The following is a 72089-nucleotide window of genomic DNA, read 5'->3' on the forward strand; positions in this document are numbered from 1 at the left end:
TTAAATACTGGTGGGTAGATTTTGTTCATTTTCATGGTTTCCTCCTTTCTGTTGAAGTTCTTCACATGTTTCAATGGATTTCCTGTGTCGTCTCTGGTTTTGATCCCCGGTTGTGCCAGTCAGCTTTCCTAGGATATTATTTCCAGCACATGTCTGCGTCAGGCCCCAATCCTCGCCCTGACCTAAGAGCTTCCCTAATCACCATGGAAACTGTCGCATTTCTTCCTTCCTATGGCTGGGGGGGCGGAGGCAAGTGAACGATAGCTGTGCTTTCGAATCACAAACGGAGGCGGGGCTTCAAGGTGAGCCACGCCCTCTCTCTGTTGCGCGGTGGGGGGAGAGGCAGCGAGGGAAGGGCTGCCCTGGTGAAAGAGGTGGCAGGTTAGACGAGGAAGTCGAGAGCCAGCCAATCAGCAGTCGCTTAGCGCGGCGAAGGCGGGGCCTAAAGGGGAGACGGGCCCGAGGCCAGCCAATCCGGTGCAGGCTGTGTCCGTGCTCCACGTCGGCATCAGAAGCGACCAAGATGGAGGCGCTGATCCTGGTAGGAGCCGGAGGGGCAAGAGAGGGGGAGAAGGGGCCTTGCGAGGGCGCGCGCCGTCGCCATGGAGATGGGACCCGGTGGGCGGGGCCCGTCGACGGTTGCTGGGGGCTTCTTTAGGCCCGGACCTGGCCTGGGAGTGGGGCCCCAAGGAGGGGCGAGAGGGGCCGCTTCTCCTATGGAATTAAAGACAGCTTTGGCTGCCATGGCTCAATGCTGCGGAGTCCTGGGAGCTGTAGTTTGGTGAGGCCCCAGCCCTCTTTGGCAAAAGAAGGTCCAAAGCCTTGTCAAACTACAACTCCCACGATTCCATAGCAGGGAGACATGGCAGCTGAAGAGATATCCTTATCTATATGACTATAGAGCAGAAATGTAAAGAGAAAAGTGTAGTCTAGTCAAAGTCAGTGAATGGATCCTTTGAACTCCCAACTGTTACAAGGCTGTAAAAGGTAAAGGTAAAGGTTTCCCCTGACGTTAAGTCCAGTCATGTCTGACTCTGGGGGTTGGTGCTCATCTCCATTTCTAAGCCGAAGAGTCGGTGTTGTCCATAGACACCTCCAAAGTCATGTGGCCGGCATGACTGCATGGAGCGCCGTTACCTTCCCGCCGGAGCGGTACCTATTGATCTACTCACATTGGCATGTTTTCGAACTGCTAGGTTGGCAGAAGCTGGAGCTAACAGCGGGCGCTCACTCCGCTCCTGGGATTTGAACCTGGGACCTTTCGGTCTGCAAGTTTAGCAGCTCAGTGCTCTAACACACTTCGCCACTGGGGCTTCATAGGCTGTAGTTCTCGATAAACCAGGAACTACATTTATCCAGCATCTGCCAATCCCCATGGGTGCCAAGGGCCCTTTCACACAGCCCTATATCCCAGAATATCAAGGCAGAAAATCCCACATTATCTGAGTGTGGACTCAGATAACCCAGTTCAAAGCAAATATTGTGGGATTTCCTCCTTGATATTCTGGGTTATAGGGTTATGTGGAAGGGCCTCAAGTGAGACCAATCCACCAATCCAAAAAGTTGATTATGCCTCCTTGAAAAGGGAGATAGCACCCAAGAGACGTGTTCATCAGATGGTACAGGTTGAGCATCCCTTGTTTGGAATCTGGTACTCCTAAATTATCCATCTGAATGCCTGGGACGGTGTCCCCTTTGCTTTTGGGTGCTTCATTATAGACAAACAGTGTTTTGTGAACCTTCTTCCATTATTTAAAATGTTGTGCGTTAAATTACCATTAGCAATGTGTAGACGTTTCACATTTAGACTGGGATCCCTGCTTTTGAGGATACCGTATAATGAATGTATATTCAGACACAGCTATTCCCAAATCCAAAACACTTCTTGTCTCAAGCATTTCAAATAAGGGATACTCAACCTGTCGCCATAATTGGTCTTCCATTAGACTAGAACTACCCTCCCATATAATCCAGTTTTTGAATCCAGATTATCTGTTTTGGATTATATGAGTCTACACTGCCATATAACATAGGTAAAGGTAAAGGTTTCCCCTGACGTTAAATCCAGTCATGTCTGACTCTGGGGGTTAGTGCTCATCTCCATTTCTAAGCCGAAGAGCCGGCGTTGTCCGTAGACACCTCCAAGGTCATGTGGCCGGCATGACTACATGGAGCGCCGTTACCTTCCCGCCGGAGCAGTACCTATTGATCTACTCACATTGGCATATCTTCGAACTGCTAGGTTGGCAGAAGCTGGAGCCAACAGCGGGCACTCACTCCGCTCCTGGGATTTGAACCTGGGACCTTTCGGTCTGCAAGTTCAGCAGCTCAGTGCTTTAACACACTTTGCCGCCGGGGCTGCCATATAACATATAACAATTAAAAACAGACAATCTAGATTCAGAAACTAGATTATATGGCCTTAGCGCCCTTCCACACGGCCATGTAACCCAGAAAATCAAGGCAGAAAATTCTGCAATATCTTCTTTGAACTGTTATGTAAGTCCACACTGTAATATATTCCAGTTTAAAGCAGATAATGTGTGATTGTATTCAGCTGTGTGGAAGGGGCCCCAGTTAAAGTTTTCCTCACAGAGATCCTCCATAGAAATTGTTGCTTATGTTTGTTTTTAATGCAGCATTGTAACGCTTTATCAGAAGGATCTTAAAGTGTTATAGGAAAGTTTGGGCCTCAGGCAATTAATAATGAGGGCTGTGTGTATATACACTGCTGAAGTTAATCTGACCCACCAAGCATTTAACTATTTCAGTTCTTTAGGGCAGTGTTGTTCAAAGCAGTGGTCCATAGGCTGGTGCTGGTCTGCAAGTTGAGGAGGGTCTAGTAAAATAAGAAACAGTTGTCACGGGGCACAAATATGGGGGCAGTTCCTGACACATTAGAAGAAAAGGTTTCTGGTGCCCTTCATCAGATAACGTTAGAGTGCATTTTTAATATTGCAATGCCATACACATATGATCTTTGGAGACTTAAATTGACTTCATAAATATCCAAACTAGGGTTTCAGCCCATACAATTGACGTGTTTCTGAGTTTTTAACAACTTTAGGGCAAATAGAAATCTAGATTAAAATTGGTGGGAAACCTGCCAGATGTTAGATTCTATATTCAGCAACCACATATGCTGTGGCTGGTGATGTTAGGCAATGGAAGTTGTAACCTGGGGCCACTTGAGGTCAGTAGCTTCCTCACTTCCGAAGGAAACCATGGCACTGCCTAAAATATGGATTTTTATACTGACATTGCAACACTTTCTGGAAAGCAAATCTGATGGAAAATGAAGGAACTCATTTCTGAATACACATTTAGGATTTCACTGTCAATCTCTTAGACCCTATCTACAATGATTAATGCAGTTTCAAACCAGTATTGAAGGAAGTGGTTTCACTGTATTGATGGTTACATAGGAAATCCTGGAACCAGTTGGAGGCCCAGAGAGTGATTACACAAAGCACAGAGCACTTACAGGCCTAAGGGCTTTCTTTTGCATACTTTTGTTATCTGGCTGCTAACTTTGAACTGAATTAAATTGTCAGTTTAGATGGGACTTTGTTTAGTTGTTGAGCTAATAGTTTCATTCAGATTATGGATATTGCTGTTAACTGGCGCCAACTGCACATTGACTTTTGGCAACCCTATGAATTCACTCTATCTTAATCTGATCTTCCAGGCTCAGGTTGGTGGCTTTTTTGGTTGAGTCTAACCAGCTGGAATGTGGACTTCATCTTTAAGCGGTTTCACCTTACCAAGCATTATTGTCTTTTCTAATGAGTCATACCTTCTCATTATTTGTACAACAGTCTCAGTTTAGTAATCTTGGCCTCTAGGGAGAGTTCAGGTTTGATTTGCTCTAACCCATTCATTTGTCGTTTTAACAATCCACCATATTGGAGCCCCCAGTGGCAGAGCAGGTTAAACTGCTGAGCTGTTGAACTTGCTGACTGAAAAGTCAGTGGTTCAAATTCGGGGAGTGGGGTGAGCTCCTGCTGTTAGCCCCAGCATCTGCCAACCTAAATGTGAGTAGATCAATAAATACCACCCCGGTGGGAAGGTAATGGCATTCCATGCAGTCATGCCGGCCACATGACCTTAAAGGCATCTACAGAAAACACCGGCTCTTTGTCTTAGAAACGGAGATGAGCACCAGCTCCTAGAGTCAGACACGTCTAGACTTAATGTCAGGGAAAACCTTTGCCGTTACCTTATATCCATCACTCTTCGCTAGCACCACATTTCAAATGAGTTTTTCTTCTTCTTCTCAGCTTTCTTGATTGTCAAGCTTTCACATCCGTACATAGAAATGGGATATATGATGGCATGAGCAATCATTACTTTAGTATTTAGTGTCTAGTTCTTCCATAGCATTAACTACCCTTTCAAATCCTAGCCTTTTTCTGATTTCTTTATTGCAGTCTCCATTCTGATCAACGACTTCACCATGGCATAGAGAACCATAAACTAGTTCAACATCTTCAGCATCTAATTTGAAGGCATAGTCTGGTCAAAACACTTGAGTACTTTGGGTCCTGGCAAAGCAATACCTTATATGTTAGTGAACAGTAAGCTTTTACTAGCCCACTTCTTCCATATCTATGTTGCCACTACCCATTTGTTTGCCTTTAGTTTTCAGTAAATGCCATTTCTAAAAAAGAGAGAACAAAATGTGGCTGTTAGTGCTGCTCATACTTCTCTTATTGCTGAGTTGCTTGGACAGGGCATGTTTGCAGGAAGCAACAGCAGCAACAAAGAAGTGCCAGAGGGCTGGAGACTTGGGTCATGCCCCACTTTAATGAAAATGTATCCGACTGAGTTGTAAACCTTTTCTGAATTGGTAAGAGCCAAAAGAGGACATGAGATCAATACTTTGTAAGTGACTGACTTATTTATGTACAGACATATTAACAGGCTTTTGATAATTACTTCCAGACTTACTCTGCTGGGTTGATGTGAGGATAAAATAGGATGACTCCATATAAATGAATATTTTGAGTTTAATGATATTATGCCCCCTTCCTTTTTAGATGGTTATGTATATTATGTCACATATTTTAAAATATAGGTAGGTTAGTACTGCTGTATTGGGACCTAGACTTCTGTTCCAATGTCATATCTCAACAGCAATCAAGTAGCTCTAAATCAGTGGTCCTCAGATGTTTTGGCCTTCAACTCCCAGAAATCCTAACAGCTGTAAACTGGCTGGGATTTCTGGGAGTTGTAGGCCAAAACACTTGGGAACCTACAGGTTGATAACCACTGCTCTGAATAGAGACAGCAAGGAATAAATAATGTGGACAAACTGCTTCTCATCCTTTAACTACTGTAGATGACTCTTTGTTTTTATTACCTTATGAAATAAAACAAAATTCGCCTTGTTGCAGGTGGCGATCAAAATCAAAGTAATATAAACATTTTGCATGCTCAATGAACAAAAGGTTAAGAGTGACAATAACTGTTTTCTGATGTTACGTTATAACAAACTGATAATTAAATGTAGGTCTGATGTCTGACATGTCCCCACTCTCTGCAACCTTCAGATGTTGCTTAAGTCACTATGGTAGCAATCTCAGGCCAGTAACTCTCAACCTAACTCACACTGCTGTGAGAATAAAATTGGAAAATTCCTTGTACAGTAAGATCCTCATGTCCGCTGGGAATGTGTTCCTGGCTAGACACAATTACCTAAAACAGCAGATTTATTTATTTATCGTGTCAGATGTGAATTAAGAATACAGTTATAACATTTATAATTTATTTTTAAAAACCCCAAAATTAAAAAAATTGCCAAGAAACTGCAGATATGAACACCATTAAATTACCTGACTTCCAGTCCAGGCATGCCATAGACAGGCATCTGTGATTCTACGGATATGGGTTCTGCACTTATTGCAGTCTTACTGTACTTTCAACATAGCTTCTAATGTCAGATTTGAGCATGCTTTCTACATTGTCCTCATAAGAATCAGTTTTTAGTTTTACCTAATATTGTGCTCTCATTCTATCTCATATAAATAACACTTCTATTAGACTTATGCCTAATTGTTTCTACCATATCCTAAAGATTTCTTTATCCAATTCAGCTTCACAAAATCTGTGGAGGTCTTGGGCATGCCTCCAGTGTCATTGGGTCCCCAAACAAACTTTTCCATTTGACAGATAGATAGATGGCCATCTTCAGCAGTTCTGGGTATTTTATCAGCTAGATATGTTGATGTCTCACAGAATAATGGAAGTCGAAAGAGAGCACAAGGTTAATGGTGAAAGATGTGTGGATGAGCAATATCTGAAGGAAGAATTCCTCATATATGTGGTAGAAGGTGAGTGTCAAAAAAGGTGGAGGGGATTTAGATAGGGAGATAGAGAGATGTTTCTGTCCTTAAGATGCAGGGATTCTAAGAGGCAGTCCCAGGACAGGGCAAAGGTATTATTTGTGGAGATTAGACTGTCCGATGAATCAGGATGGCCGAACTAGATAACCAATGTTCAGAGAGAAGTTACTTTAGCAATGAGTACAATACAGATGGGATAATCACCTTTAAAAGGTTATTGTCTTTTTCATGCAATTAATTCATGATTAACATAACTATAGCATCAACATGGTGAATGAGTAATTTTAAGGGATATTTATTTTCTGAAAAGCTGAGGGTGAATTGTTCTGCCTTCTCTAACGGGTACTTTGATAACTCTGCAACTCAACTGCATCCATCCACATCTCAATGCTTTGCAAGTAGGTGGCATAAGCAAATAAGGTTGCAGTACTATTTACATTTATTTGGGAACAAGCCCTGTTGAATTCAGTGCCACTAACCTCCACATAAGTGTATGGGGATTGTACTGCCAGGCATATCTGAATGCTTGTGGAAGACTGACTTTACTAAGTGAACAAAGACTTCCCTACTCTTCTGTGAAGTAAACTTCATTCTCAAGCCAGATTTACTAGTAAATTGATGGTTACTGTCAGGAGTAATAGGAAGTATAGTCCAACATATCTGAAGGGCATTATGTTGATGTAGGCTGCCCCTTAAAAAGAGAAAAAGAGGTTCCTTTCCTGCTCCATGGACTGAGGATGTTGAATTAAAAACAAGGAATGTCATCTTCTACAGAGAACAAATCATTTAGGGACTGCTACATTGATGAAAATGCAGGATGCCATTTTCCTGCAAAGCACATGTTGATTTTCAGAGGCTGCATTTCTATCTAGGCTGCAAGCAGTGTAGCTCAGTCCTCGCTGTATCTTAGCAATGTGCTTTCCCTGCTTTCCAGGAAAGGCTTTCCTTGTCTGTCTGTGAGCCGTGCTGCCCTAGGTGGCCTGGTAGGAATAGCCTGTCCCAGCCTCCTCCTCCTGGCTGTCCAATTGCATTTTGCAAACAAGCGCAGACATAATTTCTTGCCATCTTGTCTCCCTCACCTATTGCTACCCTTCTGCAGGGTCCTGGCAGCTGTAAAATCTTTACTGCAGACACTGCTGCTATCATGCTGACCATCTGGGCCATTGCACACCTAGTTTAATTGATTGAAGTTTAATTTATTGAAACTTCAGAATTAAATGATCAGAATAAACTGTGCAGTAACTCTTAACGTCTTGTTTTAATGGTTGATTGCTCAAGGCAGCCCTTGGCTTGAACTAGAAACCTCCAGAGAGAAATTTATGCTGCTTCTGGCCTTCCAGTCAGTGCTCATTATAGATTTAAAATGTGTGTTTATTTGCTGTGTCTCCAGTGGAAGCTTTTTTCTCTCTCTCTTTTTCTGGCAAATAGGTGTATACATTCTCCTTGGATACTTATATAGTGGGAACCTATTAAAATATATTTGCTCTCTCTCCTTTTCTCTGAAAGTAAAACAGGATGGAATATCTCATATTCATTCAGTGTATGTCAATGACACAATTGTCCTTTGATGCTTTTTGTGTGGATTGTTGGCTGCTTAGCGTTAAAACGTTGCACTGTCATGCATGCAGTTTTACAGGGTTTCATTGTAGAGTTTTGGCTCCCCTTCCTTCTCAAGTGGAGGCATTGCCTAGCAGGCTGGTGAAATATTACAGGAGAGCAGGAAGAATTCCCACTGCAAATTTGCCTGCCTTGCTGTGATTGCCAGACAACAAGGAGAGGAGTTTGGAAAGATGAAAGATGGAGGGAGATAATTAATTTGACTACATTCCTGCTGATCCTAATACTCTTTCCCATTCTCTTCTCTTTTCTGTGAAGTACAACATTTTTCTGTTGAATTCATTGAGGAACCTTCTATTAAGCAAAAAACCTTTCTCACATTCCTTTTATAATGACAGGAAACTCCTGCAATCCCAGCCACAAATCTATTGTTCATAACTGATGATTCTGGGAATTCTGTTAGGGAACTAGCTAGTGGAGTCTGTGGGGCCTAAAAGAGCTGAAAACACACCTTTATAGCACATGTGATTTTTAGTATAGTTAGAAATATCTGAACTTTTGGTCTCTCTATGATTTTGGATTATAATTCCCACAGTCTTTTGCCACTAGACACGTGGCTGAAACTTTTCTCAAAGGTGAAGTTTTGAGAAGTCAAAACTCCTCTCTTTTCTTCTCCCCTCAGTTAAAGGGGATTTGGGTAGTGATAATAAGCTGTATGTTGGGGAAACTTGTCTTAACGTGATTGTGATTGTCTTATCTCAGCAATATCTGATAGACTGTGGAGAAATTCCCAGGAACACTATATGAAAATCACTGTGTTACGTAGGACCGAGTAACCCCTGGCTCATACACTCTATAAAAGTTCTAGAATTTGGGCTATTTTCTCTTAGAATTATGACAGTATGACCCTTATTGCAGTGATTCCCAGCAGAGAATTACCAATGAACATTCCCAACTCATGAAATGCAAATAATTTGCTCAAAAAAAGAGTATTCTTTACAAGAAGGAAAATTGTGGGTGCAAAATGTAGTGTGATTACATTGTACCCAGAACCTAATTTGGAGCTTTTTGTCCCTATTCTTCAGTTGTTTTTGGAAATTGGATGTGGGGGTGTGGCCTGATTTTGTGGAGGGGCATATTTGGAGGCTTTTAAGCAGAGGCTGGATGGCCATCTGTCGGGGGTGCTTTGAATGAGTTTTTCCTGCTTCTTGCAGGGGGTTGGACTGGATGGCCTGTGAGGTCTCTTCCAGCTCTATGATTCTATGATTCTATATCTGGAAGGAGATTCAGGCTTAACCTCACATGAGTAGTGAATCTATTTGCCTGTCTGCTCCGTATGTGGACCTGTTAGAGATGAGTTAATGCAGCGCTTGAGGTGAAGTTCTGTTATACACTCTGACTGTGGCTATGTGGAAGTCAGTGCATCACAGAACTTTGTCTCGAGAGCTTTCCAGCATCCAGCATGCAGGATTTGTTTCTTCTGGTCAGTTTTCATCCCCTTTTCTTCTTGTATGAAGGGGCTATTGAGAGTATAACAAGCTGCCTTTAACCATCAGTTCCTGGAGCTCAGTATTGGTAGCTTGGTAGTATTGGTAGATGTGAACCTTGTTCACATCTGCAATTTGTTCCTATGGTTTTATATGCTTTAATATTTGACGAACTGATATAGAAATGTATAGGCCATATTTTGGCCTAGCAGTGTTGAAGGTGTATCTGTGGCCATCATGCACTTAGGTTGATTCTCAGCTAGAATACTTCATGTGCTGTTCTTGAGTGTTGAGTAGTAGCCATTTGCTTTTTAAGTATCTGGAATGATATACGAGAGGGAGGCCCCTACTGATTATTTTACACATATTCTTTCTCAATCCAGTCTGCCCTTCACATGTGCAGTTTTGACTTTTGTGTATTTGATTATTTATGAATTTGATTAAGATGTTCTCTAGGTCCTCCAGTGTGATTCTGTGGTCAGCTTCCAGCAGAAGTCATGGTGGAGGACCTATAAATTCTCTTAGATGATAAAAAGTATATGTATGTATGTGTGTGTGTGTACACACACACACACACACACACACCAGTAGACATAGACACAAAATTTAGAGAAAAAAATATTCATTTTTTTTTACTTTGATAGGGATCCTGTGTCCCTAACCTCTATATTTATGGAGGGCTGACTGTAATGCTAAAGTAGTACCAGTACTAAAGGCCAGTAGTACTAGACTTTTCATATTTGTACAGGAAAATTGCACTTTTACAAGGCCATCCTGCCCTATTGGGTAAATTGACCACTATTAGAGACTCAGTATTCTTCATAGACTCTTCTTTTTCTCTGGACCTGTTTGAAGAACCAAAACGAGGAAGTTTAGGAAGAAAGAAGGAAAGGATATGATCCACTGGTACAATCCACTTGCAGATAATACCACATCAATTGCTGAGCAATGGTTTTGAAAAGGCTACGCACATAGTAATGTTATATAGTTCAGACTGTTCTGTTTTCCTATCTCTTTTACATCTCAAGATACCCTTTTCAGCCAGAGAACTATTTCTCCACCACTATCCTTTGTCTCCCTCTGGTGTTGAATGGCTAGAAGTGGACCTAAGTGACTAGTGCTGGGTATTTAGGCAAAAGATTCATGGTCAGGATGACCTGCTGAAGAGATCAGATAATGCTGTCAGTTGTAAAACTGGTTTCAATGATGGCGATGTCATCAGCGTACAGTCCGAACTTGTGGTATCCTTTTTTGTGTTAAATATGGTATGCTTTGGATTGGGTCACTTGCTGACTTGTTTTCTGGGTTGACCAAGTTTCCTTCCTGCCTCTTCAGCCATCAGCTCCAGTGGATTTTCACCGGCACCCTGTGCTATAGTTAGTTTCCTTTCCCAGCTCTTCAGTCATTAGGCATAGTACTTTTAGAGTCAGCCTGTGCTGCACAGTGTTTTTAACAAGTGTATCTTCATGCAGGGAAGGCAATGATGAAGCCTACTTAGAATGATGCAGACACAACTCAGGATGCAAATAGGGAAACATGTTTTTCCCCTGCAGGTCACCTTCTCACAATCTCAGTTTGGAGGGGTCCACTTCATGTACTCCTGCACTAGTGGAGCTGACTTCATGGGGTGCATTCCCACATTAGAGGATGTGTTTAGGGAAATCTGGGAAATGATGCCATTCACATAAATCTTCCTATGCGTAGGAGTAAGAGTCCTGATCAGGAGGGGTAAGACCCCACAAAGTCAACCCTATTCATGTGGTCACAGTCCTGCAGAGTGTTGTCGGGTTCTGCCCCCCCACCCCCCACCCCCACCCCACCCCCCACCCCCACCCCACCCCCCAAAAAAACCTTTATCAGTTGGTTTGTTAATTGAAGCATGTCTGTATTTAAATGGCCCTATAGTCTGTTTGAGTTATGATTGGCCTTTTTTCTCCACAAAACATTTTCCTGCATGATAGAGAAGGGGTCTGGAATGCTGCACTGGGGAGGGGATACTGATGATCAGCATTTTACTCACAATTGCAGTATGGCCAATAGTTGTGTGGACCCAAAATAATTGGTATTGGAGTAGGCTTTTTGAGGTGAACAGTCTCTGATACCCCGTTATTTCACCAGAGCTGAAAGAGTAGGCAAAGATTATGTATCCCACCTGAAATCCTGTGGCTGCCTCCTGCAGAATTCTGGGACTTGTAGTTTAGTGAGACCCAGGACCTCTCTGTATGAGCATTTAAAGGCTCTTCCCCTAAACTACAAGTCCCAGAATTCAGCAGGAGGTACCCACAGAATTTCAGATGGGATGCATACTCTTTTCCTACACTTTCAGATCTAGTGTGATAAGGCCATCTGTATGTGACGCCATGGACATTCCATCTATTTTGATTTGCGCCAGGCCGGAACAATACTTTATTTATTACTTTAGCATTTTAGGAAACCATGTGTTCACAAAGTTTCTAGTTCTAATGTCTGTGGAGATCAGCCTTAAACATGCCAAAATAGGATGAAAGTGCTGATACCAGGAAATGCAGGGGTTGTTAGCTGCTAAAATCATAGTTCATTGCATAGCCTTCCATGGATAATAAAATGAAATAGGAATTTGTGTGCAAGTCTTCTGAAATTGTGTGACTTCCCCACATCACAAAAATGTAAATAAATAGCACATATTTATTTAATACATCTCTTCCCTTCCTCCTAATATGACACTCAAAATGGTTTGCAATACAGTATAACCCCGATACCTCTGGAAGTGGTCCCTGCAGTTTCATCTACCCACATCTGACAAAATCTGAGAATTTTCTAGGTCCTTTGGGGTGACTGTATGGCAACTTTGGGTAAAGTAATTTCTGTTTCCTATTTCCACGGTAAGTTCAAGAATGTATTCCCTGTGGATACGTGAGTCATACTGTAATTTGAAACAAAACTGTTAAAATCTTACTTTATATATTTTTTTCAAAACTCAAACAATTCCATTTGAAAGCACATAATAAAAAAACAATTTAAAGAACACTTAAAACATAGTTTAAAAGATCAGAACAGCACACCACATTGTAAACACCTTGCTTCCACATGATTTAATTCAAATGTCTGTCTAAATGCTTTCCTTGCTGGTGAAGACTGAACCTCCCATGGAACAGCCACCAAGAAGGCTCTGGGAGGCACGGTTAGATGGAGAAGGCAGCCTATGTTGATTGAATAGAATCATTCAGTTGTGCCTTCCTTTGCAGGAGCCTTCTCTCTACACAGTCAAAGCCATCCTGATCTTGGACAATGATGGAGACCGTCTATTTGCCAAGGTAAAAGTCCTTGAGATCTGGAATGCCTGGGAAGGGAAAGGTTCTAAGACAGGGATGGGTAAACTGCAGGGGTTGGACAGCCATTTATTTTTGTCTCTTTCAGTCTCCTGGAGGTTGCAGTGATACTTGGAAGTGACATTTTTGATGTTTTAAGATGCTAAAACATTCAATTGAGTGGTATTCTTGCTGTTTCTTGTGTTTAAGAGTGTAGTTTCTCTATATAGTCTTTGGGGGTCAAAATGGGCCTCAGAAGTCACATTTCAGCTAGAAAACTATTTTGTTCTGCTAATTTAAAAAATCATTCTGGGCCCAGGAAGGCAAAGATTGTTGAGGATCCCCCAGTCACTACCTAATTCCACACTCTGCTTGAAAGAGTTCAGATTTGGCAGACCCAGGATCCTCATATGGACTTTTTCAACCATGCTTCTACTTTTAGAGCAAGAAAGTGGATGCTGCTCAATCCACCTATACCTTTTGAGGCAAACTGAACCATATTTTAACTCTGGATGACTGATGCTTATGCAATGTGTACCAATATTGCTGTCAGCAAGAGCACTCTGCCATTTTGTGAAATTAGTTCATTTGTGCGTGCATGCTTTTTCTTTGGAAAAGTAAATACTGTACCACCAGATAACTTTGTATCTATACATTATTTTGTTACAATAATTTATCCTAGAGAAGTTTTACAGCAGAAATGTTTGTTTCACATCATTGTGCTGCCACTTCGTTTTGCTTCTGCCATCTTGCCTCTTTCCATAATTCATAGCTAAAACAGTGCCATCTACTGAAATGTTTAGTTATCCTCTATTTGAATTCTGACTGGGACATGCCTTCATCCAGATGGTTCTGTCTCTGCCACATTTCCTCATATATGTAAAGTAAATGAGAGATAACCATAATCTTGTACTTTCTATGACATTTATGGTCTCCGTGAATAAACATGGTTCTAAAGCTCAGCTGAATAGTAGTTAAACCTGGCACATGTTTTCTATATCTCACTTTCTTATGTAACAAGCCTTTTTTCCCTCTACAGTACTATGATGACACCTACCCCACTGTCAAAGAGCAAAAGGCCTTTGAGAAGAATATTTTCAACAAGACTCACCGGACAGATAGTAAGTTCTGCTGAGAGCACTAGGGCAGGAGAGTTTGGGATGGCCACATAGAATAAGTTAAATGTTTTTCTTCTGAGACTCTGTTGGGAATCTCTGGAGGGAAGCACTCATCTAAAAGGCCAGTAAAGGGAGGGGAACATGACAAAGTCTTATAAAATTGTGCCTAGTATGGGACATACAGTACTAGGCACTAGGCCTTGGGGTTGTTGTGTGTTTTTCGCCCACATCTATGGCAGGCATCCTGAGAGGTTGTGCATGCTTCTGAGGATGCCTGCTATAGATGTGGGCGAAACGTCAGGAGAGAACATTTCTGGAACATGGCCCAAAAAATACACAACCACCCTGTGATTCCGGCCATGAAAGCCTTCGACAACACATTTTTCTTCCTCGCTAATGAAAGTAGACCCTGTTCCAGTGAAGTTAATAGTTGAACCCAAGTAAACAAAAGTACTTGCACACAAAGTGATGTGTAGTTTGAAATTGTGTTTTCTTCTTTAAGATGTGGTGATGGTTCCCAAGCTGGATAGCTTGAAAGGGCACTGAGGTAGTTGTATGAAGGATAAGACTATCCTGATAGTTGCATCCCCCTTCCAGGCTATCTCTGAACGCCAATGAATGAGGGAAAAAGATGTTGCCTTAATGGTTTTGTGGGCTTCCTGGAGATGCCTGGTTAGTCCCTGGAAAGAAACAAGGTATTAAACTAGGCGTGATTTGCCAGACCTCAGTTATGCTGTTTTCTCTCTGAGAAGCTGACTTTGAATGTAAAGAATATCTGATAATTCTCCCTGTCTCCATGGTACTAGATGCATATTAGTCATCGTTCTTACTTTCCAGTATTGACACAACTTTAGTTTTAATGCCAACCTGGAACTGACTTTGAACCAATAGTTTCATGTTGGCATGCAGAAGATAGCTTTATCATTGTGGATGATTGCCAAAGGCTTCATCTTTTTTAATAGAAAAAGATCCCATAGTTATAGTGGCTTCCTTTTATTCAGTTGGGAAAGGTCTACACTAGTGTGATAAGAAGTCAAAACCAAGAAGGGTTGATTTAGAAAATGTTTTTAAAAACAGCCATATATAAAATAATCTTTAGGAGAAAACGGCTCACCATCTACATTATGAAAAAATCTTCTTGAATTTGATCTCCTCCAGCCTTGTCTGTAGAGTACAAGAGTTGTATATGTACATAGAAACATTCCTTTCAAGCACTCAATATATATCAAAGACGGAAATGTCTGGGCTGTGGATGTTATAGAGATCCACTGGCTCTTTTGCAATCTTGTGGTCCTTTTTTTCAGCTGAACTTTTAAAATTTTAAAACAAGCCCAATAGCTCTGGGACACTTAAAAATTGGTTCCAAACACTTCTCAGAAAAGACAAAAAAAATCATCCCAAGTAAAACTGGAATTTGCTTGACATTGTTTGTTATAAGCCACAGCAGTGGCTACAATAATGTACTATGGGCATATGGAGTGGCCAAATGATCCTTTGATTCAGCACTTACCCTTCTCTAATAAATATCTTTGTTCTGTTCATATAGTGCAAGTGGGTAGGTGGATTTCAAACTTAAGATGCATAGTGGTGCGCACCTGACTTCTGTGGTGTGTCCTGTAAATGGACATGATTGCTGGAACAGTTGTAGAGGTTATCTGGCACTAGCTCAAAAGCAGTGCCTGATCTCGGTTGCAGTGTACCACTGCAGTCCAGTTTCAAAGGGCACATTATTGTTCTTTCAGTGAGGCAAAAGAACGCTGTAACTCCCGTTGGTCTACTTCCTTATTAAATCAGGTACTGTTGGGAAAATAGGGATGGAATGAGCAGTTATAACTTGTCTCATGTACAGCAAGAAAGTGTGACTCAGTGTATGTCAGGAGACTGCTCAAGAAAATGGTGAACTATTGTGAGTTGCATTTTGACATTTCTTTGTGAAAAATTATTTGCCCCAAAGCTTGGGTTTTGCATAGAAAATACTTCATTTTGAGATTTTAAAAATTGTACAAATAATAAGTTGCATAAATTAGTTCCCCCCCTCCCCCAATAGCTCCACAAATATAAAAGTCATAGAAAAATACACAGGAACTGTTGCTATTTTCCCAGTGCAACAACTTTTGAAATCCTCACAAATTAAGCAAACAGTGACATCCCTAAGGAAGAGGTGACTGTGGCACAATATTATTCTCCTTGAATGCTTGGAAAGTCTTTATGCCTGCTTTTCCAGCTTTGTTTTGCATTGTTTTGTTCCCTTTCTCTCCACTCTCCACAGGCGAGATTGCTCTCCTAGAGGGACTGACGGTCGTTTACAAGAGCAGCATTGACCTGTATTTTTATGTCATCGGCAGTTCCTATGAAAACGAGGTGAGTTATTCCAACACAGCAAGGAGAAATGTGTAGTTTCAACTATTTAGGGGGTTGGACTTGTGATTTCTTTCAGTTCTACGTGTCTATGATCCTGCTTTTCATGTGAAGCCTCTATTCAATTGTGTTCATTCAGTTTTTCTTCAAACACAAAGCATGTCTGTGAAGCTGTTGTTAACATCGCTTTCCCTCTATAAGAGAGCTGTTGTCCCAGCCTCACAGTCCAATAAAGATTTGGCTTCCATCAAATGGTTACAAACCCCTGCCATGACACTATCATTAGCTGGTTTGCCAGCTTTGATATATTTACCATTGTAAAAGACTAAATACCTCTAATAAGGTTTAGTGAATGGTAATAAGAGCTTTAAGCCATAACATGTTGGCATTTTTGATCTCACCCTTTTTCATTTGGGATGTGTCCCTCAAGGAATTCTGAGAAGCTGGATTTGGCATTTCAGTTGAAAGAAACTCACCAGCTTTGGAAAAGGGCTTTAACAGAGCAGAAGGAGCTGGTCATAACATGCCCTTCTATGGACCTCACATCCTTGTTGCAGCCTGTCTGCATGTACAACCTCCAAATACTTCATTCATTTGGTTTATGTGCATGTGTGTGTAGTGATTGTGTGTGTTTCCTTTGTAGCTGATGCTGATGGCTGTGCTCAATTGCCTCTTCGATTCACTTAGTCAGATGCTGAGGTAAGAATCTCATTTCTGGTGGCGGCTGAATCTTCTCACTTTGGCAGGGTGGAACTTGGGAACAGTGTAAAAGTGCAAACATCGTGCCTTGAAGATACCAGTGTTTGGAATGGCTAGCAGTACCAAGATCACATTTGCCTTAAAAGAATTGAAATCCAAACAAAATGTGGAATGAATTGTGTTAAACTACTTATGTGTACACTTAATGATACTTAAATCCTGGTCCAACACAGACTCTGGATTTCCCCAAAGGTTGAAAAGGTTATTTGTTTGGACTAAAACAAAAAAAAGCCCTAACCTTTTCAACCTTTGGGGAAATCCAGAGTCTGTGTTGGACCAGGATTTAAGTATCATTAAGTGTACACAAGGAAAACAGGACTGACAAGCTCTTCAGAATACCTTATTTTCCTTCTCCATTACTAGGAATAGTTGGGAGTATATTAACGGTAATTAATAAGCAAATAAATACATACACACTGCCTAGTTTACTTAGATTCTTGATCCAAGATAGGGAATTTACACGTGTCATCATGAGTGCTCCGAGTGTACCCTAGTTCATATTGTAAGCACTGGCATCCATTACAGAAATGAGCATCTTGAGATTACTTGCTAGTTCTTGGCCAGTTACACAGTAACACTTCAAACTGTGGTCAGCAATGTCTACCTCAGTATTGGGGACTCTAAGAAGGAGAGCAGGCTCTCAGTACTGGTATTATTTATTTCTTTATTTAAAATTATACATTAGACCCCCAGTTTGTCAATGAGCAGTTTTCTGTTGTTTCTTCTGCAGGAAGAATGTGGAGAAGAGAGCACTTCTGGAGAACATGGAGGGCCTTTTCCTGGCTGCGGATGAAATTGTGGATGGAGGGTAAGTCCACACTGTAGTGCAGAGTACATCAGAAGACTAGAGATCGGTGCAAATTTCATTTTACTCCTGCAGTCCAAAATATTTCCAAATCTAATCATAACTTGGTGCATGCATGCTTATGAGAGTGTCTGCGTCAAGCATTTCTGAGCAGAATTTGCATTTCTGATGATTAGGTGTGGTTTGTATGCTCACAATTTCTGCAATGAACTGTCTAGCCTAACCCAGAAGTTAACTGCTTTGTAATGTCTTACAGGGTGATTCTTGAGAGTGACCCCCAACAGGTGTTACATAGAGTTGCTGTGCGGGTAAGTGGCCCTCATCTGAGCCCTCCTTTGCATATGTGTCCGGGATCGTTCTGAATTGACCTGTTTGAGCAGCCTGCTGCATAGCTCTTGGGTTGGGGGGCACTTTTCAGGTTGTTCAAGTGCTTGATGGCTGTATTTTTGAGGGAAGATAGATTTATATTTGTATGTATATGTACCCTGTTTCCCCGAAAATAAGACATCCCCAGAAAATAAGACCTAGTAGAGGTTTTGCTGAAATGCTAAATATAAGGCCTCACCCGAAAGTAAGACCTAGCAAAGTTTTTGTTTGGAAGCATGCCCGCCGAACAGAACACCAGAGCATGCACGATTGGTAAATATATGTACCGTAGAGTGTTCGGCATGGAATTAATGGTAGTAACAAGAAATTATTGATAGGATTCACAGTTTGTCTGGTTATGCTGGTTTGTGATGACAACTAATGTACAGTAAAAATGTTCATTTTTTTGTTCAACAATTAATGTGAATTCTTCTTCATGGAAAAATAAGACATCCCCTGAAAATAAGACCTAGCGCATCTTTGGGAGCAAAAATTAATATAAGACACTGTCTTATTTTCGGGGAAACACAGTATATATATATATATATATATACACACACACACACACACATACATACTAGTTTTGTTATTGTATGCCTCCAAGCCATTTCTGATTTATGGCAATCCTAAGGGGACATTATCATGGGGGTTTTTTTGGCACAGTTTGTTCAGAGGGGATTTGCCCTAGCTTTCCTTTCAGTCTATGGGAGTGTTAACTTGCTCAAGGTCCCCCAGTGAATTTCCATGGTTCATCAGGGATTCAGATCCTGGTTTTCCATGGTCTGAATTCAACAGTCAAACTACTATTCCATGAAGGCTGCCATGTATTTAAATAACCTGAAAATAAGACACTGACTTATATTTATTTTTCCTCAAGAAGACACACTATGGCTTATTTTCAGGGGATGTCTTATTTTTATATCTATGGCCAGTACTCAAGCGCTCAGACAGCGTGATGCCTCATTCCGTCTGGAGGTGGCTGCTGCCCCTGTGAGGGAGGGAACGCTGTGGCACCCAAGCCCTGTGACAGTGAGAGCCGCGGCCCAGCGAGTAGTGCTCCAGCATCACCCTCCAGCAGCAAGAGTGGCGGGGTGGGGGCCCGAGCGAGTCCCACAACCTTAGCCTTCTTGCAGTTTTTCCCCTTACTGGGGCTTGCCACTGCTCCTGCTCCCCCCATTTGGGAGACTTTAGAGTGCCTTGTGCCCTTGCCTTGCTTGGGCAGGGAGGAGGGCATGCTGGTATGAGCTGGTAAGTCAGCTGCTGCCATGGCAGAGGGAAGGGGTGGCTGCCTTCTTTACCGCTCCGCGTTGGTACATTGCATAGCCATGCTTATCACTATGTCTTATTTTTGAGGTATGGCTTATATTGCGCAAGTGCTTTGAAATCCTGCTATCGCTTACTTTATGGGTATATCTTATTTTCGTGGAAACAAGGTACATTAAAATTAACTGAAAATAATTTAAAAATTGTTCTTCATATGTAAATTTATTAAAATCTCCCATACTTATTACTAACAATTAAAATCACCTATTTGTTTCTGAATGTTTTTAAAATTTATGTTTATATTTACATTAATCTTAAATTGACTACAGTATTCCCTCACTTATAGCAGGGGCTAGGTTCCAGGACCAATAAGTGAAAATCTGTGAAGTAGGGACACTATATTTATTTTAATATTTATGCATTATTTTAATAGTTATACACTATTTTAAGTCTTTATCAACCAATCGTGTGTTGATAAATCACCTCCTTCTCTACTTGTTGCCGCTTGGGCTCCTTTTCTCTCCCTTTGGCTTCACCTTCCTTCCTTCCTTAGGCTGTAAATGGTAATTTTTTTATGATTTATAATAGTCTTTTAGAGTTTATTGGAAAACCATGAAACAGCAAATCCGTGAAAGGTGAACCGTGAAGTAGTGAGGGAACGCTGTATAAATAAATTATGCATAATTTTATAAAGACCAGAATCTCCCAGATTTTGTTCCTGTTCTTGTTGGTTTTATTTTGGAGATCCATATACGTTTTGTTTATCTCAGAATACTTTCTGTCAGCTCCTGGTCTGATCAGAGACCTTTTTACCAGCTCCCTCATTATTTTATAAGCCATTATAAAATAAAAAAAAAACAGAATTGACAGCCTGTCTTTCTAGCCAAAGGAATGGGGTGGGGGGCGTGGGGGGGGGGGGGGGAGAGAGTTGGGGAAAAAAGAGGATCATAAGACACTATGATCAATTAAGTGGCCTGTAGAACAGTCTCCAGGAGATGGAAACTACAAGTAGATAATGGCATAGGTGAGACTATGCTCTCCTTTACAAGTCAAAAGATGTATTTTGAAATGTATATATGTGAATTAACTTTTCCTTCCTGTTTCAGGGAGAGGATGTCCCTCTTACAGAACAAACGGTCTCACAGGTATGTCTTCCACCTCCATTTCCTTGGATTTCATTCATTAAATCCTATTCAGAACATGTTGATGTTATGATACTGCACTGTTTTCACTTGCAGTTTTCTGGTTATTACTTCTTAAGGCACTAATGACCTGGGATAAGATTCCCAGAGCAACCGCCTAGGTAACATGTGTGCAGTCGTGCCACAGTTTTGGTTGTTAGTTTGAGAGACCCAAAGTATGGTGAGAACTTTCACTGTTGTTTATAAACCAATCTGCCTGAGCCCAGCATTCTCCAACCAGGTGACCTCTAGATGGATTGAACTGCATTTCCCAAACATCTGGAGGCCATCAGGTTGGTTTAGCGTTGGCTGTGTAGAGAAGTTTTGATACTATGTTGATAAAACTTCACAGGACAGAGGGAGCTTAAACTGGAGTTTGTGTTCTACATAGCAGCCAAAATATCACAGGTTTTATGCATAATCCAGAAAAATACAGATTGTGTTTGTAGAGAATTTGTGACTGAATTCCATTGCCTTCAGTTTTTCATTTTCACTTCTATTTGCAGGTACTGCAATCAGCAAAGGAACAGATCAAGTGGTCGCTACTGCGATGAAGAGCCAAAAGGGATCCAACCCATTGACCTACTGTGTCCCTGTCTGCCTTCCTGCCCTGTCTCGCACTGACCAAAATATAACATGACCACAGATTTTGAAGTATCTCATCTCCTGATCTTAGTCTCATCACTGTTTCAGTAGTCTGTACTAGCATTGGGAAAGGGGGACCAGTGTGAAGGACAAAACTGTTTTCAAAATTGCATATTTCATTGGAAAATATCTTCATATCTGATATTGTCTGTCCAGCAACATACATGTCCCACCTCTGATCTAGCCCTGGAGTTATGGGTTTTGCTTGAAGGATCTGTTGTAATCAGAGAAATGCCAAGACGTTTCCAAGGGTCCTCTCCAAAACTTTAATCCCAAAAGGCAGTCCCTTAAAGCTGTATGAAAGAGGGTTTCCCCCCTTTGGATTCTTTTCAGTCCATTCCTAGTTCTGCCCATGGGCCTTGCACAAGGCTCCCATCCAGATATATGCCATCTTCTCCCTTACAGACAGCTTTGTGGGACCTGGATCTCATACACCATTCAGCCTGGATCAATCTTTCAACGTTGTTGCTGCCTGTTGCAAAGGATCCTATCCAAAGGATCCTAGCACTAGGCAGTTTCCTTAGTGTTAGGAAACTGCCTGGTGCTAGTAAGGGCCTTTTACAGCCATTTGTAATCAGCCACTTGGTGCATTTTATTTGGCCCTTGCCCCAGTCAGATGCTACTTGAAGGCATCCAGAAAGAGAAGTAATCTAGCTGTTGGTCTCATTCTTGAATGGTGCTTACTGTCAATTAGTTTATCCTAGTGTTCAATATCTTTTTTATCATTTAAGAAATGTTATCCAGGCTTTTCTTCTGGGTGGCAGAATATAGATCTTTGCCCTCTTTCATGCTTTTGAAGAGTGTCATCTTGTCTCTTGCAGCCCCAAAATCTTTGGGATAAACATTCCATTATCTCATTCTTCCATAGTACTTGATTTTTGTACCTTTGGTTAGCATTCATTGCCTTAATCTAAACTTGTTCATTTGTCTATATCCTTTTTAAAGTAAGTCACCCTGAACTGGAAACTGCACAAATTTTTTTTTAGTTCCCGTGATTTGGAAAATTGGGAGTCTTATCCAATTTTTATCAGTGGTAACACATGACAATTTGCAATCATTTTTATTCTGTTTTATTGGACCATCTTCTACAACTATAAACAGAAATAATCAGACTTGGAGTTAGAGTTCTGCAGAGAGGGAGCTTAGGCTGGACATTAGGTTTGCTGCAATTGAATCTTTAAGAGGGATAGGCAACACGTGGGTTTATAGGTTTTTGGATTGCAAATCACATCATCATTTATCGCTGGCTATGTTGCCCAGAGCTGAAGGGAGTTGCAGGCAGACACTGGGGCAGTTACTCAAAGCTGTTCTATAGGAACATTTTCAAAAGCATGTAGTTAGTCGCAAAATTGAACTCCTTAAGAATTTTGATTATTTTTTAAATAAAGAGTGGATAAGCAAGGTTTGAATCTTCCAGGATGTGTTGGAGCACAGCTCCCATCATCCTGGTCAGCATAGCCAATGGTAACTGTTACTGGGCATTGCCATTCAGCAACATACATCTCCTACCTCTGATCTAGCCCTGGAGTTGCTTGAAGGGCCTGTTGTAATCAGGGAAGTGCCCAGATGTTTCTTCCAAGGGTCAGGTTTTAGGGTCACACAAAGGTCTTTGCCATTCCTTATGACAAACAAACCAGAATGAGGTTGTCACCTATACTGAATTACTTGGAAGTAAGCTCTAGTGGTATCTCTAGAACATCCTGTTGGGTAGGTATGTAGAGGTTTGTACTATAAATTATGCAGAGCAGTTGTTTGATAAATAAATGATACAAGGTAAACTGTGAACAGTTTCTTAACAGAGCTTCGCGTGTTGTCAAATCTGTGTTGCCAAAATGGAGAATGAACAACTGTTTAAAAATAACAAACTTGAAATGTCTCTGAAGCTGAAGCCACCAACAGTCTGCAAGTCATTCAGCAACTACTGCTCTCTGGGCCTTATCTGGGCCCTGGTAAAGTCAGAGCCATTTTCCAGGGCCATGGGTAAGATGTCAGTTGTAGAAAGAACCAGCAAAATTCTTGTGGCATCTGATGAATTCAATTTGGCTTAGGTTTTCATGACCTGTTGCCCACTTATCAAAGTGTTGCTTCTGCTGACAGATTTGTTCCAGTTCAAACCACAGCAGAAAGAATTGAACCTCTTGATGAATTATTTGTATGGTTGTTCCTCCAATTGGAATTTGCCTCTACAGCTTTTGGAGTTAGAGCGAACATATTATTTAAGGTTATTTTCCTCAATGGGATTAAACAGTTCACTTCAATTTCCATTGACCCTCACTTACCAACAGTTTCTTCACAAGCTTTTGTATTTTGTGACATTGTATGCTAAATAATATCTAATAGTATTTAAGGTGCTGCAAGACCTATTGTTTCTGCTACAGTGGACAAGCACGGGTAACGTTGAAAGGTAACACTCAAAGGCCACTTGCTTAAAAAACAATGAACACTTTCAAAGGGTGTGATATGCAAAAGCTCCCATGTGCAAATATGATGTTCTCATACATTTAGCAGTGCTGTGCGACCTCATGGCAAAGTTCTTCATCCATTGGAACAGGGTAATGCAGTACCCATTGGGATTAATCTTTCCGTATATACTTTGCAGAACATACACATGTGTACACACACTTCCGTTTGTATATTTCAGATGTGTTGGACTACAACACCAATTACCCCCCACCAACACCATTCACCAGGTTGGAATAGCCTCGTCCATACCTGCATGTTATCATGGGTTACTCTTTATATACAAAAGCTAATGCCACTATTATATTGGCATATTTGGTCTCCCTTTCAGCCAAAAGTGTAGTGAAAATGCTCCCAGAGAGCATTGGGGGAGGGATTTTTTAAAAAAACTCCTGCAGGCTTGCAAACATCCCAGGATTCCCGTTTGCTAACTCCATGTGGAGCTCTCCCCTCCGGAATGTGGTGGAGGCTCCTTCTTTGGAGGCTTTTAAGCAGAGGCTGGATGGCCATCTATCGGGGGTGCTTTGAACGCGATTTCCTGCTTCTTGGCAGGGGGTTGGACTGGATGGCCCATGAGGTCTCTTCCAATTCTATTATTCTATGTCTATAGTGTTTTGCTTCCATACTTCCCTAGTCCAGACTAACAAATTTAATTATATCCCATTAGCAAATTTTGGCTCCCCAAAACATAAGGAAAGAGGGATAAATCGGTTCTCTTAACTGTTCCCATCTAAATACATCAAAGAAAGATGGGGATTACATGGTAGGAATTATGCTGTGGATTTCAAGTCCTAGCATTTTTCATCACTGACTGCTGTCCGGAGTTGGGAGTTGCCAATCACCATAAAGTCAGCTACATGATTCCCACCCTAAGATAAATCCAAGTATTACCAAACTGAGAAGAGCAATTGGATCAATGAAACTAGCAAGGTTCCATTGATTCAGTAGATTTTTGGAGGGATTATCCAAAATCCCATTGTGTGTCTTTTAATCAGCTCTGGTGAACAATTTTGTGTGTCATTTATCAAATGCTATCCTGTAGCAGTCAAGAAATACAAACACGTTAAAATAGCCAGTGGTTAAATATAGATAAAATATTAGGTGAATGAGTAAAAAGTCAGAATGACCTGCCATACATTTTACATTATTTACACAGGCATATTTCTGGAGCTAGTTCTCATTTCACCTCTCCACTGCATTCATTTTTCCTTCTGTCTTATATATACACCCTTCCAATCATCATATAAAGGCAAACAAATTTTAATGTAAACAAGATTTTTGCATTTACAAGAATAAACATTAAAATCACAATTCAAGGATAGCCGTATGGCTTCTAGCTGTAGTGGATTTTGTCAAAGTCATTAAAAAAAACACCCCTCAAAGCATTCCCAGGAAAAACTCTGTTTTGCACTGTTGAAAGGTAAAAAGAGAGGTGTAATACAAGAAAGTAGGAATTCTTGGTAACATCTTCAAACCACAGAATGTTTTACAATGTGTGTACATGTATCATTTTGAGAAATAACATTTTTAAAAGATTAACTTTCATCAGCAGGATCCTATGCTTTAACAGCAGCATGATGTCTGGGAATATAAGAAAGTACATTCCCTGCATGTGTTGAATTCTAGTTAAAGGTATAGAAACCCTGAAAGGTAAGCGGGGAAGGGGTGGGAAATGACCACCCTAGTTTGGGTGCAATTTCTCATTATCCCATAATTCCATCAAATGAATTTTCACTAGAGAAACTGGGGCTACTTCCAGAAAATGAGTCTCGCCTAGCAGATCCACGGGACAAAGAATTTCTCTCTTGTTTGGATGCCCCTTCACCATCTTGAAAGACGTCTTTCCCTCCTCGCTGTGAATTTGGCTCTGAGACAAAGCATTCAAGAAGATCATTGTACCTGTTTATTGCATCTGCAACTTTGCTAATAGCTTCTGCCTGGACTAGAATGGCTTCTCGCATTTGACTGGCAGCTGATCTGATCTCTTTCCTAGTTCTAGAACCCTCTTTTTGAACTTTCTCTCTCTCTTGCATTTCAAAACCCATGTAGTTTTGAAAGGACTGCTGGAATTTATCCATGTTTTTACTAAACCGCAAGAAAGTTTTGGAAAACTGTGTCACTGAACGACCCTTCCTGGCTCTTATCTTGGCAAGATGAATTGTTGCATTGGATGCAGGACGCTGGCGTTTTCTTGCTGTAGGAAGAAAGAAAAACATATCCCATATATGCAGTGCTTCAAGGTGAATTTGCAGAGTTCTGCTTTAATTTTTATGGTTGGTTGTCTAGGAAGCTAAAGCCCTGGTTATTACTTGGATGGGAGACTGCCAACCAACACCAAGATGGAACTGGCAAAACCAGTTTGAGTATTCTTTGCCTAAGAAAACTATGAAATTAATTGGTGACCATAAGTGTATGAAACCTTGAAGGTACACACTTCTGTGTATACAGACACACAGATGCACACACACCTGGGAATATGATATCAAAGTTTGATCTTCAGATAGAATTTTCGTTATGATATCCCTTTCAGTCTATGTAATACTTGTTTCTCTCACAAAATGTCACTATAGTTCCATTTACACAATATAATGTAGGAAGATGGGGGAAATAAAATGTGGCGGCATATTTAAAACTTGCTTTATTTTTATACAAGCTCTCAAGGATATCCATTTGTTTGGGTGCAGTACTACGTGGTACGATGGCCATAGCAGGTCTCTTGGGCCTGTAGCTGTTGGCCTAGTTCAGGTGTTTCAGCATCTATGACCTCACCATGCACCAGAGACAAAGAGGGATTGAGAGGATGACAAAAGACAACCCCCCAATACTCAGCTGTAGCTTAAAAAAACCTAGAAAAAGCCTACAATTCATTTCAACTAAGGATAGGGTAACATGGGTCCCTCTAGAAGCTGCTGGGTTGCTGCTCCCATTAACTTTTGTTTAGAGTGATGGTATTTTTTAATCACCTTTGAGCTCCCCCCCCCAAATCTGATAGGAGTGGATGATAATTGTTTGTTTTGTTTTCTCTCTGATCAAGTCCCATGTAAACGAAAATGGTGCTTGCTGCAATTCTTTAACACTGAGTAATTTAGCAGAGCCTGTGTATTATAATTCATAAATAACAATACTGTAATATACTGCACATTTTATATACACAGAGAGGCCAGATTAATTTGGGGGTGTGGTGTGTCATTTTCTCTACAACTGAGAGAAAGTGACTAGCTCCAGGGTTACCAGTGGGTTTCTGTGGCTGAGCAGGGATTACAACCCTGGTTCCCCAGAATCCTAGTCCGTATCAAACCATTACACAATGGCTCTCTATGATAGGTTTGATGAGTTACACTTCAGTGACTCTCAAGGGAGCCACAAGTTATTCTATCTCTTAGTTAAATGACACAATAAAGATTAGAGAATAGTGGGCAGTCTTATTGCATTCAGGGCCAATGGTACTACCAAAATGGCAACCCTGATCCAAACTTAACACAGGGTTTTGTAGGGGGTTTTTTTGTGTCAGAAGCGAATTGCAAAGTTGCTTTTGGTGTGAGAGAATTGGCTGTCTGCAAGGATTTTGCCCAGGGCACGCCCAGATGTTTGATGTTTTACCATCCTTGTGGGAGGCTTCTCCGTTTAGCCAAAAGGCTAAACGGAGGGCTGCACAAACAAAGCAAGGACCAAGTACTGAGAGCACAATAATCCCAAATAAACAGCTCGACGGGAGGTCACAGGGGCTTACATATCTTTACACTAATGCACAGAGCATGGGAAATAAGCAAGACAAACTCCCAACTCTTAGCACAGCACCACACATACGATGTCATAGGCATCACTGAAACCTGGTGGGATGACTCCCATCACAGGAATTTAGCCATTGAGGGCTATAACCTCTTTCACAGAAATAGAACAAAGGGGAGAGGAGGGGGAGTAGCTTTATATGTCAAAAACAGTTACGTTGCAGAAGAAATGCAAGACTGTAATCCGGGAAACCAGCTTGAAAGCATCTGGATAAGAATCAAGGGAACCGGGACTCAAAAAGATCTTGTAGTGGGTGTCTACTACAGACCTCTGAGTCAGGATGAAGGACTTGATGAAGCCTTCTGTCAACAGCTGACCAAGTAGGCACAAAGAAGAGATATAGTAGTCATGGGCGATTTCAACTATCCCGATTATCTGCTGGAAAACAAACTCGGCCAAGAGTACAAAGTCCAACAAATTCCTCACTTGCCTTGCAGACAATTTTATGGTCCAGAAGGTAGAAGAAGCAACAAGGGGATTGGCTACTCTTGATCTAATCTTAACAAATGTGGAAGACCTGATCAATAGTCAAAGTGGTCGGATCTTTAGGGGCAAGTGACCATGTGCTCCTGCAGTTTGCCATACAAAGGAAGGCTGAAACTAAGACAAGTCAAACATGCATTCTGGACTTTAAGAGAGCTGACTTCCAAAAAATGAAGGAATTACTGAGCGGCATTCCATGGACGCCAATATTAAAAGACAAGGGAGTTAAGGATGGATGGGAGTTTTTAAAAAGTAAAATACTCAAGGCGCAAATGCAAACAGTGCCAACAAAGAAAAAAATAAGACAAGTGCAAAGAAGCCAGAATGAATGTCCAAAGAACTTCTAACTGAGCTAAGACTCAAAAGTGACATGCACAAGAAGTGGAAATGGGGCAAAATCACCAAAGAAGAGTTCAAACGTACAGCCAATTCCTGTAGGGAAAAGGCAGAACTACTTAATGCCTTCTTTGCCTCGGTCTTCTCACAAAAAGAAAGCCATCTTCAACCTCAGCAACATGGAATGAACGAAGGATTGGGGGAAATCCAAGTTGTCTAGGAACACCTGGCCCCTCTATACGAATTCAAGCCCCCAAGGCCAGCTCAGCTACATCCAAGAGTATTGAAGGAATTAGCGGAAGTTATTTCAGAACCACTGGCAATTATCTTCTAGAGTTCTTGGAGAACGGGAGAAGTCCCAGCAGATTGGAGGAGGTCGAATGTGATCCTTATCTTCAAGAAGGGAAAAAAGAACGACCCAAACAATTACCGTCCGGTCAGCCTCACGTCGATACCAGGCAAGATTCTGGAAAAGATCATTAAGGAAGTGGTCTGCGAACATTTAGAAACAAATGCGGTCATTGCTAACAGTCAACACGGATTTACCAAAAACAAATCATGCCAGACTAATCTGATCTCTTTTTTCGATAGAGTTACGAGTTGGGTCGATACAGGGAACGCCGTGGATGTAGCGTACCTGGATTTCAGTAAGGCCTTCAACAAAGTCCCCCACAACCTTCTGGCAAACAAACTAGTAAAATGTGGGCTAGACAAAACTACGGTTAGGTGGATCTGTAATTGCCTAAGCGAACGAACCTAAAGGGTGCTCACCAATGTGTCATCTTCATCTTGGAAAGAAGTCGCGAGTGGAGTGCCGCAGCGTTCTGTCCTGGGCCCGGTTTTGTTCAACATCTTTATTAACAACTTAGACAAAGGGTTAGAAGGCACGATCATCAAGTTTGCAGATGAAACCAAATTGGGAGGGATAGCTAACTCTCCAGAAGACAGGAGCAGAATTCAAAACGATCTTAACAGATTAGAGAGATGGGCCGAAACTAACAAAATGAAGTTCAACAGGGACAAATGCAAGATACTTCACTTCGGCAGAAAAATGGAATGCAAAGATACAGAATGGAGGACACCTGGCTTGACAGCAGTGTGTGCGAAAAAGACCTTGGAATCCTCATGGACAACAAGTTAAACATGAGCCTACAATGTGATGCGGCTGCTAAAAAAGGCAATGGGATTCTGGCCTGCATAAATAGGGGTATAGCATCTAGATCCAGGGAAGTCATGATACCTCTCTCTTCTGCCTTGGTCAGACCACACCTGGAGTACTGTGTCCAATTCTGGGCACCGCAGTTGAAGGGAGATGTTGACAAGCTGGAAAGCGTCCAGAGGAGGGCAACTAAAATGATCAAAGGTCTGGAGAACAAACCCTATGAGGAGCAGCTTAAAGAACTGGGAATGTTTAGCCTGCAGAAGAGAAGGCTGAGAGGAGACATGATAGCCATGTACAAATATGTGAGGGGAAGTCATATGGAGGAGGGAGCAAGTTGCCCTGCTGCCCTGCAGACTAGGACACGGAACAATGGCTTCAAACTACAGGAAAGGAGATTCCACCTGAACATCAGGAAGAACTTCCTCACTGTGAGAGCTGTTCGACAGTGGAACTCTCTGCCCCGGACTGTGGTGGAGGCTCCTTCTTTGGAGGCTTTTAAGCAGAGGCTGGATGGCCATCTGTCGGGGGTGCTTTGAACACGATTTCCTGCTACTTGGCAGGGGGTTGGACTGGATGGCCCATGAGGTCTCTTCCAATTCTATTATTCTATTATTCTTATGTCCTCACATGGAGCTGGAGCTGATAGAAGGAGCTCATCCACGCTCTCCTCGGGTTGGATTCAAACTGGTAACTTTCAGGTCAGCAGCCCAACCTTCAAGTTAGCAGTCCTGCCAGCACAAGGCTTTAACCCATTGCACCACCGGGGGCTCCTTTTGGAGGGTTGAAAGTGTGTGACTATGGTCATCTATGGTCATCCAGTGGGTTTCTATAGCTGAGCAGATGAAAACCCTGGTTTCCAGAGTCATAGTTGTAGCACTCAAACCTCTATGCTATGCTGGTGTTCACTGCCATAAATGCCAAGAATCAAAACAAAAACCTACAAGTGGTTTTATACTAGCTGTGCCCGGCCACGCGTTGCTGTGGCAAAGTATGGTGGTATGGGAAATAAAGTATTGAGGAATTGGTGGTAGTTAAAGTGAAGGGTAAAGGTTTTCTCCTGACATTAAGTCCAGCTGTGTCCGACTGCACACTGAAGTGGATTATATGGCAGTGTGGAGTCAAGATAATCCAGTTCAAAGCAGATAATATAAGATTATAAATGGGTTATATAGCTGTGTGCAAGGGCCTTGAGTCTACACTGCCATATAATCCAGTTCAAATCTGATAATTTGTATTTTATAGGCAGTGTTGAAGAGGCCTAAGTGAGGCCTAACTCTGCCTGTCCCCTGGGCTGAGTGGGTTACTAGGAGACCAAGTGGACGGAGCTTAGCCTTTTAACTGGCAGCAATTGGATAAAAACAATTATTCCTCTCCCTCTAATTAGGACTTTGTTTTTCTTTTCTTTTTGTTGTATGAACATAGAGGCATGGATGAGGGGTTGTGCTGCCAAGTTTAGTGTTTCTGGGATGTGTAGTTTTGTTGTTTTGTCCTAGGCCGAAATGTCATTACCCCCCCCCCTCTCTCTCTCTCTCTCTCTCTCTCTATATATATATATATATATATATATACATACACACACACACACACATACACATACATACATATATATGTACACACACACACACACAAAAGTGTGAAAGGAGTCTGCAATCTATTTCAAAAGGAAAATCACAACTCCAGAAAAGTGCAGTCTAGGTGAGTAAACAACTATGTTCAGAACGCTATGGGCACCACCAGGGCCACCCTTTACTCACCCTTGAGCAAAGTTTAAAGAAAGGACCCACACTTACGTAATGCTGTGGTGGCGGGGGACCCTGAGCCGGAAGTGCCAAGAGAATCCTCTGAAAGTCTTTGTGAGGCTCTAGAGCTACTGTAGGGTAGCTCAGGCTCCTGGGTCTTGTCAGACAATGATTGCTCTGCAGGCTGTGGCAAACTTTTCAGTTCCTCAGTATGCCTTTTACTCTTCCTAGCGCCAGAGACTGGGGAGGCCGCTGGCTCTGGTTCCGCATCATTGTCATCTTGGCAAATGTCTTCCAGGAAATGGTAGTAGTGCCAGAAGGAGTCGTCCTGACTGATCTGGCCACTGTCCTTCTTAATGTCCCTGTACTGCCGCTTTAAATCTTTTGCTTTGGTCCGCAGCTGAGCCGCACTGCGATTGTAGCCAAATTCAGCCATTCGGTCAGCAAGCTCTTCGTAGATAGCTTGATTCCGGTGGCAGGCTTTCAGCTGCTTCTGCACATCCAGCTCCCCAAAGAGGCTGAGGAAGACCACAGTCTCCTGGTGGTTCCATCTCTCCCCTCGTTGCCGCGGCATGGCAAAACCAGAGGCTGCTGAGAAAATCAAAACAAAAATAAAACAAAAGCTAGTTTCTCGGTTTTTCATTTTAGAGTTCTTTCTGGAATCTTATCAGGACAGTATTTATTTTAGATTACAACTCTCAGAATGAACAGCCACCTTCCATGTGGGTGACTACTTCCCCTTGTCATTATAATACGACTAGCTTTGCCTGGCCACACGTTGCTGTGGCTTATGGGAATCATTTGTTGGCCAGGTAGAACAGCAGTGAATAGCCTTGCAGACTCAAAGCCTGGCCATTTTCTCCTTATGGGAATCCTTGTTTGGTGAGCTGGAATGCAATGGAATAGGGTTGCTGCTAGGAAGCCTGGGTACTTGCATTCTAGGGGAATTGTTTTTTGGGCTGCTAGAACTACAATGAATAGCCTTGCTGCTTCAAAGCCTGGCTGCTTGCTACTTAGGGGGATCTTTGGTTGGTCAGCTTCAATAGTACAGAGTAGTATTGCTGCTTCAAAGCCTGGCTACCTTCTACCAAGTTTAATCCTTTGTTGGTCTGGTTGAATTGCACTGAAATGCTTCAATGCTTGGCTGTGTTATACCTAGGGGAATCCTTGTTTGGCAAGCTGGAGTAGCACCCTCAAACAAAGAGCCACTTTGAAGCTTGGCTACTTCCTTTGTAGGGGAATAATTGTTTGGCCAGCTTGAATTGCACTGAATAGTCTTGCAGCTTAAAAGCCTGGCCGCTTTCTACATAGGGCACCCATGGTAGGCCAGGTTGAATGGGACGGAGTAGCCTCGTGGCTTCAAAGCCTGGGGGTTTTCTACCTAGGGGAAATCTTGGTTGGTCAGGTTGAATAGCAATTAATAGTCTCGGTGTGGCAGCTATGAATGCTGCAATTAGCCACCTTGATTAGCATTTACTGGCCTTGCAGCTTCAAAGCCTGGCTGCTTCCTGCCTGGGGGGGGAGTCTTTGTTGGGATGTGTTAGCTGGTCCTGGTTGTTTCCTGTATGGAATTTCCGTTTTCAGAGTATTGCTCTTTATTTACTGTCCTGATTTTAGAGATTATATTGTTCTGTATTATTATACCACAGTTATTATTATATATTATATTTATAATCTTATATTATCTGCTTAGAACTGGATTATATGAGGCCTCTTCTACACAGCTATATAAAATCCACACTGAACTGGATTATATGACAGTATGGGCTCAAGATAATGCAATTCAAAGCAGATTCTGTGGATTATGTGCCTTGGCATTCTGGGTTATATAGCTGTGTGGAAGGGCCTTGGGTCTACATTGCCATATAATCCAGTTCAAATCAGATTATCTGTATTTTATAGGCAGTGTGGATGAGGCCTAAGTGCACTCTGCCTGTGCCCTGGGTGCCATTTTGGCTGAGGGGGTTGCTAGGACACAAGGGGGCAGAGCCTAAAGGCAGCATGGGGGGGGGGGCTAAAGGCAGCAGGGCCTACCTTTCTGACTGGCAGTTAGGGGGAGAAAGGCTTCTCCTCATACTCTGTAATTTGGACTATTTTTCTAGGTTTTTTATTGAAAGACATAGAATGACTGTCTTTTGTGGCCAAATTTGGTGTGATTTGGTTCAGTGATTTTGTTGTTTACTCCATGGGAAAAACACACATTACATTTTTATATATAGATTTTAATGAGATACAGTGGGCTCTTGGTATACCATAATCCACAGATGCAAGAGTCATATTATATACAATGGAATAATAAAATGGTGCCCTCTATAAAAATAGCTATATTTTTGTGTTTTTTTGGCAGAGGGCTACCTGTGGATATGAAATTCAAAAAAGTAACATTTATAAGCATGAAATAAAATTAGGCTGAGCATGTACATCTTTTACCCTCACAAATAACTAATAGCAACTTCTGTAGATCTAAGATTAGAGGCAATCATTGATTAAAGGCAAGATTTTCCATGATGTGTAGGCCCAGCTTTCAGACTGACAGTGAAAATTAACACTTTTTATTTCAAGAACAGGTTAATCCAGGGCCCTTCCACACAGCCCTATATCCCAGAATATCAAGGCAGAAAATCCCACAATATCTGCTTTGTACTGGGTTATCGGGGCCCCTGGTGGCACAGTGTGTTAAAGTGCTGAGCTGCTGAACTTGCGGACCAAAAGGTCCCAGGTTCAAATCCCGGGAGCGGAATGAGCGCCCACTGTTAGCCCCAGCTCCTGCCAACCTAGCAGTTCAAAAACATGCCAATGTGAGTAGATCAATAGGTACTGCTCCGGTGGGAAGGTAATGGCACTCCATGCAGTCATGCCAGCCACATGACCTTGGAGGTATCTACAGACAACGCCGGCTCTTAGAAATGGAGATGAGCACCAACCCCCAGTGTCGGTCACGACTGGGCTTAATGTCAGGGGAAAACCTTTACCTTTTACCTACTGGGTTATCGGAGTCCACACTGCCATATATTCAAATTCAAAGCAGAAAATGTGGGACTTTATTCAGCTGTGTGGGGTGGGCCACAGTACCTCATAATAGTACACTGAAGTTTGTTACTTGCTCTACAACTGTTGGACTACAAATCCCATCTTTCTTAGCCATAATGTCTTGGAAAACAACCACTGCCACCTAACACTTCTGGAGGGCACCAGGGTGGAAAAGGCATAGGACTGCCAGCCTGCCATTCCAAAAAACATTTCAAAAATATGTTTCTACCCAAAGAGTTTATTTAAGTTCAACAATAAGCACATATTCTACTTCCATAGAACCTGTCTTCACTTCTCTGCAATTTTTCTGCTTTTCCCCCTGTACTGGATTTTACATCATAAAAGACTCACAAAGACACCTATCCTCTTACAGTAGAGCTAGGAATAATGGCCCTTTGAATGCCATTGAATTGCAAGTCCTCGCAGCTCTAATGACCATTGCCAATAGAGGAGTGCTGGGAGTTGCAGTTCAACATCCACAATTCCTCTGGCAGTTTAAGACTGCTTGGCAAACTGATGTTACTGCCTATACATGGTAACTATGGCCACAACTGTAAGTATGACAGCAGCCTTCACATCTGTCCCCCTACCATACTAACATTATGTTCTGCTCTGCATTACTCCATCTTTTCCTCTTTCAGCTCAAGAAGTCTAGAGCAGTGGTTCTCAACTTGTGGGTCCTCAGGTGTATGGCCTACAACTCCCAGAAAACCCAGCCAGTTTACCAGCTGTTAGGATTTCTAGGAGTTGGAAGGCCAAAACATCTGGGGACCCACAGGTTGAGAACCACTAGTCTATAGCTACAGAAGAACCATATAAGGCAGAGTCTAGTGCACGGCCCCCCAAACTAAGGCCCAGGGGCCACATGCGGCCCATCAAAGCCATTTATCCGGCCCCCATGGTGTGCCTTCCAAAGCTCTGCTTGTTTATAATGGTATTTTAATTATTATTTAATTAATAATTAATTATTTAGGGGTGCTTTGGCAGTGCTTTTGTTTCACAAAGGCAAAAGGGGGTTGGACGAAAAGGCCCAAGGGGTCTTTTCCAATCATTATTATTATTATTATTATTATTATTATTATTATTGACACAAAGACACAGTATAACACAGCAAACAATATATATATATATATACACACACACACACACACACACGCTGGATTTCGTATCACAAAATCACAAGTTGAACACTTTCCCAGTGTTTAGGACTGTGCGATGTGTATGATGATGATGATGATGATTATTAATATTGAGGCTGAGTGACCATCTGTCAGGGGTGCTTTGCTTGTGCTTTTGGTGGACAAAGGTAGAAGGGGGTTGGACTCAATGGTCCAAGGGGTCTCTTCTAACCATCATTATCATCATCATCATCATCATCATCATCATCGAGGCTGTATTTGTTCCCATTTGGGTTTTTTTTACTTCACAATAAGAGATGTGCAGTCTGCATTGGAATTTGTTTATAGGGTTTTTTTTTTTTCAACTATAGTCCGGCCCTCCAATGGTCTGAGAGACCATGAACTGGCCCCCTGTTTAAAAAGTTTGGGGACCCCTGGTCTAGTGCATGCATCCTCAAAACTGTGGCCCTCCAGTTGTTTGGGCCTCCAATTCCGAGACGGCCTAGTCAGCTTGTTCAATGATCAGGAATTCTGGGAATTGGAGGCTGACAGCTGGAGGGCCGCAGTTTAAGGATGCTTGGTCTAGTGTGACTAAACACCACTAGTGCTGTAACATATATCTGGATTGATTTTGTGCATGTGCATCTGGTTTACGTGTTGATTTATGGGGACCCTATGAATTGGGGGGTTTTGCCAGTTGCTTCATTCCCACTGTTAAATGCTGAATTAATTTTACACACTGTTAAAAACTAGTGATTTATTTTGTAAAAAAAAAGACCACACCTTCACTTAAAATCTGGCAAATGGTTTAAGGTTATACCTCCATATCATTTAGGCCTTTTCTGGAAGACTGGTAACCTTCCCAGCTGAATGAAAACAAGTATCTATGGTGCCTTCAGATTAGAAATGGAGTCAGACACGACTAGACTTAATGTCAGGGGTAAACCTTTACATCCCCTTTACAAGCCAATAGTTACCCCCACAATGGCCAACCAGACATCCCAATGGGAAGAATTCAGATAGGGCTATAAGGGCAATGGCACCCTCGCTCTCACACAAATGCATACTGAGGCCCTTTCTACAATGCCATATGATCAACATTTTCATAACAGATAATCTACATTATCTGCTTTGAACGGGATTATATGAGTCTACACTGCTATATAATCCACTTCAAATCAAACAATCTGGATTTTATATGGCCGTGTAGAAGGGGCCTGAGGCTCAATAAAAATGAAATATAGTGTGTCCCACTCTCAAAAATGTATCCATGCTCTAACTGCTAATAGTAGTGATAGCTATGTTGGTTATAAGAAGGCCAGCCAGTACACTTGTCTTCAAAAATAAATGTTATACAGTAATAGCAATTCAATCAGTTACAAATTACCCTCCTTGTGCAATAAGGTACACTGCCTGCCTTGTCAAAGTACAACGTGACCGATCTGCTTTAAAAGTTTCTCTTGTTATTCTGCCAGACCTTTGTACTGCTGTATTTTTATTTAAGGCTGTATCCACTTGTGGAGTAGGAGGCAACAACAGCAAATAATAATATAGAAGACTCTCAGGCCCTTTCTACACTGCCATATAGAATCCAGATTACCTGCTTTGAACTGGATTATATGGCAGTGTAGACTCGGATAATAATCCAGTTCAAAGCAGGTAATGTGGATTATCTGCCTTGATAATCTGGATCAGTGTAGAAGGGGCCTCAGTTAACTAGAACTCAAGCAGCCAGACCCCCATCCGACTGCCATGTAACTAATATGACAGACTGCATTCACAAAGCAGTTCTTATAAAGACAACCTATCTGACTGTTAGACATTTGTCTTTACACGTCTTAATTTGCTTTCACTTATTGTATTTCAATATGAATATCAAGTCAATACAGAGTTGATAGCATGGTATAGTATGGGGTATAGTATGAGTCAGGCCTAGTAACTCGCAAGCAACCAAAAATAATATTTGGCATTTACCAATCCCAATGCGGCTCTCGAGCTGTTTGGGCCTCCAACTCCCAGAAGCCCTAGCCAGCTGGAATTCTGGGAGCCGAAGTCCAAGGCCTCTTCTACAGTTTTATAAAATTCAGATTATCTGCTTTGAACTGGATTATATGGCAGTATAAACTCTGATAATACAGTTGAAAACAGATGATCTGGATTATTTGCTTTGGAAAAATCTTGATTATATGGCAGTTTAGAAGGGGCCTGAGGGCCCTTCCACACAGCCATATAACCCAGAATATCAAGTCAAATAATCCACAATGTCAGCTTTGAACTGGATTATTATTTGAGTCCACATTGCCATATAAATGAGTTCAATGTGGATTTGAGGGCCCTTCCACACAGCCATATAACCCAGAATATCAAGGCAGATAATCCACAATATCTGCTTTGAACTGGATTATTATTTGAGTCCACATTGCCATATAATCCAGTTCAATGTGGATTTGAGGGCCTTTCCAGACAGCCACATAAGCCAGAATATCAAGGCAGATAATCCACAATATCTGCTTTGAACTGGATTATTATTTGAGTCCACATTGCCATATAATCCAGTTCAATGTGGATTTGAGGGCCCATGCACACAGCCACATAACCCAGAATATCAAGGCAGATAATCCACAATATCTGCTTTGAACTGGATTATTATTTGAGTCCACATTGCCATATAATCCAGTTCAATGTGGATTTGAGGGCCCTTTCACACAGCCACATAACCCAGAATATCAAGGCAGATAATCCATAAAATCTGATTTGAAATGGATTATTATTTGAGTCCACATTGCCATATAATCCAGTTCAATGTGGATTTGAGGGCCCTTTCACACAGCCACATAACCCAGAATATCAAGGCAGATAATCCACAAGATCTGATTTGAAATGGATTATTATTTGAGTCCACATTGCCATATAATCCAGTTCAATGTGGATTTGAGGGCCCTTTCACACAGCCACATAACCCAGAATATCAAGGCAGATAATCCACAATATCTGCTTTGAACTGGATTATTATTTGAGTCCACATTGCCATATAATCCAGTTCAATGTGGATTTGAGGGCCCTTTCACACAGCCACATAACCCAGAATATCAAGGCAGATAATCCACAAGATCTGATTTGAAATGGATTATTATTTGAGTCCACATTGCCATATAATCCAGTTCAATGTGGATTTGAGGGCCCTTTCATACAGCCACATAACCCAGAATATCAAGGCAGATAATCCACAATATCTGCTTTGAACTGGATTATTATTTGAGTCCACATTGCCATATAATCCAGTTCAATGTGGATTTGAGGGCCCTTTCACACAGCCACATAACCCAGAATATCAAGGCAGATAATCCACAAGATCTGATTTGAAATGGATTATTATCGGAGTCCACACTGCCATATCATCCAGTTCAATGTAGATATGAGGGCCCTGGATTATTTGAGACCACACTGCCATATAATTCTGTTCAATGTGGATTTTATACAGCTGTGTGGAAGGGGCCTGAGTCTACACTGCCATACAATCCAGTTCAAAGCAGATAATTTGGATTTTATAGGGCAGTGTAGAAAGGGCCTAAGGCGCCGGGAAAAAGAAATGTTGTTGGCCTGTATCATCATCACCATTCCAAATTATAAACTGTTAAGACTGCCTAGATTTTAAAAATGCTATATAGACAGACAGATATTTGGGGGGGGGGGGGGGGCAATGCATGCACTGACATAAACTCTAAAGTATAAATTGTTCAGGGTCGTTTGATGGCTTTCAAGCCCTAATAAATGTATGCCACCCCTTTTGAGAGGCTGCTTGACTTGCCCAACGTTTTGGCCCGGCATGCCGCAATGGACACGACTGCTCTGCAGCCCCTCCCAAGCGATCACGGGCTGGAAACCCCTCCTTCCTAAACATAACACACTCCGCAAAGCCAAGCCCAGCTTCCCCATAGTATCCCATTAAGGAAAGGCACATTTCCCACCGGAATGGCCGCCCTTGGAGCTCACATTTTGCCAGAGAAGACAGCGGAGGAGGGAGGCGCGGAGGAGGGGGCGGCAAAGGCAAGAGGCCGAGATCTCCCGGGAAAACAGCAACGCCTCTTCCCTGCCAAAAGCCTCACGTGGAGACGCCAGATCGGGAGTCTTTAGCGAGGCCTGGAGTCCTTCAAAGTCTCTCTCTGTCTCTCTCTCTCTCTTTTTTTTTTTTTTTTAAAGGGGAAGGAACATCCGGGCAACTGGTTTGGCTTTCCTGGATTGCACTGAACCACCAACAAAAAAAATGTGGAAGCAACATCACATTGGCTGATGAGCATGATGGGAGTTGGCGTTCCACACAATCTGTATCCCTCCCTGCCTCAAGAGTGCAGGCGCCTCACTGAACTACAAATCCCAGCATTCCAAACCAGCTAAAGTGGCATCGAGTTGTATTCATTCCACAGTGTAGATGTAGAGATATATATATGGACCGACTTACCCCTGGCGCCTGCCTCGGCAGCAGGACCAAATTTTGAAGCTGACATCCAAGCTCTGGCTCTCAGGGGCAAAGCAACTGCAAGGAATGTGCATGTGCCCAGGGCTTTCCTTCCTGTGCAAAAAGAAGGCTGCAAGGCTTAGTGGCCCAGCGTCCCTTCCCCCTCCTCTGCTCCCTGGGCTTCCCAGACTTGCAAATGGGTTCCCATTCAAACAGAAGGGAGGGTCCCATCAAGCTGGATGGCCTTCTCATTCAGGAAGGGAATGGCTCACCTTGGCTTTTGAACAGCCCACCCATCACTCTTGAGTGGGTTCTCTTTGCAAAGCTCCTGCCTGGGAGGAAGAAGGAATGGATTTGCCAGCCTCTGGCTAAATAATGGGCAAGGTTGAAGGGCACCTCCCGCTCAATTTCAGGTAAAGGGCATCAGGAAACCTGTGAAATGATTACAAACGCCAGCCACACGTTGCTTTCAGATAAGAAAAATAATGAGTTGCTGCGAGTTTTCCGGGCTGTATGGCCATGTTCCAGAAGCATTCTTTCCTGACGTTTCGCCTGCATCTATGGCAAGCATCCTCAGAGGTTGTGAGAACGTGGAGAATTTCAACAGAAAGGGGGAAACCATGAAAATGAACAAAATCTGGCTACCAGTATTAAAAACATTCTAAAATCAGGACAGTAAATAAGGAACAACAGGGTTGTTGTGTTTTCCGGGCTGTATGGCCATGTTCCAGAAGCATTCTTTCCTGATGTTTCGCCTGCATCTATGGCAAGCATCCTCAGAGGTTGTGAGAACGTGGAGAATTTCAACAGAAAGGAGGAAACCATGAAAACGAACAAAATCTGGCTACCAGTGTTAAAAACATTCTAAAATCAGGACAGTAAATAAGGAACAACAGGGTTGTTGTGTTTTCCGGGCTGTATGGCCATGTTCCAGAAGTATTCTCTCCTGACATTTCGCCCACATCTAGGGCAGGCATCATCAGAGGTTGTGAGGTAACTCAAAACCTCTGAGGATGCCTGCCCTAGATGTGGGTGAAATGTCAGGAGAGTATACTTCTGGAACATGGCCACACAGCCCGGAAAACATACAACAACCCTGTGATCCCGGCCATGAAAGCCTTCGTCTACATAAGGAACAACACTCTGAAAACAGGGGAATTCCAGGCATGAATCAATCAGGGGCAGCTACACCTCTGAACAAAAAGTCCCCCAGGCAGGAAGAAGCCAGGACAGGAATCTGGCAAGGCCGTTAATGTTAATCAAGGTTATTAATTAAAACATTCACACTGGCCTCCAACAGACAAGAGTTCCTTCATCTACCCTGGACCTTTCACAGATATATAAACCTTCCTTGCTTAGTTTTTTCCAATATACCTCACAACCTCAGAGGATGCTTGCCATAAATGTGGGCGAAACGTCAGGAGGGAATGCTTCTGGAACATGGCCATACAGCCTGGAAAACACACCAAAACCCCACATAATGGGTTACTGTGAGTTTTCCGGGCTGTATGGCCATGTTCCAGAAGCATTTTTTCCTGACGTTTTGGTTTGCAACTATTGCAAGCATCCCCAGAGGTTGTGAGAATGTGGACAATTTCAACATAAAGGAGGAAACCATGAAAACGAACAAAATCTGGCTACCAGTATTAAAAACATTCTAGAATCAGGACAGTAAATAAGGAACAACAGGGTTGTTGTATGTTTTCTGGGCTGTATGGCCATGTTCCAGAAGTATTCTCTCCTGACGTTTCACCCACATCTATGGCACCTCTCAGGATGCCTGCCCTAGATGTGGGCGAAATGTCAGGAGAGTATATGTCCGGAACATGGCCACACAGCCCGGAAAACATACAACAACCCTGTGATCCCGGCCATGAAAGCCTTCGACAACATAAGGAACAACACTCTGAAAACAGGGGAATTCCAGGCATGAATCAATCAGGGGCAGCTACACCTCTGAACAAAAGAGTCCCCCAGTCAGGAAGAAGCCAGGACAGGAATCTGGCAAGGCCGTTAATGCTAATCAAGGTGATTAATTAAAACATTCACACTAGCCTCCAACAGACAAGAGTTCCTTCATCCACCCTGGACCTTTCACAGATATATAAACCTTCTTTGCTTAGTTTTTTCCAATATACCTCACAACCTCAGAGGATGCTTGCCATAGATGTGGGTGAAACGTCAGGAGGGAATGCTTCTGGAACATGGCCATACAGCCTGGAAAACACACAACAACCCTAAAGAACAAGACTCTGAAAACGGGAATTTCAGATATGAATCAATCAGAGCCAGCTAACATCTCCCAACAAAGGATTCCCCAAGGCAGGAATCAGCCAGACCTTGAAGCTAAAAGGCTATTCAATGCTAATCAAGTTTCAAGTTTATTCGATGCTTAGACCATAGGTCTTACACATACAAAGCAAACAAACAAATACATGAAAACCAGATTATTAAATGCAATATAAAACACACAATTAAAATCCTATATAAATCATCCAAATGCTACGCATATCAATGCCCTTTTAGAATACTGCATAGACTAGCACCTGCATAATTAAAAACCAAGTAAAACCATGCAATGCTAATCAAGCTGGCCAATTGAAACATTCACACCTGCCTCAAGCAGACAAGAGTTCTTTCTCTCATCCTGGAGATTCCACAGATATATAAACCCCACTCGACTAGTTTCCAACCAACCTCACAACCTTTGAGGATGCCTGCCATAGATGCAGACGAAACGTCAGGAAAGAATGCTTCTGGAACATGGCCATACAGCCTGGAAAACTCACAGCAACCCAGTGATTCCGGCTGTGAAAGCCTTTGACAACAATTGAAATGATGATAAAAGCCCTATGTTGCCTTTAAAAAAGAAAATAATGTTAGGAGATCACAAATTACGTCAATGCAGGCCTAAAAGGTAAACAAGTATAAAGCTCATGATCCCATCTAGAGCAAAAATGTAATGATAGAATTTGGAAATTGCAAAAAAACAACAAAAAAGTAAAAGAAAAGCCATACTCACACCTGAGAGTTTTGTTTCTGGCTGGAAGGTTAGGGCAGGGATGATAGAAAAATTAGGGTTAATTTCCTGGCCAGGATTGGGCTGAGGACTCTGTGTCTACTCACGTTCCTTCTACACTGCCATTTCATCCAGATTATCAAATCCGATAATCCACACTTGCACTGGATTATATGAGTCTACACTGCCATATAATCCAGTTCAAAGCAGATAATCTGGTTTTTATATGGCAGTCTAGAAGGGCCCTCAGGGCCCTTCCAGACAGGCCCTAAATTCCAGAATCTGATCCCAGGTTTTCTGTTTATCCCAGATTATCTAGCAGTGCAGATTTATATAATTCAGTTTAAAGCAGAAAACCTGGGATCAGATCCTGGGATATGGGGCCTGTCTGGATGGTCCTTCGCCTTCCATCCAGGCCAAGTTCCAACATCTGGACCTGGCTCAAACATTTGGCCCCAACATCTCAACTCAGGCCTGACATCTGATTCTGCCATTCCAGCAGCTCCAGCATCTGGATCCACCTTCCAAATGGTTCTGTCATCTGTCCGAGGGATTTTCTTGGCAAAATTAATTAAGAAGGGGTTGCCTTTGCCCTCCTCTGAGATCCCCTAGTGGGTTTTCATGACCAAGAAAGAATGTAAACCAGTCTCTCAGAATGATAATGTCTATTAGTCATATGTCAATGAGCCTTTTTGTCACTATTGAAGCCTCAGGGGATAGAGGTGAATGTATTGATTCAAGCCCCTTCTACACTGCCCTATATCTCAGGATCTGAACTGGATTATATTTTGCTGCAAGAGTCTAACATAAGCAGAGTTTCTTTGGTGGGGTTAGCGAAATATGTCTTTTGCGCAAGTATTCCATTGGTATAACTTGCAGTTCCAAAACGTGTAACTCTTTTAAGCTTTCCTTGGATCATAAATATATTTGAAAGTTAAATGAAAGCTAATGGCATTCTTTCCAGAAAAGTGAATTTAAAAACACTTTGCAAAGTTATAGGAAGGAAACCAAAATGTGAAAAAACTGGTGACCCGTTTACGGACCCATTGTGGGTATCCATGCTAATGGTGTATGGACCACAGGTTAAGAACTCCTACTTTAAAGAAGGTTGATTCTGTAATCTTGTTATTTGCCCCCCTCTGACGCAGAGAACATTTGGTTATATTCCCCCCTTCCTCATTTTTGATTCTGAAGTTATGTAGCCTCAACAGATGCTAACCAACTTCAGGAGAGTGGTTTTCTCTGTTTTCTTTAAGCTGATTTTAAAAATGTGGAATGTTATGCTAGGTATTCAGCAACAAACAACTTTATTCCCAACTCCTGCCAGTGGCTTGTACTGTAGCCATATATGTGCATGTGTCTATGTGTGTGGGTGAATATTTTCTCCCGTCTCCCGTTGTACAGAGAGGCACATGTTTTCCCTCTCTATGACATATCCGGCATCCTCTCACTTTGGCAAGAGTTGTTTACTGTCAGAGAGGATGCATTATTTTTGCTAAAGAGTGACTCCTTCAAGTCTAGACAGGTTTGTTCCACTGAGCCATCAGGGTGCCTGGGACCAGGTGATGGAAAAAGACAAACAAATAAATAAAAAAGGAACTATGTTAGGGAGACGACTGGTATTTGTGCAAGAGTGTCTGGGACTGAGGTGCAAAAATGAGGCTCCATTTGTCCGAACCTTTTAGCAACAATTCTATAATTGGCACTAGATCAAAGGAAAAGGCTTGGTCAGCAGTGTTTGATCAAGGAGGAGAATGGCCATAGCACAGTGGTAGAGGGCATACTTGGCATTCAAAGATTCCATGCTTTATTCCTGGTAGAGCTGGGAAAGGCCCATTCCACACAGATGTATAAAATCCACATTGAACTGGATTATATGGCAGTGTGGACTCCGATAACCCTATTCAAAGCAGATATTGTGGATTATCTGCCTTGATATTCTGGGTTATATGGCTGTGTGGAAGGGCCCTAAGACTGAATCATGGTGTGCCAGGGTAGGCAGTGCTGAATTAAATGGTTTGGCTCAATATAAGACAGCTGAAGAACATGGTCAAAAGAATAAATTTCCAAGCAATAGAGCTGCCTGTGTTCTAATGATGCCATTTATACATCATCTTTCTTGCATGCAAATTGAAGGAATTAATTCTTCCTAAGCATTAGGAAGATTTCCCTGATGGTAAGAGCTGTTTGATAGTGGGATGGGCTTCCCCAGGGAGTGGTGGACCCTCTCATTCATTGAAGAGGCTGGATGGGCATCTCTTGGGAGTGGTATAGCTGTGTATTCCAGAATGGTAAGGGTTGGATTAGATGGGCTTAGAGATCCTTTCAAAATCTTGATTCTATGGTCTTGTCCCCATACATCCTAGAGCTGAAACAAAGCTGATGATAAAATCTACCACTACAAAGAGCATTTGTCATATGGTAACTTCAGAGTTACAGCATCCACATTTTGAAGTTTTCCTTTTTAATGTTGGATGTGAAGACGGCTCGCAAGGTATGTATACTTTTGATTTATTGACACAGTTGTACCTTCAGGTACATTTTTGGTATTGATGTGTTGTTGAAGGCTTTCATGGTCGGAATCACTGAGTTGCTGTGAGTTTTTTGGTCTTTATGGCCATGTTCCAGAAGCATTCTCTCCTGACATTTCACCCACATCTACGGCAGGCATCCTCAGAGGTTGCTACAAACTCTGGGGATGCCTGCCATAGATGTGGATAAAATGTCAGGAGAGAATGCCTCTGGAACATGGCCATACAGACCAAAAAACTCACAGCAACCCATTTTTAGTAATTTTATAGCTCTGTAAAATTCCCCTGTATTTTCTAAATTAGTAACATATTAATTATCCTGGGGAAAAAATCCCCAATAAATTTCTATATCACTTGAGGATTAACAAACTACTTTTGGCAAAAAAGGGCTAACACCCAATTTATCGGATGTCTAGTATTTTCCTAAGCAAATACTGCTTAGGTGAATCATTGCAGTTGATGGGATAAGAATAGTTTCCTTAACAATGGCCATTAGCAAAGGGTAAGTTGATAAAAACACAGATGCCAGGAGAGCCACTATCTGCCATAGTATGCAGTATTGAATTAGATGGCTTGACTAATTCTTGTATTGATGAGATAATTAACATATGTAAAGTGTTTCACATTGAGCCTAAAGGAGATGAGTTCTTGTTCTGCCCATTTTTCTGGGTTGGAGTTTGCTTTTGGAGTTTTTTTTTTTTTTAAGTGGATGACCTAGACGTCAGAGATTGTCAGGGGAAGTTGAAATTTCTTCCCCCCCCCCCCCAATTTCAGGTATACATTGCATTCCCAAAGTGATTCTGGCATATTCTCTCACCAAGGACCCTTCCATACAGCCATATAACCCCGTTCAATGTGGATTTTATATAGCTTTGTAGAAGAGGTCCAAGACTCATCTCTTCTAGCAGGCCTACCTGGTTAATTGCAAGTTGTGAATTTTAATCTGCACTTTATCAATGTATTTTAACTTTGCGTATTTTGTTGTATGTCTTCTAAAAGTGTTTTATCTCTTGTTTTAATGATGTTGTATCCCGCCTAGAGCCACAGGGAGAGGCTGATAATAAATTCACTATTATTATTATACCTTAACAAATGTGAGCTTGCATGGCATAGTGGCTTGAGTGTTGGACTTTGAGAGACTAGGGTTTGAATCCTGCTCAATTATGAAAATCCATGGGACAACTTTTGGCAACTTATGCTTTCTTATCCTCAGAAGAAGGCAGTGCCCAACCTCTTTTGAACAAATGTTGCTAAGAAAACCATAGAATGTGTGTGTATGTGCCATCATGCCAACTTTCACTGTTGTGATCCCATACTGTCAACAGGTCTAGAGATATGAAGCATAGGAAAAATCACAGGAGCCATAGTCTACCAGAAATTGGCTGACCATTGACAGTCTACTTTTTTCCTAGTCCAATCGTAATCAGTGCCCTAAACATGGTAACAGACATTTCTTAGCTTGACAGGACTTCATGCCCTTTCCTGCCCACCTGCAATTTTTGTGCCATCCAAAAGTTTACCTGGAAGGTTTCCCAGGGCCGTTCCACACAGCCACAGTAATCCAGAATATCAGGGCAGAATAACCCACAATATCGGCTTTGAACTGAAATATCTGAGTCCACACACACAGCAGACCTGAGGCTCCGGGGAAACTATTTTGTATTCTGTTGGAATAGAAAGCTTGGAACAAAGCTTTGATTCACTGGGAATCAAAGTTTTCCAAGACCAGGTGTTGTTTTGAGTGCAAAGAAGACATAGGAATGAAGCTCACAATTAATAATAGTAATAATAATAATAATAATAATAATAATAATAATAATAATAATAATAATAACAACAACTTTATTTTTGTACCCCGCCTCCATCTCCCTGAAGGGACTCGGGGCGGCTTACATGGGGCCAAGCCCAAACGACACAGTTTAAAATGTAATTACATTAAAATGCATTACAACAATGTAAGACAAAATAAGACAACATTATAACAATATATAAAAAGGCATCAAACCAACAATTGGTTTCACACAAAAAACCCAATCCTGGTTACTCTGTGCTCTCTTTCTTTCTTTCAGCAGTATGTATAGAGTGAGAAGGGAGGTGTTTTATGGCTGCTGTTGATCACACACTGGGAATTAGAAATACCAGGAGTCCAGACTTTCTTCTTCTTTACCCTGATGTAATTTATTGCATCTGTTGATCCTGAGTCTTAGCACCTTAAAAGTGACCAACTTTATCATCTTTAAAATGCTATAAAATTCTTGCTTGAATTGTTTTTTTTAATGTCACAAGCAATTTGAGAAACTGCAAGTCGCTTCTGGTGTGAGAGAATTGGCTGTCTGCAAGGATATTGCCCAGGGGATGCCTGGATGTTTTGGTTTTTTTACCGAAATCTTTGTGGGAGGCTTCTCTCATGTCCCCGCATGGAGCTGGAGCTGATAGAGGGAGCTCATCTGCACTCTCCCCTCCACTTGAATTGGTGATAAACAAACATATCTAATCCCAGTGAAGCTGAAGCCTTCTCCATAAACTGAGGGCCCTTCCACACAGCCATATAACCCAGAATATCAAGGCAGATAATCCACAAGATCTGCTTTGAACTTGATTATCTGAGTCCACACTGCCATATAACCCAGTTCAATGTGGATTTTATACAGCTGTGTGGAAGGGATCTGAGAAGCAATGTTGGGGTGGGATAGGGAGGGAACTTCATCAGGTGAATCTCTGCTTGCCAGGCAGCTGCTGAGCCACATATATACTTGCAGTCAAAGCGGTCAGGATAGAGTTGTAACTTTCTCCCATTCATCCGTTTGCAAAAGTAACTAGTTATATTATTTTTCCTAGCCAAGTAGTGCTGACTAAAAGTTTTAGGGAGTTATGTTGCAAAAAGTAAATTTTCCAAGTTTTTAAACACGTACTTAAACTAAAATAGAGATTCTTATCTGTATACCTAAAAGCCCCTTCTACACTGCTCTAGATGCTCTAGACCAGTGTTCCTCAAACTGTGCTCCTCCACGTGTTTGGGATTTCAGGTCTCAGAAATCCCAGCAATCATACCAGCTGTTAGGAACTGTGAGAGCTGAAGTACGAAAGATCCGGAGGACCACAGTTTGGAAACTCTGCTCTAGATAAATCATATGAAGGCCCCTTCAACACAGGCCTTAACATCTGAAAGAAACTAGGATAAATGTTTGCTAGATGACATGCACTGAAAATGCACACTGGATCGCAGGATCGAATAAAAGATTCACTTAAAATTCAAGATCAGCCAAAAAATGCACTACTATGGATGACTGTATATCCCTGCAGTTAAAAAACCCATGAGGATTGGTTGTTATAAAATGCTGGGGTGGACTGTTCCATTGCATATTCGCATTTTAAAATCCTGAAACAATGAGAAAAGAATGTAAATATGTGTAGCCAAGGACAGGCAGGTGACTAATTAGGAGCACTCCCTTTAGAGAGGGGAAAAAAATCTCAGGAGAACTTTCTGTTACCTTTTCATTCTTTGTTCTCATTTCCTGTGTATTGGTGAAAAGAAGCGGACGTGTCATTTCAGCAGTGGGCAGCATTATGTAGCAGGCAAGTGGCTCCAAAGAGAAATAGGGTTCAAGGGGGCCATGTTGGAAACTTACTTGACTTGACTTACTTTCTCTTTGGGGGAGGAGAGTGTGCAGACACAGTTAAAACATTCATGTAAAAGGTAAAGGTAAAAGTTTTCCCTTGACATTAAGTCTAATCGTGTCCGACTCTGGGGGTTGGTGCTCATCTCCATTTCTAAGCTGAAGAGCCAGCATTGTCTGTAGACACCTCCAAAGTCATGTGACTGGCATGACTGCATGGAGCACCGTTGCCTTCCCGCCGAAGCAGTACCTATTAATCTACTCATATTTGCATGTTTTGAACTGCTAGATTGGCAGAAGCTGGGGCTAACAGCAGGAGCTCACCCCACTCCCTGGATTTGAACTGCCGACCTTTGAGTCAGGAAGTTCAGCAGCTTAGTGGTTTGACTCGCTACGCCATTGGGGGCCTCATATAGAAATTATTAGAAATTCATAGAGAAATTATTACATTTTCCAGAATCTGTCAGAGCAGATGAAGGCAAAGGGGCACGATAAGACAGGGGAGCAGTATAGGACAAAAACAAAATTGCTACAAAAGAAATATAGGGAGGTTTGTAACCATCATACCCACAGTCGAGCTGGAGTCATTAATATGTGATACTTTAAAGAGGTGGATAAGATCTTGAGGGATGATGCTATACATCCAAAACGTGTGGCATGAAGTGCAAGCCTAGAAAGAATTCCAACTCAACAAGCATCCACAAACCAGCAGCAAGTGGATGAGAGCCTTCCACTGTACTCCCAGGACCTCTTCCAGAGGTGCTTAGTGCATCCCTGACTCTCCTAAGCACATGCTACTTATGTGTCTGACTTGTGTTGTCATAGAGTACATGGAAGATTCCCTGGAGGATGGGGATGTAACCTTCATGCTCAGACCTGTGAAAGATGGGGGCCGACCATCATCTGTTCTTGCAAAGGCCTCCTCCATGTGATCTCTGGAAAGCTCACACCATCCAGACTCCCCTATCAAGCGATCATCCAAGCCAAGTGGAAGGGGCATCTGGAGGAGTTCAATGTAAAAGATATGCAATTCCACAGGTGAGTTCCAGATACTTTGACAACTAATGTGTAAATGTGCTGTAGCAAAGAAAATGACAATTTAATATTTTCTCAAGTAATCTGTGGATGTGCTGTAGCAAAAGAGAGCAGTACAGAAGTACAACATGGGCTGTATTTGGTGTTGCCCACCCCTACTTTTAGTAGATGTGGGTAGCAATAACAAATTGTTTGTAATGGGAAGTGAGCATCATTGCAGTACCATTGTGGAAAGTTTTTTTTTCATGTCAGGAGCAACTTGAGTTGCTTCTGGAGTGAGAGAATTGGCTGTCTGCAAGGGCGTTATCCAGGGGACGCCCGGATTTTTTGGATGTTTTTACCATCGTTGTGGGAGGCTTCTCTCATGTCCCCGCATGGAGCTGGAGCCGATAGAGGGAGCTCATCCACACTCTCCCCAGGTGGGATTCGAACCTGGCAGCTTTCAGGTCAGCAACCCAACCTTCAAGTCACTTAGTCCACTATGCCATCTGGGGGCTCCTATTGTGGAAAGTGGTGGATATGTATGTGCAAAGGGATAGACTGAAGGTTCCATATATCATCCACATTTCAGGGTCAGCAAATTGGGCAGCTACCCTGCCACCATCGGTGAGGCTGGATGAGCATCGTAGAAAGATGGAACAATGGAGCATAGCCTCAGCGATGTCAGCTGCCATTGAACACATCCTCCACCGCTCCAATGCCCAGATGAAGAAACTTATGCAGAATTTCTCACTTTATGCTAACCACCATCTTGAGGACAGTAGGTGCAGACTGGAGTAGAAGAAACGTGCAGTAAAGGAATCAGAAAGACAGGATGGAGTTCAGAAGGAATACCTTCAGTTCAGATGGATTTTTTTGGGATGCAGGCGAGGCAGTGGGAAAGGGAAATGGAAATTGCAAATCGAAACAGTGCCTTCTTTAGAAGGTTGGTAGATGCAATGGAGAGGCAGGGCAGAGTACGGCAGATAGGGAGGAGGTGAAGGTCTGTCCAGTGCCATCCATGGAGGGGAATATGCATGGCAATCCTCCTGAATTAGAGGTAGCAGGTCCCTCCTGCCCTGCAGAGGGATCAGACACAAGGCATTAAGGAAGGTTGGGCAGGGCTATAAAGAGACCTGAGAGATTCCCTCATCTATGTGAGGAAGACCATGGGATGGGAGGAGGAGGGTGCGGAGGAGGAAAGCATGGTGCTTTCAACATCCTCTGATTCCCCTAATCCTCAATGCTGTGCAGGTACCCAATATGTACTCTAACTCCCCAGGTGTATTTGCAACCCTAACTTCAGATGATTTGAAATTATGATGGCAAGTGTTTCTGAAACCCATCTCTTATTTTTGTAATTGTAAAAACAAACAAACAAACAAACAACTACATCGAATTGTAGAAATTCAAACTGCAAAGTATTTGACCTGCTAAATCTTACATATTAACTGTTAAACACAGCTACAGAGTTTATTTAGAAAGCTTGTTGTTCTTTCTGAGATACCGTGTTTCCCCGAAAATAAGACAGTGTCTTATATTAATTTTTGCTCCCAAATATGCACTAGGTCTTATTTTCAGGGGATGTCTTATTTTTCCATGAAGAAGAATTCACATTTATTGTTGAACAAAAAATGAACATTTATTATATACTGTACAGTAGTTGTCATCACAAACCAGCATAACCAGACAAACTGTGAATCCTATCAAGAATTTCTTGTTATTACCAATATTACCATGTACAACAATTTATGGTACGTACATTTACTGATCCTGCATGCTCTGGTGTTCTGTTTGTTGGGCATGCTTCCAAACAAAAACTTTGCTAGGTCTTACTTTCGGGGAGGCCTTATATTTAGCAATTCAGCAAAACCTTTACTAGGTCTTATTTTTTGGGGATGTCTTATTTTAGGGGAAACAGGGTAGGTGAAGCCTCTCCATCTACTAGAGTTTAAAAAATCCAGAGTTGCTTCATAAATTTATTAGGAATGACCTTTATTATCCAACTGTGGTTTATGGATTAATTTATAGTGGACCAGTACAGCTGTCTCTGATTTTATCATTATTTATTATAATTTTATAACTAGAAATTTCTATATATCTTTTCAAACTATAAAAGGCACCTGGAATAACTTGTAAAAACCAATAATTAGATATCCCTGCCCACACTGAGTCCACACTGTCATATATTCTAGTTCAAAGCAGAAAATGTGGGATTTTATTCAGCTGTGTGGAAGGGGCCTCAGTCTTTCCTACCTCACATGCTCAGATGTGAAAGGAGTGCTTTCTGCACATCCTTAAAAGACCTTGTACATGAAAACTTCTATTCAAAGACTCAAAATAAGAACTTTGCAATTTCCTGAATTTTTCCAGTCTGTGCCAACAAAGCAGCAAGACCTCTGTGGGAATTAATACTCCCCCACCTTTTTACCTATTAGGATTCTCCAGTGCAGACTGAGGGTCTAACTTCACATTGGTGGAGCAGCAGTGCCACCGTCTGTTTACACGAATAATTGCAGAAATATATTTATCTTTTTGCCACTCTGTTCATATTAGTTCTTCAGGATAAAGCACATTGTCTTTTTTCAACCCAGCAATGCAGCTCTCCTTTTTCAAAATCCTCATGCAGAGATATTCAGAATTAAGCCTTATTTTGCTCTGTGAGACTTACACTCAAGTAAATATGTACAGGATATTTACTCTGGACATTCCACAGATATCTAAACCCCACTTGCCTACTTTCCAACAGACCTCACAATCTCTGAGGATACCTGCCATAGATGTGGGTGAAATGTCAGGAGAGAATGCTTCTGGAACATGGCTATCCAGCTCGGAAAACTCACAACAACCCAGTGATTCTGGCCATGAAAGCCTTCGACAACATATGCATAATAGGCTTTTGGTATCTATTGTGTGTTTTGGTTTTAAGACCACTGTGGATATCAACATCCATACATGAAATCCCATTATATACCATGGTGTAATAAAATGTTGCCCCTTATAAAGGCAAAGATTTCCCCTGACATTAAGTCCAGTCGTGTCCGGTTGGTGCTCATCTCCATTTCTAAGCCGAAGACACCTCCAAAGTCATGTGGCTGGTATGACTGCATGAAGTGCCGTTACCTTCCCGCCGGAGTGATACCTATTGATCTACTCACATTGCATGTTTTCAAACTGCTAGGTTGGCAGAAGCTGGGGCTAACAGCGTGCGCTCATTCCGCTTCCTGGATTCGAACCTGTGACCTTTTGGTCCACAAGTTCAGCAGCTCAGCACTTTAACACACTTTGCCACCGGAGGCCCCTTTTGGTGCCCTTTATACAAAATGGCAAAATCAAGGTTTGCTTTTCATAATTTTAATTTTTTTTTGGGGGGGGGGGTATTTTCAAACCACTGATGGTTGAACTCCTTGATAGAGGGCTGAGTGTATACAATTTAATAGTTGAAATATATTTTTCGGTATTGTTCCATTTTTTGGGTGGAAGCCACAAGGGGGCACTGGAGAGAGAAGGAGAATCCATTTTATGGGTTGGAAAGTGGGATGGAGGAGGAAAACAATTTCCCCCTATTTTCCTGTTATTCCCCCCATCGTGGAAACTTCCTTTGTTTCTCAAATGGGAAGTAGGGCAAGGGAATAACCAGCAAAAACGGGGAAAACGCTTTTCCTCCTTCAACTCCCCGCAGCATAAAATGGACCGTCCTCCTCTCTCTAGTACCTCCTTGTGGCCTCTGCCTGGAAAATGGAACAGTACATTTTTTTTCTTTAAAGGAACCACTACAGGGTTGGATGTAAAAAAACAAGATTCCCAATAAATTAGAAAAGAGCTTGGGCTTTATTTTACAAACAACAGAATATATGGAAGACAGAGGAAATGACTACCTGCCCTGTTAATTATTGAGATGCTAGGCCGAGACTGATGGTTTCTGGACACTTGAAATTAATTTCAAGAACTATTCTAGAAGTCTCTTCTTTTTTTAAAAAATGTAATCAATATATAGTTAGGAATATAGGCAACTGCCTTACACTGAGTATTTCAGCAGAGCATGTCCCCATGTTGGGAGAAATGCAGGATATGAAGTAAGTAGATAGATAGAGATAGATACCTAAACAAATAAATTAAGTATGAAAGGGACTCTGAAAATTTGCAGAAATATAACACATGTTTACCCTTGGCAAAAACTTTCTAAGACAAAAGTGGGAACAGTATATTCTAAGTACAGTAGAGTCTCACTTATCCAAGCCTTGCTTATCCAAGCCTCTGGATAATCCAAGCCATTTTTGTAGTCAATGTTTTCAATATATCATGATATTTTGGTGCTAAATTCGTAAATACAGTAATTACCACATAACATTACTGGGTATTGAATTACTTTTTCTGTCAAATTTGTTGTATAACATGAAGTTTTGGTGCTTAATCTGTAAAATCATAACCTAATTTGATGTTTAATAGGCTTTTCCTTAATCCTTCCTTATTATCCAAGATATTCATTTATCCAAGCTTCTGCTGGCCCGTTTAGCTTGGATAAGTGAGACTCTACTGTATTCGAGTGAAGAATGATCATGTCATATGACAGGGTTGTCAAACTCATTTTCATCTAGAGCAGTGGTTCTCAAACTGTGGGTCCCCAGGTGATTTGGCCTTCAACTCCCAGAAATTATAATAGCTGTTAGACTGGCTGGGATTTCTGGGAGTTGTAGGCCAAAACACCTGGGAACCCACAGGTTGAAAATCACTGATCTAGGGCCACCCCAGCTTTAGGGTTGCTTTCAAAGGGCAATTGAACCCATAGGCGAAGAATTTGTGGATACAGAGGACCAACATTGATTTTTTTTTTTACATAGCGGTTGGTGCTTTTTAGTTTTTACCCAGTTTGGGTCCCCAGATGTTATCGAACCACAACTCCCATCACTTTTGATTACCTGCCATGTGGTCTGGGTATGATGGGAATTGCGGCCCAACAGCACTTGTGGCTCTCAAGTTGGGAAAGGTTAAAGGACGTTTTAAAGAAAGACACCATATCCACAAGCCTTGTATCTAAATTCAAACCCCACACTCTTGAGTAAACAGAACAAACTGCAGCCTTCCAGATGTTACTGTTTTGCAACTCCCATCAGTTCTAGTCCGTGATGTCTCCTGGTGAGGAATAAAGGAGTAGCAGTCCAACATCTGGGGGGCCACATAAAATTATATGGCAGGTTAGATTTGGACCGTGGACCTTGAGTTTGACACATGTACCATAGAAGCAAGGATTGACTGGGGACAACCAAAGAAAGCAGGATGGAGCAGCATGTTGTATTGCAGTATTTTTTGGGGACCCCTCATGATACAATTGTAACCAGCAATGAAAGATTTCAATGGAAAGCTTGTAGCTCACCACATGCATCACATACAGATGGGTCCAAGGTTCAGTCTCTGTTGCCTGACTAACCACAGGAAAGGGTGCCTGTACCTTTAATGCAGTGGTTCTCAACCTGTGGGTCCCCAGGTGTTTTCGTCTACAACTCTCAGAAATCCCAGCAAGTTTACCAGAAGTACAGGGGCCTTCTCCAGTTTTAACTTTGACAACCCCATTACTGTATATACTCAAGTATAAGCCAAGTTTTAGAGCTGAAAAAGCCCCCCTCGGCTTATACTCGAGAGAGGGTTCTGGCTAGCTTGTATTCAGGTCAGCTTAAACTTGATTATATAGGTAGTCCAAGTTGGACAGTCTTATATTATTAAAGTCTTATTATTATCTTAAATTACAGTTTTATGTAAATATTAAAAAACATTTAACCTCCTGATGCCTCAATTAATGTAATTTTATTGGTATCTATTTTTATTTTTGAAATTTACCAGTAGCTGCTGCATTTCCCACCCTCATCTTATACTCAAGTCAATACGTTTTCCCCAGTTTTTTGTGGTAAAATTAGGTGCCTTGGCTTATATTCGGGTTGGCTTATACTCGAGTATATGCACGTATATCCTGCTTCCCTTCCGGTGATGAAAGCATTGGCTTTGTTTCAAGAACTCCCGTTTGTTCTGCAAAAGATAATAATAATAATAATAATAATAATAATAATAATAATAATAACAACAACAACAACTTTATTTTTATACCCCGCCCCATCTCCCCGAAGGGACTCGGGGCAGCTTACATGGGGCATGGCCCAATAAAACAAACAAATAACAGTAACAAAGCAATAAAACAATTATCCCAGTAAAAAACATCAACATCAATAAAAACAATCATTAAAATCAACAAGCAGGATACAATGTTAAAAACAGGAGACTAATTTGTAGATCCCAGGCAAAGTGCAGAGTGTTACGAAATGGGAAAAGGACATTTCACAGTTGAATGGACAATAAAGTGCGGTATAAAATGGCAAGACAACAACAATGGGACTATTATGGAATGGACAGATAGATCAATCAAAGATGCAGCTAAGATTTTTTTCTCCCTTGAAAGGAAATAATTAAGGTGAATTCTCCATGTGAATTTCCTCTAATTTGGTCCTATAGCACAATAATTTTCCTTCAAAAGAGGTGCTTTCCCCTTGTCGCATAGACAACAAAGACTGCTGCCACGCATTTAGAGTTAATACATTTAGTGTAACATAAGCTTACGTTTAGAGTCCCCAATTAGACTCTAAATTTTAGACACTATAAATTTTAGAGAAAGTGTTCCTTCTTTACCCTGAATTTGAGAATAATTCTTTAACAATGCTAAGGTTGCCAGCTGAAATAAGGGTTGAGGCTCCTGACCCATTATGGGCTGTGTTTCATAGAAACACAGAGTTGAGAGAGATCTGCAGGACCATCCAGTCCAAAGTCATTCTGCCATGAAGATGAAGCACAAGTGAAGCACTCCCAACAGATGGACATCCAGTCTCTCTTTGAAACCTGGGGGAAGGAGGCTCCATCACACCCCGAAGCAGTGTGTCCCACTGTCAAATAGCTAATATTCTGATGGAATCTCTTTTAATTCTTTTTGAATCCATTGCTGTTATATTTTGTTTCTGTTTTGAGCATAGCCCCATGTTAGCCGCCCTGAGTCCCTTCGGGGAGATGGTGGCGGGATAGAAAAATAAAGTATTATTATTATTATTATTATTATTATTATTATTATTATTATTGTACGGCAGAAAAAAACCAACCTACTCCATCTTCAATATGATATTTTTTCAGGCATTTAAATATGGCCATCATGTTCCTGTCTCAGCCTTCTTTTCTCCAAGCTAAACATTCCTAGCCCCCAAGTTGCTCCTCATAGGGCTTGGCTATCAGACCTTTGACCATTTTGGTCATCCTTCTTTGGATACCTTCCAGGTTGTTCTTATCCTTCTTGAATTGTGACACCCGGGACTGGACACAATCTTCCAAGTATAAACTTGGGATAAACAAGACCTGACAAATTTTCCTCTTTTGCACAACCATTAATGGGACTGATGCTCTGTCCTTGATGTATCTTCCCATCTTAGAAGAAGAAACAAAAGTATTATATCGGGGTTGGGAAGCTTTTAGTCCTCCTGGTGTTCTGGACTTGAGCTCCCAGAAGTCCTAGCCAGCATGACCAATGGTCAAGGACCTATAGGAGTTGTAGCCCCAAATATATACAGTATACAACAGTTTCTTGTGTTTAATTCTTTAGCCACTTTCTCTACAATATTTTTGAGGGGGGGCATATTTCAGTTCTTTAATTCTATCTCTCTTCATCTATCCACTTTCCCCTATACGATTTACAAAGTAGACACTTAGAAAAGGATGTAATAAAATAAGATTTTCTACATAAGATATGGTTGAATGTTTTTAACTGATTTTTGAAAAACTGAAATTTGCAAGGGGCAAAATGAGTAACTTTAAGCAGGTGAAGTTATCAAAGGGTTCCCTTGGCAAGTTTTGTTCAGAAGAGATTACCCATTTCCTTCTTCTGAAGAAGCCAAGAGGGGATGAGTCACCCAAGGTCACCAAGGAGGTTTCATGGTATTGGAGCTAGTGCAATGAAAAGGATTGCCTGGCTATTTTGAACTCCCACACCCCCAAATGAATCAGCATGCTCCTAATCTTTTAAAACAGTGGTTCTCAACCTTTTTTTTGACCAGGGACCACTTGACCAGGGATCACTCTCTAACATTAGTACCAAAAGGTTTACGAATCAGTCAACTTTAGATTCAGTTTGGTTATTTGGGGTTCTTATTCAGAAAATTGCATTGGATAGACCACATCAGTTCTACATGTGCTATCCAGTAACCGCCATCTGCTCACCCACAGAAAACTATATTTAACAATCTAGAGCTGATGTGGTCTATCCAAAGCAATTTTCTGAATCAGCATCCCAAATAACCCCAAGAACAGGCCTAAAAATGAAAACACCAAGGCGCCCCCACTTCCAGGTGCCACATGGAATGGCTCTGCTCAGGGGGAGGGAGGAGGAGGAGAAGCAGCAGTCAGGAGGCTTGTTGTCGCGCCTTTTGTGGGTAGTCAGCCCAACATCCCCATTACCTTCTCACTATAAAGGGTTTTGCGAGACCAGTTGCTCTCATTGCAACGGTGTAGTAATGGTGAGGTCGTAGTCCATATTTTAGTTCTTTGAGACCACTGGTGGTTCATGGACCACGAGTTGGGAACCACTGTTTTGAAACTAACATGCCACCTGGAATTCTAATTGTGGAGTTTGTTTCCAAAATGTACCAAATCCAAAATAATTGAAAAATGAGTTATAAACAGAAGCACATTGTTAGCTAGGAGTAGAATATTATGCACAATTCATGCTTATCAAAATGTATAAAATCAACTTCAGTACAGTGCTTGGAAAATTGCATTTTATAACAAAAGAATGCATCCTCAGTCTGCTCCCCACTCCTCAGAGTCCTGTCAAATTTGTCCAGATGGATTTGAAAACAAGCTCCGAAATTAGTTTTACTTGTACTTGGCACTGGCTCTTGCTTTTCTTAGACAAACTGTTACCATTATTGGGACAGGAATTAGAGGAAGAGTGGGCCGAAGGTATTCTGGCATGGGAGTTGTTTACCAGCTGCCATTAGCACATGACTCTCCTCTCCTGCTCCAGCCTGTCTTAAAATTATATAGTCAGTCACTTGTGATCCCTTTCCAATGTTGAATTTTTATGCAACTTGAGGTATTAGGTATGAAAAATAGGAAATAATCAAATATTTACTGATAATAAACCAGCATTTGACAGATGTGCTAAACAGGCCAATTTTCCTTTTTATGAAGTAGAGCCGAAACATTTCTAGCAGAGTCTACTGTAAACACTGCACATTGTTGCTAACAAATTCATGTAAACGTCTAAAACAGCCGCTAGATGGGATTCAGAAACTTTTTTTGTCAAGGTAAAGGTTTTCCCCTGACATTTTTAGTCATGTCTGACTCTGCGGGTTGGTGCTCATCTCCATTTCTAAGCCGAAGAGCCGGTGTTGTCTGTAGACATCTCCAAGGCCATGTGGCCGGCATGACTGCATGAAGCACCGTTACCTTCCCAATGGAATGATACCTATTGATCTGCATGTTTTCAAACTGCTAGGTTGGCAGAAGCTGGGGCTAACAGCAAGAGTTCACCCCGCACCCCAGATTCGAACCTCCGACCTTTTGGTCAGCAAGTTCAGCAGCTCAGCGGTTTAATGCACTGCGCACTGGGGGCTTCCACTCAGAAATTTCTTACTGGTGCCAATTTTTTGTAACCCCAACATTGAGCTAAGGGGTCCCCATTTTGTTTTGGGACCCACAGTTTAGGAACTAGTGACCTAGAGGAGGCCCACCCTTGTCTCAAAATTCTCTCTTGTAATCACATTCTGTCTCTGCTGGGGTTGTGTGTCTGCAGTGGATAATGAATACACAATTTATAATGCACTCCCTGAGAACATATGTCCAAAGCAGAGCTTGGAAACAGTTTTTCGTAGACTACTAACCCCATCACATGAGGTACTTTTTGGCGGTATGTGCCCATTTGCCTTTACTTCTGTGACGGAGCCCACTAGCTCCCATTCCACAGTGTGGCGCAACTTCCAATGGGGCTCTGTTGCAAATGTAGAGGTGAAATTTCATATGTCATCATGGCAGTAATACGGGAGGCTTCCCATGTTGCCCTAGAAACAATGGGGGGTAGCTGGGCAGCCAACACTTCCCCCCATGGGATGGGGTGATGGGTGAGTTGGGCGATGCGGGGCATGAGGTAATGGGTTCCCCACGCCCCCCGATGGGCACTGCTGGATTTGGCAAGATGCGGGGCAGGCCATACTGGTTGGTGGGGGGGGGGTGATAGTTCTGGGAGCTGTATTAGAATCATCGAATAATAGAGTCAGAAGAGACCACATGGGCCGTCTAGTCCAACCCCCTGCCATGCAGGAAAAGCACAAAGTTTTTTTGTTCTTTATGGTGTCTCTAAGGCAACCCTGTTACTAGGTTTTCTTGGACAGATTTGTTCAGTGGAAGTTTGCCATTGGTTTCCTCTGAGCCTGAAAGAGTGTGATTTGTCCAAAATTACCTAGTAGGTATTTGGAAGTTGCCCTGGAAAATAACTTTGCACACTCTGCTGCATGAACTCAAATCAGTGTGCTGTGCACCGTTTGGCATTCCCACCCACAGTTAAGCAGTGATATTTTCACTTAGAATATCTTTATAAATCTTTTATCTTTAATTACGATAGTGACCCTTTCCATTGAAAACTTGCAGGAACAATGTTTCACAATTTTCCTAGAGACAGTCAATATCTTTTTTTGTCGTGTCAGAAGCGACTGGAGAACAAACTGCAAGTTGATTCTGGTGTGAGAGAATTGGCCGTCAACAGAGTCATTACCTAGAGGATGCCCGGATGTGGTACCATCCTGCTGGGAGGCTTCTCTCATGTCCCCACAAGCTAGAGCTGACAGCTGGGAGCTTACCCCATCTTGTGGATTCAAACCGGCAACCTTCTGGTCAGCAACCCAACCTTCAAGTCCGCAGTTCAGTCAGCACAAGGGTTTAACCCATTGTGCCACCATGGCTCCAGTCAATATCTGAACTGGTGTTATTGTCTACCCTAATAGAGAATATATATATATATGACAATCCTTCTTTGTGGTTTGGTCTTTTAAGAAGACCATTCAATCTTAGCATCTCCCTCTACTCTTACTCATCCCCCCTCCTTGACACAGATTTTTATGGAACTGCCTTCTTGAAAAGTAGGCATCTGTGCATTCTTGTAGCCAACATATTGTGTACCTGCAAAAATTGTTGTGTTGAAGATGTAATGCACAATATATTGCTATAATCTTGTCCTAGACTTTCTGTAAGCGAAGTGCAGTCTGCGGCTCACATTCCCATTTTCTTTTTGTGACTCCCTTGCCCCATCTATACTGCCATATAGAATCTAGATTACAGTAGAGTCTAACTTATCCAACACTCGCTTATCCAACATTCTGGATTATCCAACGCATTTTTGTAGTCAATGTTTTCAATATATCGTGATATTTTGGTGCTAAATTCATAAATTCAGTAATTACTACATAGCATTACTACTGTGTATTGAACTACTTTTTCTGCCAAATTTGTTGTCTAACATTATGTTTTGGTGCTTCATTTGTAAAATCATAACCTAATTTGATGTTTAATAGGCTTTTTCTTAATGCCTCTTTATTATCCAACATATTCGCTTATCCAACATTCTGCCGGCCCGTTTATGTTGGATAAGTGAGACTCTACTGTATCTGTTTTGAACTGTATTATATGGCAGTGTAGACTCATGTAATCCTGTTCAAAGCAGATCATGTTGACTTTCTGTTTTGATAATCTAGATTATATGGCAGTGTAGATCCAGCTTCAGTGGCACTCAGGATTCTCCAGAATTATTTTTAAATATATATATATATATATAAACCCCAAATGCTGTCTAGAGACTGCATAAAGCATTTTCTCCAGGCTAATTTTAGCCCAGGAGATGCCTTTTTATGGACATGGAAAGAGAATAGAAAGAGACTTCTAGATCATTTTCTATTTTGAAGAAAGACTTGTCTTGAAGAATTGTCCTGGGGTTTGTATGTGATTTTCCAAGGACTTGTGATGTGGCCTCCTAGTTACTTACCTCTGCCTTCTCCCCACAGTGTTTAGTGTCAGATTTGTAGCGGCTGGACAACTGAGCATGTAGTACTAATTGATCATCATTTCCCCAGGATTTTGAAACTCAGAATACTTCATCATCCAAAATTGTCCACGTGAGTAGTTGAGATAGTGACTTCTTTGATATTTGATTATTCAGTGTGCACTAACTTTGTTTCACGCACAACTTTATTAATAATATGGTATAAAACTACATTTGAGCTATGTGCAATGAATGTATATGAAACATAAATAAATTTCAAATTTAGCCTTGGGTCTCACCTTCATTATATATCTCATTATGTACACATATGCAGACACAGATACCCCAAAATCCAAAATAGCGATGGTCCCAAGCATTCCAGATGAAGGATACCCAACCTACACTCCCATCTGTTGAACAGGAGTATATATTGTACCATGCTGCTCTGTGTGTGAAAACAGGAAAAAAATAAAATAAAATATAAACAGAGCAAGAACCTTGACTCAACCAGCCTTAGAACAGGAGTCTTGGTGGCTTGAAAAGCCTTAACTTTCATCAAGTGTCTAAATGTCCAGTTGTGTGCTTTTTGAACAGTTTTGAAGGCTAAGACTTTCTTTTTACTTTTTACATCTGTGCCGATGTCAATGGACCTCTTATTGTGTTGGATCCTGCTGCATATTTTGTTTGCAGTGGCCTAGGGAGAATGCTAATAAATATTTTGGATTGGGTTGGATTATCAAAACATAATTAGTCACTGCCGTATGATAAATTCAGCTGCACAGAGAGACAGTGTGGCGTAGAGACTAGAAGACTTCTGAGAGTGAAAGAACACTTCTGTCCAATAAAATTGAAAGTGCCGAATTTGCATTTACTTTCTAAAGGGCTATTTTTCAAATGGAAAAAGTCCTGTATTTCTGCACAAAGCACAGTTTTGTGATGATGCTTCTGAGGCAATTTGTGAATAGCCTGATCAATCTAAGGATATACTAAATGCAGAAATGTAGCAAAATTACCTGCCTTCAGAAGTTGGAAGGAGGCATGGCCAAAACACTGACTTCTACATGGACAGTGTAGGCCTTATAGTCTCTGGAAGATATCATACAGAAGAGGACAAAGACTTGTTCTTTGCTGCCTAAAGGGTGGAGCAGCAAAGAACAAGTCTTTGTCCTCTTTTGTATGACATTGAGAGGGTATAGTTTGGTTGAACATTAAAAGAGTATTTTTCCTTCATACCAAGTAGCCTGGGGCCACAGTGGAAGGGTGGGTGCTCCTGAACTGCTGACGTGAAGGCTGGTAGTTCAAATCCACTAGACGGGGTGAGCTTCCATCTGCAAATGTGAGTAGATAAATAGGTATTGCTTATGTGGGAAATGGCAAAGAGATGCTCCCAAGAAATCTTGCTGGCCACACCTTGCCTTGAAAATGGAGAAAAGCACCTTCCCCAGAGCCAGGGATGAGCCTTTCAGAGGTAGGAACTGGCAGAACCACCTCTTGCCTAGGAAAACCTATGAAATTCATGCAGTTACCATAAGTTCAGTGACTTGAAGGCACACGTATGTACTCCATAGATCAGGGGTCCCCAAACTAAGGCCCGGGGGCCGGATGTGGCCCTCCAAGGTCATTTACCTGGCCCCCGCCCTCAATTTTATAATATAATATATTGTATATACATATAATATTGATAATAATATTATAATCTAATACAATATAACACTAATAATAATACCATATAATGATATTAATTATATATTCTATATTGCATATAATATTACTAATAATATTACAGTATAGTGGTATATTTCAATATAGTAATATATAATGCTAATATTGTGCTATGCTAATAATATAATATATTGTATGTACATATAATTTGTAAGCCACTCTGAGTCCCCTTTGGGGTGAGAAGGGTGTGATACAAATGTAGTAAATAAATGCAGTAAATAAATAAATAAATAAATAAATAATAAATTTTAGACTTAGGCTCGCCCAAAGTCTGAAATGACTTGAAGGCACACAACAACAACAACAACAACAACAACAACCCTAATTAACTTGACTATCTCATTGGCCAGAAGCAGGACCACACTTCCCATTGAAATCCTGATAAATGTATGTTGGTTAAAATTGTTTTTATTTTTAAATATTGTATTGTTCTTTCGTTGTTGTTGTTGTTTTTGCACTACAAATAAGACATGTGCAGTGTGCATCAGAATTTGTTTGTATTTTTTTTTTTTCAAATGATAATCCGGCCCTTCAACAGTCTGAAGGATTGTGGACCGGCCCTTGGCCTAAAAAGTCTGAGGACCCCTGCCATAGATGGAGCTGTTCTGTACAGTCTGGTTTGCTCTGTTCACTCTTGCCAGGAGATGGCAGCATATCCTACAAAATCAGGAACAGATAACCATTTTTGAAAAAGAAAACCTAAAAAAGATACATTTTCTTGACCAAATGCCCAGTCTTTGGGCATATCATATAGACGCAGTCCAGAATTCATAATATTTCATGTTCTGATTTCTCCTTTTAGACCTACTCTTAAAAGATGTCTGAATTTACCCTAGCTGTGAAATTATACCAAAATAGTCACAGTAGTAGTTCTTTTCGACCAGTAGGGGACAAACTCAAGAGTTTGATTCCCAGACCTCTTGCTTTCAGAAGATGCACAGGCAGCAATAAACCAGTTTTACTCAATAGCCAAGTAGGGTGGCATTAAGATGGTCCGTCCCAGGAGACTGATGGATCCAGATGGATTCCTGACATCTCTTGGGATTTCTCCTGTCTTGGGTGCTGACGATCCTGTTGATGCCTTGGTAGATTGTTACAACAGCGAGATGTCCAGGACAATTGACACAATCGCCCCCGAACGTCCACTCTCATTGCCTAGAGTCTCTTCAGCTCACTGGTTCACGGAGGAGTTGGCAGTGATGAAATGCTCGAGAAGGGGGCTAGAATGCGTCTGGCGAAAAACACGTGACGTATCTGACCGAGCACGGGCTAGAGCCGCTATTAGGGCCTACTCCATGGCTCTGCAGGCAGCCAGGAAGACCTTCACGACTGCCTGCGTAGCATCTGCAACAAATAGACTTTCGGAGTTGTTCCGGGTCGTCGGGGAGCTCCTCCAACCTCTGGAGGGGGGAGGGGCACCCGAAGACTCAGCAACTCGGTGCAGCGAGTTCGCGCACCGTGTTGCAGATAAAGTCACTCAGATTCGCCTTGAGTTAGATGCTAGATTTGATTTAATGCCAAATGAGGTAACCGAGGCACCTGTCTGTCCGCCTGGATGACGTGGACAGGATCCTTGGAACTGTGAGGGCGACCACTTGTGCCATGGATCCTTGCCCCTCTTGGCTTATTAAATTGGCTAGAGGAGGATTGGGAGATTGGTTTGTGACTATAATCAATGCTTCGTTGGCTCAAGGCAAATTTCCATCTGCCCTAAAACAAGCTATAGCGAGGCCATTTCTTAAAGAAAGCCTCTCTTGATTCAACCATCTTAAATAACTACAGACCAATTTTCGAATCTTCCTTTTCTGGGCAAGGTCCTGGAGCGGGTGGTTGCTTCTCAGCTCCAGGGGTTCCTGGATGACACCGATTTTCTGGACCCATCACAATCCGGCTTTAGACCTGGGTACAGTACCGAGACGGCTTTGGTCACCTTGGTGGATGACCTCCGCAGGGAACTGGACAGGGGGAGTGTGACCCTTCTGGTTCTCTTGGACATCTCAGTGGCTTTCGATACCATCGACCATGATATCCTCCTGGGACGGCACTCCGGGATGGGCCAGGCTTCTAACTGGAGCAAATTACAGGGAGCGGTCTACCCCCTGTTTAAGGAGCTCCACTGGCTGCCATTTATTTTCCAGACCCAATTCAAGGTGCAGGTGATGACCTACAAAGCCCTGAACGGTTTGGGACCCACCTACCTTTGTGACCGCATATCCCCTTATGAACCCACACAATCTCTTCATTCATCGGGGGAGGCCCTCCTCTCGCTCCCGCCTCCGTCACAAGTGCGGTTGGTGGGGATGAGGGAGAGGGCCTTCTCTGTGGTGGCTCCCCGGCTCTGGAACGCACTCCCAAGGGAAATTCGGCTAGCTGCCACCTTGGAAGTGTTTAGGAAAAACTTGAAAACTTGGCTGTTCACACAGGCTTTTGAATAAGTACCACCTTCATGAATGTTAAATTCTTGTACAAATCCTTGATAGGTCACATCCACATGGGTAATTTCTAGATACAGTAGAGTCTCACTTATCCAACATAAACGGGCCGGCAGAATGTTGGATAAGCGAATATGTTGGATAATAAGGAGGCATTAAGGAAAAGCCTATTAAACATTAAATTAGGTTATGATTTTACAAATTAAGCACCAAAACATCATGCTTTACAACAAATTGGACAGAAAAAGTAGTTCAATATGCAGTAATGCTATGTAGTAATTACTGTATTTACAAATTTAGCACCAAAATATCACGATGTATTAAAAACATTTACTACAAAAATGCGTTGGATAATCCAGAACGTTGGATAAGCGAGTGTTGGATAAGTGAGACTCTACTGTATAGCCTCAGGATTCAACTCACTTTTGGGTTCTCCCCCATGTTCTTATAGCACTTTTAACTTCCTCTATGTTTACAAGTCTCACTTAGTGCACTTTGATCAGCCCATCTTATGTTTTATTGCTGCGTTTTAACTTTGTCTTATTAATGGTTTGATTTTAATTGTATGTTTTAATTTTTCATTCGTGCATTTTCGGCATTTGATGTTTTTGTATGCATACTTGTTTTGCATTTGTAAGCTGCCCTGAGTCCCTGCGGGGAGATAGAGGCAGGGTACAAGAATAAAATTATTATTATTATTATTATTATTATTATTATTATTATTATTAGCGTTACAGTATAGTATATTCTTTCCTCTTGGTAAGAATGTATTACTCTTATGTTTTACTCTTTAACAAATGCACAGTAGTCAAGATGCAATAGACAGAACTTCCTCATTCCTTTGCACCCTGTGGCGGAGAAATCTAAACTGACAGTTATAACTGGTGGTGTGTGTTTGTTTGTACGTAGGATGGAAACAGCCCAAAATTTAAAGGAGCTATTCAAGATGCTGACTCCTGCCCCCTCCCCTCCACAAACCAGGGTCAACACAGCTCCTTTAAAGTTTGGACTAAAATATATGGTGGATTCACTGCCCCAACTGAAATAGGAATCGCATAGCTAGAAAGGGACCAGAAGCACCATACAGTCCAACCCCCTGCCATAGAGGAACAGCTATAGCACTCCTAATATATGCTTATCCCACCTATGTTTAAAGGCCGCCAAAAGACAAACACCCATCTTTCTCAGAAGCAATTACCCTGTTTCCCCTAAAATAAGACATCCCCAGAAAATAAAACCTAGTAGAAGTTTTGCTGAATTGATAAATATAAGGCCTCCCCCGAAAGTAAGACCTAGCAAAGGTTTTGTTTGTAAGCATGCCCGCCGAACAGAACACCAGAGCATGCAGGATCGGTAAATGTATGTACCATAGATTGTTATACATGAAAATAATGGTAGTAACAAGAAATTCTTCATAGGATTCACAGTTTGTCTGGTTATGCTGGTTTGTGATGACAACTACTGTGCAATATATAATAAATGTTCATTTTTTTTGTTCAACAATAAATGTGAATTCTTTTCCATGGAAAAATAAGACATCCCCTGAAAATAAGACTTAGAGCATCTTGGGAGCAAAAATTAATATAAGACACTGTCTTATTTTCGGGGAAACACAGTATTTCACTCTTGAACAGCTCTTACATTTAAGAAGTTCCTCTAAATCAGGGGTCCCCAAACTTTTTAAAGAGAGGGCCAGATCACGGTCCCTCAGATCGTTGGAGGGCCGGAATATAGTTGAGAAAAAAAAACGATAAACAAATTCCTATGCACACTGCACATCTCTTATTTTGAAGTAAAAAAAACAAACAAACGGGAACAAATACAGCCTCAATGTTAATAACAATCATAATCATAATAAAAATAATAAAGAAGGCTGGAAGAGAGACCCCTTGGGCCATTTAGTCCAACCCCCTTCTACCTTTGTGCACTAAAAGCACAAGTAAAGCACCCCTGACAGATGGCCACCCAGCCTCAATGTTGTTATTATTATTATTATTATTAATAATAATAATAATAATAATAATACATCACACAGCCCTAAACCCATGGGAAATTATGATTTTATGATACGAAATCCAGCATATCTATCTCGTTTGCTGTGCTATACTGTGTCTTTGTGTCAATAATAATAATAATAATAATAATAATAATAATAATAAAGAGGATTGGAAGAGACCCCTTACGCCATATAGTCCAGTCCCCTTCTGCCTTTTTGCACCAAAAGCACTAGCAAAGCACCCCCTTGATAATTAATTATTAATTAAATGCTAATTCAAATACTGTTATAAACAAGAAAAACTCCGGAAGGCATGCACCGGGCGAGAGAGGGGCCGGGGGCCAGATAAATGGCTTCAATGGGCCGCATGTGGCCCCCGGGCCTTAGTTTGGGGACCCCTGCTCTAAATGCTTAAGTGGAATCTCTTTTCTTGCAATTTTCTGGTGAATGTCTGCTTTCAAATTGTTCTTACGAAATTGGGAATGACGTAACTGGCAGAGAAGTTGAAAATGACATAACCAAGGCAAAATATGGGGGAAAAACAAAGCTGTAGTAAAAGTTCCTGCCTTACAGCTTAGACAATTGCACTGCCAAGCCACCTAATTATCTGAATTGTAAGCAGCTCCCATTGGTCAGGAATAATGGGAGCTGGAGCCCACTGATATCACAGATGCTTTTCCTCTCAAGAGTAGTCTTTTTCTGGGGAAAATGGGGACCATGGCCAGTAATTTCCACCTCTCAAGAGTAGTCTTTTTCTGGAGAAAATGGGGACCATGGCCTGTAATTTCCACCTCTCAAGAGTAGTCTTTTTCTGGAGAAAATGGGGACCATGGCCTGTGATTTCCACCATTTCCAGTTCTAAGATGCAACATCATAAGTTGCCACTCCAAGTTCAAGCCCCTAATTTGATTACAAATATGTAGAGAATAACATCAGGCAATATTAAAAGTATACTCTCTAACAGAAATTCATCAAGAGGCAGGAATTCATCAAGAGGAGCTCCTCCCCCAAATATATTTTTCCCATGTTGGAAAACTTTTTTGGGGGAAATCCAGGAGCTTCAATCCACAAATATTGTTAGGGGGAAAAGAACTATGAGCCATGACTATGATATCTACCAAGGCTCCTTTCACATAGCTGAATAAAACCCCTCATTATCTGCTTTGAACTGGAATATATGGCAATGTGGACTCAGATATCCCAGTTCAAAGCAGATATTGTGGGATTTTCTGCTTTGATATTTTGGGTTATATGGCTGTGTGGAAGGGCCCCAAGAGGGTGACATGCGAGACAATTAAACTAGAGCTTGAAGAAGTTATTTTATTGGACTATAGCTCCTATGGTCCCCCGGACAACATAACCACTGGGAGTTGTAATCCAAAAAAGTACCTTGCCAATGTATTGTATTTATTAGGATCATTTGAGACGGAAGTTCTTTTCTTTCTCTGTGCTCCATTTGTAGGCATGGCTGCAATCTCTGCTTTGGGGAGTGATGCCAAGGGCCTCGGGGCAAGTTTTAATAACCTTGCAGCCACAGTTTACCTGCAGAGTTGTGACGGGCACTTGATAGTCTCCCAGAGTAGGTTGGGGTCTCATTTCTTTTGTTTCTTGCCATTCCTCAGCTGTTCAGAGTCAGAGAAGATGCTTTATGGTTTCAGAATGTGGGAAGGTGCCAGTACCTGGGCGGGAGATGCGTCTGGTGTTGAGATTCGCCAGCTGTTTTGCCAGAGGCCAAGGAGGTTATTAGGCTCATCAGAGAGCAATGGGGGCCACGGAAAGTGGGCAAGAACCTCAGACTGTCTGCCAGAACACATATACTCAATGGCAAACAGTTGATTTCTGCAAACAAAAAGAGAGCCATATAGCTATTACTCACAACACTTGGGAGTTTTTCCCTCTTTATTTAGATGCCGTCTTCTTCCCTTCCCTTCCCTTCCTGAGTTGGCTGAGTTAACGCTGTTGAGAAACATGCAATTTGCACATGTTCAGAAGTACCACCATCTTTATTATTTTAAAAAATACAGTCATTAACAGTGTAAAGTAACACTTAGTCTGAAACATTATTGCGGCAGCGTTTCCCAGCAGAACAAGTATGGCACTAATGTGTATTATGATGAGAACACTTTGTTTGTGATTTACATTTGTTTGTGTTGGATATGTTGTCTGTTTAGAAGATTTAATTATTGTTGTGACTTATTTCTGTTACATAGTATTCCTGCACAATTGTAGTTGATCTCATCTTGATTTTCTCTCTCTTTTCAAATTAAGAATTCTCTAACATATCTATAGCGAGCTAGCATGGTATACAGTGTTCCCTCACTTATTTTAGTAGTTATACCCTATTTTAAGTCTTTATCAACCAATCGTGTGTTCATAAATCGCCTCCTTCTCCTCCCGTTGCCACTTGGGCTCCTTTTCTCTCCTTTCGGCTTCTGCTTCCTCCCGTCCTTAGGCTGTAAATTGTAATTTTTTATGATTTATAATAGTCTTTTAGAGTTTATTGAAAAACCATGAAACAGCGAATTTGCAAAAAGTGAACTGCGAAGTAGTGAGGGAACACTGTAGACCAAAGTTGATATCTCTGCTTGGACATGGAAACCCACTTGGATGGCTTTGGGCAAGTCATGCTCTCTCAGTTTTAGAAGGCAGCAATAGCAAACCTCTTCTGATTAAATCTTTTCCATGAAAAGAACACTTGGTTAGAGTCACCATAAAACAGACTTTATTAGAAAACACATAATGACAATAATGAGTACATCCACTTGAGATAGGTATGTGTATTAAGGTAACACTGTAACATACTTGGGCCACGATGGCACAACAGGTTAAACTGCTAAGCTGCAGAACTTGCTGACCGAAAAGTCAGTGGTTTGAATCCACGGGGTGAGATGAGCTCCCATTTCTAGCCTCAGCCTCTGCCAACCTAGCAGTTCGAAAACATGCTAATATGAGTAGATAAATAGGTACCGCTCTGGCGGGAAGGTAACAGCACTCCAAGCAGTCATACTGGCCACAAGAACTACGGACAATGCTAGCTCTTCGGCTTAGAAATGGAGATGAACACCAACCCCCAGAGTCAGACTTGACTAGACTTAATGTCAAGGGGAAACCTTTATCTTTACCTTTATAACATATTTGGATAACATTCAAAAGTAAATGAAGACTTTTCTATACAGTTACAAATCTTGTTTATTTATTTATTTATTATTTATTACAATACAGTAGAGTCTCACTTATCCAACATAAACGGGCCGGCAGAATGTTGGATAAGCGAATATGTTGGATAATAAGGAGGAATTAAGGAAAAGCCTATTAAACATCAAATTACATTATGATTTTACAAATTAAGCACCAAAACATCATGTTATACAACAAATTGGACAGAAAAGGTAGTTCAATACGCAGTAATGCTATGTAGTAATTATTGTATTTACGAATTTAGCACCAAAATATCATGATATATTGAAAACATTGACTACAAAAATGCGTTGGATAATCCAGAACGTTGGATAAGCGAGTGTTGGATAAGTGAGACTCTACTGTATTTATATCCCGCCCTTCTCACCCAACAGGAGACTCAGCGCGGCTTACAATAAAACACACATATAAAAATTGTACAATACACTATAAAATCAGTTAAAAAATTATTAACTTACATCGGACATTCATAAAACACATTATAAAATACAGATGGCAGTGTTCAAGTTTAAAAGACTTGTTCATATTAAACATTACAATTCATCATATATTTATTTACATTGGCATGCAGCGGTCAAATGCTCCTTAGTGATGTGTGTCAATAATCTATTAATGTCATGTATTGAATATATGAGCACCAACCTCCAGAGTCAGAAACGACTGGACTTAATGTCAGGGGAAAACCTTTACCTTTACCTTTACTATTGAATATAAAATAATAACGAATAATACTAACATAGATATAAGGTATATGAGCATTCA

At 41.5% G+C, this 72089-nt stretch overlaps 2 protein-coding genes and 1 non-coding gene across 6 annotated transcripts; 2 read left to right on the forward strand and 1 right to left on the reverse strand.

The window, feature by feature from the left end:
• The first annotated feature begins 385 nt into the window (after positions 1 to 385).
• copz1 (COPI coat complex subunit zeta 1) lies at positions 386 to 22970 on the forward strand. Its single transcript, XM_003216668.4, has 9 exons — positions 386 to 541; positions 12613 to 12681; positions 13715 to 13796; positions 16063 to 16154; positions 16795 to 16850; positions 17641 to 17718; positions 17972 to 18023; positions 20451 to 20489; positions 21032 to 22970. Exons 1-9 carry the CDS (start codon positions 524 to 526, stop codon positions 21077 to 21079), a joined length of 534 nt encoding a protein of 177 aa, XP_003216716.3. The 5' UTR covers positions 386 to 523; the 3' UTR covers positions 21080 to 22970.
• mir148b (microRNA mir-148b) lies at positions 9258 to 9354 on the forward strand. Its single transcript, NR_129869.1, is given in 1 exon segment — positions 9258 to 9354. It is a non-coding gene; the product is annotated as a microRNA mir-148b (primary transcript).
• A 1904-nt stretch (positions 22971 to 24874) lies between the features above and the next one.
• LOC100555781 (uncharacterized) lies at positions 24875 to 40182 on the reverse strand. Of its 4 annotated transcripts, none has more exons than XM_016991109.2 (4): positions 40016 to 40182; positions 39747 to 39857; positions 31191 to 31727; positions 24875 to 25824 (listed from the first exon to the last, which is right to left on the reverse strand). In XM_016991109.2, exons 1-4 carry the CDS (start codon positions 40038 to 40040, stop codon positions 25334 to 25336), a joined length of 1164 nt encoding a protein of 387 aa, XP_016846598.1. In that variant the 5' UTR covers positions 40041 to 40182; the 3' UTR covers positions 24875 to 25333. The 4 variants fall into 4 exon arrangements, with proteins under 4 accessions (XP_016846598.1, XP_016846597.1, XP_008101824.1 ...); XM_016991108.2 differs by having other exon boundaries at positions 31191 to 31730; XM_008103617.3 differs by lacking the exons at positions 39747 to 39857; positions 40016 to 40182 and adding an exon at positions 39281 to 39514.
• Between the last annotated feature and the right edge of the window lie 31907 nt (positions 40183 to 72089).

The sequence above is a fragment of the Anolis carolinensis genome, chromosome 2, assembly GCF_035594765.1.
Source record: "Anolis carolinensis isolate JA03-04 chromosome 2, rAnoCar3.1.pri, whole genome shotgun sequence".
NCBI lineage: Eukaryota > Metazoa > Chordata > Lepidosauria > Squamata > Dactyloidae > Anolis > Anolis carolinensis.

Bases quoted from the DNA above. Each gene is read 5' to 3' on its own strand.
- LOC100555781 (XM_016991108.2), bottom strand. From the start codon at position 40,040: ATGGGTGGGCTGTTCAAAAGCCAAG. The intron at 39,858-40,015 runs GTGAGCCATTCC...CTTTTTGCACAG, and splicing joins TGGGCTGTTCAAAAGCCAAG to GAAGGAAAGCCCTGGGCACA. The intron at 31,731-39,746 runs GTAAGTCGGTCC...TGATTTTCTCAG, and splicing joins TGCCGAGGCAGGCGCCAGGG to CAGCCTCTGGTTTTGCCATG.
- copz1 (XM_003216668.4), top strand. The intron at 16,155-16,794 runs GTGAGTTATTCC...TTTCCTTTGTAG, and splicing joins GCAGTTCCTATGAAAACGAG to CTGATGCTGATGGCTGTGCT. The intron at 20,490-21,031 runs GTATGTCTTCCA...TTCTATTTGCAG, and splicing joins CAGAACAAACGGTCTCACAG to GTACTGCAATCAGCAAAGGA.